Here is a 60,948-nt window from a genome sequence, read left to right on the forward strand (position 1 = left end):
TATCAGATCCGAACTGTAACCTATTTGTGCGTACTTTACTATCAGCTCCTCTCTGTCCTGTCACATTTATTAATTACTGCAAACCCGTTTGTCTGTGAGCAGGCAGTCTTTCCTAGGCCTTGTTATTACTCGTTACTTGAATCATGCTCTCTTTATCTTGTTTGATTCTGCTGGGACACCCAGGCAATTTTCCAAGGCTGTGAGCACAGGATTGTGTAGAAATCATTGCCTGGCATTTGCGCTTCAGCTGAAGATGCTCTCTCTTGTGATTTACCAATAAACCAGCAAGACACTTTGCTGCTAGCAGCCGTACACTGCTGAAAATTATTTTTCAGGTGGGATGGTAAATTATGGTCTTTCATTTTCTGTAGACATAGCTGTTTGATAGATCCAGTTTTGGTGTCTTTTGTAGTCAAACTGGAAGTCCCCTGTGTTTTCCATCCCTCATGTTAAAAAAACAGTTGTTTTGTGTTCTGTGTTTTGCAGAAGTGGCTGCAGTTCATCAGAATTTGCATATGCAGTGCAGATGGGGGATAAAAGGTTGGTGTAGCAGGAAATAGCTTCTTTCTTCGCTTCTGGTTCCACGGGCAACTGGAACACGCGTGCCACCGATGCGCCGAGTATTGCGCTACCCTTGTGTCTAGACATTGTGAGGTATTGCAGTGATTTATGGATGTGCCTGGTTTTATGTACTCCGGTCTAGTTCTTCTGTGATTTATGTCACTAGTGGGATACAAGTCTGGTGGCTGGAGGGACGCTGAAGGGAACCGTTCCTTCTGCGAGCCTTTGGCCCTCCGAAGTTTGTCCTGTGGTGCTCCTGCAGGCATTATGGGTCCACTTTTTCACTTGTCTGAACAATTCTGTGTTAGCGGTTTACTGCGAGTGAATGCTTTTTTCTCTCTCTTACCCCCTCTGGTTCCTTCCTTTAATGTTTGCTAGCTTTATCTTTAGGCTTCCACTTAATTGTAAGTTCTGAAATGGGCTTCTGATTAACCATCACCTATGAATGCCATTTAAAAAATGCCAGAATTGTCCTTGAACTCTTGTCTGTCCTTTTTTTGCTCCGATGGGACTAAATACCTAATTATAAAGAAGTAAGGAGAATTGAGGGAACTGTTCTGCCCTTTCTAGAATCCTGTTTGACAGTCCGTTTATCCTCAAGAAGAAAGGACCATCCTGGTGCAGTCCCAGAGGAGAAGGATTAACAACCCTGGAAGCAAGGCAAGAAGATTCACGCTGATGTGCAGAAGACAGATGCACGTGTAGTTCAAGTTCGTCTTGGCAGACTCATGCTGAAAATGCCAACCCGACAGTTTCAGTGCTGGCAGGAGAAGAAATGGATGAGGGGGCTGAGGAAGTGGCGGCTCGTTCCAGCGCAGCAGGAGCTGGGGCAGGGAGGCTGCGCTCCCCAAGAGCCCCCCACGCGCCCGGGGTGGCTTTCTTCTGCGACCGAACGTCAAGGCGACGAAGGACGCCAACCGAGAGATGAAAGTTCGTCTTGGGCTGTTGCTGCTCGGTGGTGATGTGGGCTGAGATGCTTTTGCCTCAAGCAACAAGGTGTATCTCCTGGGAAGACAAAGACGTGGTTACACCTGAGTTTGCTTATAAATGCTCACAAATATCTGCAGGGTGGGTGTCAGGAGGATGGGGCCAAGCTCTTTTCAGTAGTGCCCAGTGACAGGACAAGGGGCAATGGGCACAAACTGAAGCACAGGAAGCTCCAGCTGAACCCGAGGAAGAACTTCTTCCCTCTGAGGGTGACGGAGCCCTGGCCCAGGCTGCCCAGGGAGGCTGTGGAGTCTCCTTCTCTGGAGATATTCCAGACCCACCTGGACAAGGTCCTCTACAACATACTGTAGGTGACCCTGCTTGGGCAGGGGGTTGGACTGGGTGACCCACAGAGGTCCCTTCCAACCCTGACCATTCTGTGATTCTGTGAAACTCGCTGGCATGGGTACTGATGGTGGGGCGGCCGCAGCAGCGCAGAGCTGAGCGCAGGCTGCACAGTTCGCTTAACGAGGGAGGTGGATCCAGCAGGAGAAAGCTAGCGCTGGAAAATCCTTTCGTCTCAGTCGCTTATTGGAATTGGTCCCCTTTGAACATCCATCTCAGGAATTCGGTCAGCATTTTGGTCTTCACGGTCACAAAAGCAGTGTAAATGTTTGTCCTTCTTCGCTCTTCTTCAGTCGTGAGCATCAGAGAGGTGTCTCGGACTGACCACCATGCAGGGCTCTGGTGTGTGGCTGCCTGGTACTGGTATGTCGCTGTAGTACAGTATTAGCAGCCTTTTTTAGTGTTGTAACGTTTGGATGTAGCCTCTGTGGAAATTCCTCTGAGGCTTCGTGTCTGTCAGTCCAGAATCCTTCGCAGGGTTTCAGGAGGGATTGTGTCCTGGGGGAAAGGGTCAGTATTTCATCTCACAAACAGCTGAGGAAGGGAAAGCATCCCGCTTCTTTCTGTCCAGTTCAAAACAAGATGATGCGGAATTTCTTCAGCTTTCTGCATTGGGAGGGTGGACTCCAGCAGTCTGTGCTGTAAAGTAATGGAGGATGTTCTCCGCGGGTTTGGTGCGCTGCCGGCAGCTTCTGCGAGGCGCCCAGGTGAGAGAAGGGAAATGGTGCTTTTTGACACCGTATCCTGGACTGCGCTGAAGGAAGTAAAGAAGAGGCACTGCTGGCGTGGATTCTTCCTGGTGAACGTTAAAGAAGAGTGTGCTGCAAAGCATGGAACAGGGAGAGCCTTGCAAAGCCAAAAAGGCTGTAGGAATGCTTTCTTGGAGCAAGTGTGTCTGTGAAGTACCCCCAGCACCTCCTGCCACCAGCCCCGGCGCTCCTCTGCATCCCAGAGAGCCGGCTGCGCTGCCGGCCCTGAGCACGGCCGCCCCGTCCGACAGCCGGGACGCGCCGGAGCGTGCGGAGGAGCAGCTCAGGCCCTGGGTAGCGAACGGGGCAGTGAACAGCGTTCTCTGGCTTTTCCCACGTAGCTTAGACTTTGCTCAGCTGCTCTGTGGATGCTATCACAAGGCTTATGGTGAAGAGCAGGCTGGGAGTGTACAATGAATTCCCTTCTGGAGAAGAAACGCTGCTGGTTATTAGGATTTTTATATTTTTTTTATAACTGGCACACCCTAACCGTCTTACAGAGTGAAAGGGGGTTAAAATCTAAGCAAAAGGTGGGGTAGTTTTGTTCTGTTTTGGTTTTGACTCAAGCTAGGCGGTTCACCACAGGGGTGTTGGATTCCTGCTGGATGCAGCAGAGCTGGAAACCCAGGTGCTTTTGTAAGGAAAGTTTCGGTACTGGTGGTAAGAGAGGAAGGCTCGGATGAGGCTTCCAGTAGATTTTCGTTGGTGACTTCACTCTGGGTTATTTCTCCTGCGGAAAGCGTCTGTCAAGCCACTTACGAGCAAAAACATTCTGACCGAAGGAAACGAGCCGAGCGCCTGCTGGTTGGAAAATGCTGCAAGCGCACGATGGGTGCGTCGGTGCGTGTGTGCTCGGGGGAAGCTTTGTCGCTCTTAGTGTGCTGGAAATCACAGTAAACCTCCGGCGTCTGGTGAAAATGCGGTTTGCATCGGGGAGAAAGAAGGAATATCCCAAAGAAGGAGCCTGGTGAGAGGCAGCGGGCCAGGCTCTGCTATCTGTGGCACTGGCTGGATTTCCTCAGTGGCCGTGGCTGTTCATTTGGGAAACAGCCGGCACGCTTCAGAGGTGGCGGGTTCCGGCAAGCGGGCGCATGGGGTGATGGGATTCTGTCTCCACCAATAACATCAGGCCTCGATGGTGAAATTTCAGACAGGATTTTAGCAGCTGAGTGAAAACGGGGGGTTTTGTTGTTGTTGTTATGAACAGTAGTCCCTTTCCAGTGTAACTTTCTGAAGCTGGAATATGTTCGCTGCTTCTCCTCCCCTTTTGTTTTGCCATAAACCCAGAAACATTCACAAAGCCACCCTGTCTGCACTGCACAAACAGGAGGTTGAAGGCTGCCCAAGCAGCAAACATGATGCTGTCATCATCTCTGCAGTGTGGTGGTTGCTAACACAGCCTGCTTTGATAGGTTTTGCATCTTACTCCGAGCTGTTTTTCTCACCCTGTTATGGACTGGGACATTTTGAGTTCTGTGTTACGCAGGTTACATGCTTTTCCTTTAGCGAAGCGAACTTTCCAATCTAGCTCTGTCAAAGAATCTTCCACTGCAGCTACTTGATGCCTCACGAATCACGGACGTTACGGGGAGATCCGTGGAAATGCAGCACCTCTGCGAGGCAGCTCTGCCTCGAAAGGCAGTGTGAAGCGTGAGAAATACGAGTCATTCTCCTGTTTCGCAAAAGATTCTCTTCATTAAGGTACTGATCTTTGCTCAGCTCTCTTGTGGCTACTTAACACAGGTTTGTCCGTATTGATTTTCTGCTGCAGATCACTTCGGCTCTCGCACATGTGGAACTCCTCTTGCGTGCCTGGCATGGCTTGTTGCCTCTGGATATATTGCAGGACACAGCAAGCTGGTGAGTCTCTGACACCGGTTTTTTGGCATCGGAGCTTCCTAGGTCTCCTCTTATCCTAAGACTGCCAGGCAAGGGCGGCTTCTAGCTGAGATATTTTGTGAACTGCTTGCTGATGTCCTCCCAGGTGTCACGGTGAAGCATCTGTGAACAGATCATTGCTGGGATCTGCAGCTGGACTGGCTTGTAGATGACAGCTGAAAAAATTCTGTCCCTATACAAAGGGAATTTGAATTGTCTGCTGTGGGTCAGCTCTGTTCTAAAGTGCAAGTCTAAAATAAAGCTGGCGTGGGACAGGACAGAATGCATTCCTCAGCCTCTGTGGCGAGCTTTGCTGTTACAGTGAGATGGATTAGTTTTTAATACCATCAACAGAGCTGCAGGAAATCACACTGATCTCCACGACTGTGTTTTACTAAATATGGAGATTTTGGCTTTGATTTGGGGCTACTTGTTGCTGCGACAGAGGGCTCAGTGTACTGGAGGACAGAACTAGGTAGAAGCTGGCGATGGGTGAGCGTGGTGGTGCGGGCGCTGTGCCAGGCAGAGGAGGGCAGAGGGAACAGCACCCAAGCGGTAAGTCGGGGAGATGACAAAAACAGCGGAGGAATTGGAAGGGCTGACTTGGAGAGGGTCTTAAATTGCTTGACGTGTGTCATTTGCCTGAAGGGCAAGCCGGGAGGGTGCGCAAGGAGCTGAAGCCTGGAGGGGTGTGAAGGCACAGGAGAGACGGGCTGCTGGTGGCGGCCATGGAGGAGCCGCTGGGGTCAGTGGACGGAGTGAGCAGCAGGAAAGTGGGTTCCGTTCCCAGCACCGAAACCGACTGCTGGAACGATCTCCAACGAGTTACTTCAGGTGTTTGGCTGTCACTTTTCTTGCACAGTGCTGGAAACTTGATTCCTTGTTACTGCTGAACCATTTTTAGGTGGAGTCCTGAAGCCACGTTGTTCTCAGAGAAGATACGGTTGGGTGGCTGCCGCTGTGTCATCTCCTTCAATTCTAATACAAGAATTTAATTAAGGGTCTTTTCTCTGGACATTAAATATTACCCTCTCTGCTGAAGAAATAGTTATTGTGATAATGCGTCTGAGAGATGCTTTGAGTTCTGTGGATGGAAAAGTATTTATATATGCTAGCATCATGTTTTAAAATTTAACTAGAGTTAAAGTTATGGTTGGAGATTGTGTCAGAAGTGGCAAACACAAGGTATGGCGTTAAACTATGTGTCTGGATATGCTGCTGCTGAATATCAGACTACAGCTCTTGTTGCAGTTACATAGCCAGGGGCTGTAGCAAGGAGTGGGGGGTCAGTGAAAGACTGGAAGTTCGCTGCAAGGTGAAGATGCAGGCTCAGGAGGTCCATGAGATGGGGATCATCTCCCTGACAGGGTGCGGGCGCTGGAAAGCGATGGTTTGTGGACTGGACATCACAACGGTAGAGAGTAATCTTGTGATACGCAGCAGCGTACGAAATGAAACAAGAATCCTTCCCTGTTCGCTTGCGAAGGCTCTTGGTAAGCTTGAGGAAGGACAGCGAGTGCGGAAGGTTTGTTTCCCCTTCCTCTCAGTCGTGTTTCCAGCGTACATGGTTGTTGAACTCTGCCCGCTGGCATCGCCCTGCTTTTGAGAAACAAGTGTGCAGAGAAGGAGAGCAGGCGTACGTGCATTGTACGAGCCGTTGTAGTTATCAGTGAGCATTGAAAGAAACCCTCGAGAATGTCCCAGAGCACCGCGAAGGTCAACTGACTGCGTGAAGCTGTTGCTACAGACTTTGCCGAAGAGGATTTTTACGGGCTAAAATCGGCAGTTGCACGTCACCCGTCTGTGTGACTGATAGACGAGCTCTGCTCTGCCCTGAAGCTGCCTTGTCTAAGGTGGCCAGGCTGGTGCGGAGCTGGTGAGGGTGCGTGTTTGCAGCAGGACTCTCGGGGACGGACGTGTTCTTTGGGGTGTCTTGAACGGGGACAGCAAGGTGCTAGGAGAGATTCTGCGCAAGGCCAGGCAGCAGCAAGCGGTATTCTTGGCAGCAGGCAGATTCAAAATCTTCCCAGTCACTGTAGACAGAGTAGGCAAAAGTGGTCACAGGTATGTCAAAATATTAAATACCTAATTATTTCATATTCAGATAGGGTGCAAAAGTGTAGTTCGGAAAACCAATCCAAAATAATATTATCCTGTAACTCAAACACCAGCACTACGGAGCCAGCTACCTGCTACCCCAGGGTCTGAGGCAGCAGTGTGTTTTGCCCCATGTTTTCCACCGTATCAGACATCTCGGGGCATGCTGGGGACAATAATCCATCACAACTGAGTCTCCTAAGAGGAGGAGGAGGTCGTGCTTAGGTGTAAGTGGAAGCGATCAAGGAATCTGAAAATACCACACTGAGTCTTTCAGTGATGCAGTAGTTTCGGAGATGGTTTGCACACTCCAGGAATGAGCTCTGAGGTCCCTGCTCCGAAAGATAAATCACAATCTTGTGATTAATGTTCTGTGTGGAGAGCTGGACCCGCATCGGAACAGGATGTTCATCTGAGGGTTTCGTTAAAGCGTTAGGATTTGGAAGCCTCACCACGTCAAGCAGTTGGGTGTTCTCCAACAGGCTGGTAGGTGGGGGCACGTGTGCCTGCGGCCGTGTGTAAGCCGAGGCCATGGAGGTGAGGCTGTCCACGTTTCCACCTGGAAACCTCAGACTGTCGTTGAGCTGCAGGATCTTCTTTGTTCCCAGTTCCTCACATGACCACGTTAATTCTGTTCACAGCAATCTCAGTACAAGCAGATTTGGGGGAGAGAAGGAGACTTGCCAGTTTCGGAACAAATGCGCTTAAAAGTGTATTCACACCCCTGAGAAGTAGGGGAGCAGGTAAAGTTTTCATAGGGCTCGCCTTTTCTGCAGCTCTGAGATTGTTCTGTGTCCTCCAGACACCTCAGTGCTGTCTGCTCGAAAGGCGAGCCAGGTACTGAGGTGCTGCAGAGGGATTTGTGCGCAGAAGCTCGGGACCTTTCCTGTATTTGAGGCTTGCCCTGCGGTCTTTGCTGGATCAGCAGCAGGGCTGAGCCCCGACGCGCTCAGCACCCCGGTACGGTTCTAACACAGATCCCAGGGCTGGTGGCGTTACAGTGCTGGGGACAAATACGTTCTCGAGAATATCTAAAAGATCTGACGGTGGAATGCCTTTTTGTTAGCAGTAACCCGCAGCAGAAGAAAGCCTGGCAAGGTTGTTTGCGTGCCTCTCAATGTCTTGTCCCACTAAAAATGTTACAAAATATAACCGAGTGGGGCTAGACTGCTCATCGCGAGGGTGTTTAAAAGACATCAGTTAGGCTTCTCAGGGTGTTTAAAAGACATCAATTAGGCAACCAATGTGGTTTGCTCCAAGGGGAGTAAATGCACACCGCGGGGTTGATGCGCGCTCGGCAGCGCTGCAGCTAGAGCTGAGGAGACGGGATGGGGAGAGGAAGGGAGAGCGGAGGGAGAGGAGAGGAAGGAAGATGGATGCACTGCCAGTCTTTCCCAAGGACCGGAATGGGGAGGAGTGAGTTTAAAGACCTCCGTTACCATTTAATGTACACATGATTTCCTTTTTGTTTATTGCTGCCAGGATCAGGATGAATAGTTGAAGTAATTCGTTTAAAGAGACTGGGTCAAGAACTGGTTAAGCAAACAATTTTATTCTTGTTGCAAAGCGTAATTTAGTTTCGACTATTTCTGGAAGGACTTTAGCAATCTGGCTGGGCTGAGTGATGCTGATAGCGTGCTTTTGTGTGGTTCTGGTGTTCTTTTCCTTTTTTACTCCTGTTCATTTGGCTTGCTTTTTCTTGTTTAATATAGGAGAGGAGGAAAATAGCAACCACAGAAGTTCTGCTCTTGAGCACGCGGCTTCAGGCTACGGATCAGGAAGACGATTGACTGCGGGGGATTTAGAGAGGATCTTGAGACTTCCGTAGTACTTTAAACTCAGCCAGTCCCTCAGCGCTTGGTAACTATTTGACCCCCACGAAATGGCGAATTGCAGTGCGTGTCAGAAAGCCTCTGTGCTGCTGCTCACTGCTCCTTCCCCCTCCTTACCTGTCGGGCTCTGCAAAGTGCGAGCAGCTTGCCCAAGGCTACGGATACAATCGATTGCAGGGGTGTAATTAGGAGTCAGCCTGCCGGTCATTCTTGTGGTCTCTCTTATCTTGATTTTTCAGACTAAGAGCCCATCTGAGGTGCTCTTTAGAAAATCCAGGTCAAGTTTTTCAACTCTTAGGAATCTAGGAAATGTCTGGTCTGGGATTTGGTGTTTAAACCCGTCTCTTGTCAACTTGACATCAAACCGACAGGAAGATGCACCATTGACCGGCCAAGACCCGGAACACAGCAGAGGGTCTGATGAAGGAGGGATCCTATAGTCTTACAGAGATACCCTCTTAAATTCTACATTGCATGTTTTACATTTGTATTCCACATGTAATGAAGCCTGAAGCATACTCTGTCAGTGAGGTATGAACCCGCTCCTGTAGCTCAGCTCTCTCAGGCCTCTCACATCTGAGATGCCCATGGAAAGCAGGTCTTCCTACTGCACTGCAAGAAAAGAGCCTGTTTCTCATCAGGGATGGAGCACTAACATGTCATTTACAGGAATCTTCCATAAGCTTCCAGCAAGGCAAGGAAACACTGTATGTATCTTCAATTTTTCGTGATTTTTTTTTTCAATTTTTTTCTTTCATTTTGGAAGATTGGAACCTTGTTACTTTGCTTTCCAGCTTCAAGCAGTATTCCCTGTGCACACATTTTACGACTCATTATATTCTTTGGCCTGTTTTAAGGAGACACAATGCACTTCCAGACTTGACTTCCCTAAACTCTGTCTTCTTTCCTTTTTAGGGTACCTGAAGCTGAAAATGTTCCTGCTTGGTGCATGCTGATACATCCAACACGGCGTGTCTGCCTGTTTATGTGGAGGAGGTGGGCAGAGAGCGGGGCGGGAAGAACAGGTAACAGCTGTACCGTAGTTCTTACACACTTCACTACCGTTAATATGGGCTACAGGAAAGGATACCGCCAAAAGGAAGATCCAGCTCTGGGGGGTGGGAGAGGGAAAAGACATTTTAAACCATCTCAAGCTGATTTGACCTACTGCGTATTTACTTACTGTGCAATACAGGGAGAGGGAAAATAGAAGCCTGTATTTCCACAAAGGGTTTTTCCTCTGCAGGAAGGCTATTTTCTGGTTTGTGCCGCGTGCCGAGCTGCAGGACTGTCAGCCCAGGCGGCGGTGCTTCCGTGGGCAGGCAGACCCGCACTGGCACAGCTTTTCAGACCCAGACGTGCACGCCGCTGGTTTGCATCTCGCAGGCACAGCAGCCTTGCTCCCTGCGCAGGCTTGGTGACGGAGCTTTGGGTTGTGTGAGGCTGGGGAGAGACGCTGGCAAACGATGCGCATCCCAGGGGAGCGCGTGCTGCCGAGCCGTCAGGGATGAGCTGGCAGCGTTCCACCCCCCAGAACAACGAGACTGCAAACGAGCTCTGACAGGTTAGATGTCACACCGTGGGGCCAGCTCTGCTGGCTGCCAGCCTCCGTGGTAGCACGTGGAAGGATTTCAGCTGCAGTGGCTGGCAAGGGGAGAGATATTGATTCTGCTGGAGGACGGAAGGGCTACAAGGATGGTGAGGGGACTGGAGCATCTCTCCTACGAGGAGAGGCTGAGGGAGCTGGGCTTGTTCAGCCTGAAGAAGAGAAGGCTGCGAGGGGACCTAATATATACTTACAAATATCTGCAGGGTGGGTGTCAGGAGGGTGGGGCCAAGCTCTTTTCAGTGGTGCCCAGCGACAGGACAAGGGGCAACGGGCACAAACTGAAGCAGAGGAAGCTCCAGCTGAAGATGAGGAAGAACTTCTTCCCTCTTAGGGTGACGGAGCCCTGGCCCAGGCTGCCCAGGGAGGCTGTGGAGTCTCCTTCTCTGGAGATATTCCAGCCCCGCCTGGACGCGGTGCTGTGCAGCCTGCTCTGGGTGACCCTGCTTGGGCAGGGGGTTGGGCTGGGTGACCCACAGAGGACCCTGCCAACCCTGACCATTCTGGGATTCTGTGATTCTATGGAAGCAATGACCTCCATGAGTGTTGGGGCTGCTTTGAAGGCTGGATCCAGCAGGGATGGATAGTCAGTGCCTCTACGGAGTGTGACAGTGTGGACAGATCCGGGGCAGCTCGTGGGCAGCGTGCTAGAGCCCCAGCTTTTCCATGTTGGGAACACAAGCTCAAGGTCTAGCTTGTCTGAGAAATCCTGTTCTAGCTCAAGCCACATCGATTCCTGAATCCTGCCAAATGGACAGACCTGGATTTTGTGTGCGAGACCTTTGGATAGTGCAACCAGGGACTGAAACAAAACTGCTGAGCTGCAGGGTGGCTCACGAGGCGAACACCCAAACACGGGAGTGGGCGCAGATGGCAGCGCGCTGCCCGGTGCGTGCTTGGGCAGAGGGTTACAGCGTAGCTGGTGGTGGAAATTTGGATGAAGTGTGTTGGCAGAGCTGTGATTTGACAGGAGCTCCCCGTATCCGAGATCCTAAAGGAGAGTGGGAAGGAAATGGATCTGAAATGGCAAACTACTGACAGACCTGTGTGATGAGGAATACGTGTCAGCTTTGCCGTGCACACTTCACGTTTATTCACTCAAACAATAACTTTGCTAGCGACTTTATAACAAGCCTACTCCGGTGGAAAACTGAGTCCTAATTACTGTGCTGCTGTATTCCTCACTCAGGGCTTCGGAAATTATTTCCAACCGCCCCAAGTCTTCCAAAATTGAGAAGAATTTAAAGATGTCACCCAAGTATGGCTTGGTTCCAAGCAAAGCGGTGGTTAGCTTGCTGAGCTTGGTGGCTGTATCCAGCGCTCTCCAAAACGGAGCCTCAGCTGCGAGAAGAAATGCTGGTGTGTGGGTCTGGTAGGACCGTGCTCTCGGGGACTGGCTTTCGGCAGAGAGGAGGCGGAGGGAAAGCAGGGCTGCGGAGAGCCTTGCGTTCCCTTTGCTGAGGAGTTCTGCCTGCGTGCAGGCTAGGGAAAGGAATTAAAGTTTGGAGCTGGTGCGGCGGAGGAGGGCTTGCTGAGTGCAGTGTGTGTGGACGTGCTCTGAGGGGGAGTGAGGGGCAAGGCGTGATGTTACGGTGCTGTTGCTGGGAAAACAGAGGATGGGAGAAAGGCACCGCGACACTGCCACCGTGCTGGTGCAGCTCCTAGTCCAAGGCTGGGTGTGTTAAGACCTAGGTAAAGGAATAGGAGCCTTATTTTTAATGGCTTCTGCCTCACTCCACCTTCTGACAGTCATCTTGAACTTGAGCTTCATGCAGTTGTTGTGACACTTCCCAAGAGAAATTCAATTTACAGCGAGCTCTTAAATGTTTTGCGATGGTGGCTGTAAGCACGGCTTGTACTTCTCTCTTTTTTAAAGTGCTGAGAAGACAGATCTGGTTCATCTTCACCATTCCTGGAATTGCCTGATTGTTCATACCAGCTTCTAGCCTCAAAATAATTTAGAAGTGCTTTTGTATCCTTCTCTCAACAGTCTCTGCATTGATTAATCAACTTTTCTAAGTTGGTTTTAGGCTAGTTAGGTTTTCAGTTTTTCTAAGCTGATTAACAGTTCGACAGGCACCACGTAGAATAACTGCGTGGAAACCAGCTCTTATTCCCACATAGAATTCCTGCCCGAGGAGAGTGCCCCAGAGTTCCTCCCATCTATAAAATGTGTGAAATCTGTGCTGCGGTCCCTGTGACAATAACGGGTTCAGAGGACACTTGCTTTCCTTGCCACATGGATTCACCCTGCTCAGGAGAAATGGATACGCTCTGGTATTTTTCCTCTCAAAGTTCTGAATAAGTTTTTAGAAAAAACAGCCCTGCAGATAATGTTGAAATGGGTCTTTCAGCCTCTCTTTGTGTCGCTCACGATGCAGGTGAAGTAGAGTCGTGCAGTGAGTCGGATTAGCTAGCAGGGCATCGGAGGTCCCAGCCGCCTTTCAGGACCGAAGAACGGCAGCCACGAAACGTGAATACGGAATTTGTCTTTAAAAGCAAACTCTTTGAAAATCAGTACTAGGACCTGAAACTCTCGTTTGTCCGGGACTTTACTGGCAGATCTAAGCACACATTGCAGCTTATTCTGAAGTCTAGTTAAATTTTCAGCTAAAGGGAACTTTGTTTTTCATGTGGGCATAAAGAGAGATTTTTCTGGCTTTTTAAAGCTGTTTTCCTCTAAGAAAATATATTCCGTTGTCTATCCATCTTCCCTCAGAAGGTGCCATTGCATTTTACCTTAAAAAAAAAAAAAGCCTTGCAGTGCCCTGTGAAAAGAGCTGATGCTGATCTCACAGACTGAGAATGGGAAGTAGAGGTTATAAAAGTGAAAGTGATTTACCAGAACCTACGAAGAAAACCCATGATGGAACTGAGATTAGAATCTTAATCTGTTTCCTTCTCCACGTCTTGCTCCAGATTTAGGTCAGCTCTTGCTGGGCTGAAACTGGGGTTGCTGAGAGCACTGAAGCTTTCCAGGAGCTTCAGATGCAACGTTTTTCCCAAAGTGGGTCCGAAATAGTAATATAGAATTTTATCATAGTCCTTTGGCTGTATGGCCTGGGCAGGCCACCGCTAGCTCACAGGCTGGTGTAGCATTTCTCCATGGTGTTTGTCTTCATAGGATTTCCGTCGTGTGGCTCGCGTTGCAGTGAATGAAGAAGACATGTTGCGCAGGCTAAAAACACAACTCAGACGCAGGAGAGAAAGCAAGCGAATTTTTTCTGCTGGCTGTGAGCAAAAGCCCTGCATCTTTGGGATGATATAAATGTTGGGTGTTTAGTTTTAAGGTCACTGTAGAGGTAGAGGTAGAGAACACCGTTTGTTCCCTGATTTGATCACCGAGTTCGGTGCTGATGTGGCGTCGGTGGGGGTTCGAAATACTGCAGCAAAGTACCTGCTAGAGCAGAGAAACCGAGTTTATTTTTGTGGGATGGGAGTCTGCTTCGGGCAGCAGTGGCTCGGAGATGGATGTAAAGACCATCACAGCCCCTGCTCTTGGGGCACAGTCACAAGACAAGGTTTCAGGATGAGGTATATATATATATATATATGCATGATAATGGCCTAAAAAGGAATGTGAGCACAGAGAGAAAGGGGAAGCCGCGTCTCTATTCCTGGAGGTTAGCCAGGGTGAATTCCCTGCTCATACTAGCAGTAGTCAGGCCAAACATTTTCCAGAGGATATTGATGCAAACTGTTTGTTTTCCCTGCAGTGGCTGTTCAGGGAGGAGGAGTGTGCGGAACGGTCTGCTGGCCCTGCGGAGTTCGGGGCGCGTGTTCTGCCCCTCCAGAGAAAGCTGACGTCTGTGGCCGTGGGCCCCCTCCCCGGCCGAGCAGCACCAGGTACGAGTGAGAAAGCAAAATGGGAAAAATCAGAGCGGAACTCCGGACACCGCACGGAACAGCCTGCAGTCTGCGTATTTCACAACAGCTCTTCTTTAAAACTTACCTCCACCTTCCATCCATCTTACCCTTATCGTTCCTGCAGGTTACAGTCAGGAGTTACGGATTCAGAAGTCATGAGAATCGCTTAATAGTGGTGCGGCAGAAGCTTTTTTATTGGTAAGTATTATGGTGGTGCTTTTTTATTGATAAGTATTATGGTGCCGGGGCTATTTGTGGGTCCGAGGTTTGGCACTGCCAGCAGAGAAGCTAAGGCGCAATCCAGCGTGGGTGTCCAAGGCAGAAATAGAGCGTGCCAGACTTCTCCAGACAGATCTGGGCAGAACACGAGGCTGCATGAAGGGAGAACAGCAGGGAGGTGGCAGAGCACGGAGGGGGAGAAGCCGCGCGCAGCTGGCAGAGACTGCCAGGGAGCAGGGGGTTTGTCGAGGCAATGGCAGAGAGGCGGAGGAAAAGCGGAAGCCCAGTGTCGATGGAAGCAAATGAAACATTGGGAATGATAAAAGCCAGAAGAGGCTTTGTCCGTGTCGGCCTTCAACACAGGCAAAGAAAATTCCAGCTCAGCCTCCAGCGATGCAGTGATTTCTCTGTGTCTTTGCTTCTGGCTCCGAGCTCCCCCAGGGGACCGAAGGGCAGCAAAGGGCTTAGACAACAACTTTTGTTTGTTTGTTTAAACTTTCTCTTCGTCAGAACGCGTGGTCTCGGCCAGCTTAGTCTGAAGCCTCGTTTAGTAGAGGGAACTTTGCGTTTAATCCACAGGCCTGTTAGGGAAACAGCACAGCAGGAAACTGGTAGGCTGTTGAGTAGAAAATAGACTTGCTAATAAACCCGGTGTTCTCGTTACGGTCCCAAGACGCTGAACACTTTTTGTTTTAATAAACAGAAGTTGGTGATTTTGGATGACATTTCTTTTTTCCCCCTTCTTAAATTAATACCTTGCAGTCTGGTTCAAAGGCAAGGAAATGGGTTGTTCCAGACAGAATTGTACATTTCTGGTGTATGCATCGTCCCTGTGCTTGACACGTGTAATCACAAAAAAACCAAAGAATTGGCTTTTTTTGTATCAGTGTGTCTTTGCTGTCTGGTACGTCTTGGTACGGCATAAATAAAAGGAGGACAAGGCCCTGGAGATTCTGTTGCACTCGTCATTTTGTCCTTTCCTCTCACCAGTCCTTGTTTTTGTGTATGTCTGTCTAGAGCCAAATTTCAGTTTGTGCTTTATGCCCGTTGTTTGCCGGAGACCTGTTTCTGCCAGCGCCTCTGTGACTGCTTGTGCTTTCCTTAGGAGCTGAGAAATACCAGCGGGGCGATAGCTCTTGCAGAGCTGCCGCAAAGGGGCTGGAGTGCAGAGAGTAATACCCCTAAGAAAATTGCTTGGAGCTTTTTCTTAGATGCAATATCAAGGCAAAGAAGTAAAAAAAAAAAAAAAGATTAAAAAATGGTATTTCATCTGGGCGCTGTTGTGGACTGGTGTCTGTGGGAGCGAGAGGAGCCTGGGGACAGGAGCTGTCAGCAGTGTTAGCAGAGCCCTGACAAGCATCTATCTGTGAAGGTCTGAAATTCCTCCCGGTGTTTTTCTCCTCCCCAAGGATGCGGTAAAGTCTGTGTCCAGTTTGGGTGTGGGACTTGGGTATCCTGATCCCCAGGTCTCAGCTTGCACCATTTCTTTTCATTCTTCTTCGCCACTACATTTTTTATCTAGCTACAGTAAGTGGGAAGATCCTTCACGCGTGTTCGATGGCGGAGGCTGAGATGAGGCTGCTGGATTTCCAGGTAAGGAGGGCACGAGCAGCCCGTGGCGCAGGAGCCCCGCTCCCACTCGGTCCCGGCCCCAAGCCGTGGTGCAGAGTGCCGGCCCCAGCCCTGTTCCCGAATTACCGGCTGGGTTTCCTGGACTGCCCTTGGAGCTGCCTGGCTTTTCTACCCGCGTAACAAACCGCTAAATGCATCTCGCTCATCGGACCAAGGCAAACAGTGGTTCTGCAAAAGACGGGCGCTCTCTAATCCGTACGTACCATGGCAGGGGCCTCTGAGCAGGACGGGTTCGGCCGTTTGGCAGAGCCCTTCGCCGCAGAGAACGGCTGGGTTGGCTGAGCTGCCGGTAGGGAAATCAGGAGTTTTGGAGCCTTGTGACCAAATACGTCGGCACTGGTCACTGCCTCAGGATTGTTTCTTATTGCTCCACGTTTTTCGGTTTGACGTGAGACCCTGTCTCTGCGCTGTAGCCAGGTTTTGGGCTTCACATCAGAGAACATCTGAGGGCTGTGTTCCATTTTAACTGGGAAGAAGGAGCTTGTAAGCTCACGTCAGCGTAAGAAACGAGGTGGATCCAGTTTGGAAGTGGCGGGGTAGTTACAGACACACAGAATAATGACGTGAACGTTACCGGTACAAGAGTAGCTACCATCAGACCAGCGTACGTGGAGGAGGCAGGTGTCAAAATTGCCTTAGACAGGATCTTAGGAGAATTCATGGGTTTCTTTTGATGCTAATCAGTATTTGTTTGTTAATCTCAGTAATAATAGTACTGATGTTAATAGTAATTGCTGTCTTGTCATGGTGTCAGGTGAACCATTACAGAGTTTTATTAATTTTATGTCATAAACTGGATACATTGTAAACATGCGACCGAAGATGTCCCACTTTCTTAAGAAGAGACCTCCCGTCAGGTAACTGAAAACCAAACGCAGCATAGGGACAAAGACCTGGCGTGCTTTTTAAGCACTTCGAAGGGTAAATCTTGCTTTTGGTGGGAGTAATTTTCTTTTGATTTCACAGTCCTAAGAAGGAATTTCATATTTTCCTATTCCATTCACAGAATTGCAAGAGGGACAGCGCTGGCAAAAGCATTGCCCTGCTGCTGGCTGGAGATGGGTTTGCTGGCCGGTTTTACGCACTGATGTGGACAGTGGGACCGGCAGGCAGCACCCGGAGCTGCGTACAGAGTGTGAAATCCCACAGTTCTGTTTTCTTCGGATGGCTTTGCCTGTAGGAAGATGGGAATTGCTGCAGGGGTTGTAGCAAGAGCCTCACCTCATCCCTCCTCCGGTCTCAAGGAGCAGCCGCCTGCCTTTTATGGACTCTTGTAGAGAGCAGCGACGGAGGTGCCCTTCGAAAGGGGAAACTTCCAGTCACCGGTGAGTGTCCGACACAGACCACGCTTACACGTCGCTTTTATCCTGTTCCTGTGACTGTGGGTGTGCTCTCTGAGGCAAATCGGCCGTCAGCTGTCAGTGCTCTGTGGCTCCAGTGGAGCTGTGGCCGTTAATCCCTCGGAGAGCCTGCTCTGCTCTCACTGCAGCAGTCTGCCCCTGAAACCCACTCACCGTTCTCGCTCTTGTTCAGTTTTCAGTCCCTGACGGCACAGGGCTCTCATCTCACACACAGAATCACAGAATGGTGGGGGTTGGAAGAGACCTCTGTGGGTCACCCAGCCCAACCCCCTGCCCAAGCAGGGTCACCCACAGCAGGCTGCACAGCACCGCGGCCAGGCGGGGCTGCAATATCTCCAGAGAAGGAGACTCCACAGCCTCCCTGGGCAGCCTGGGCCAGGGCTCCGTCACCCTCAGAGGGAAGAAGTTCTTCCTCATGTTCAGGTGGAGCTTCCTTGGCTTCAGTTTGTGCCCATTACCCCTTGTCCTGTCGCTGGGCACTACTGGAAAGAGTCTGGCCCTGTCTTCCTGACCCCCACCCTGCAGATATTTAGAGGCATTTCTAAGGTCCCCTCTCAGCCTTCTCTTCTCCAGGCTGAACAAGCCCAGCTCCCTCAGCCTCTCCTCATAGGAGAGATGCTCCAGTCCCCTCATCATCCTCGTAGCCCTAGTCTCTGACCTCGTGTGCCAAGATTCAGACAGCTTGATTGAGGCACTTGATTTAGGCATCAGATCTTGATCAGGCGTCAGGTCTTGAGAAGGAATTTCCTCTCCAGTCTGTGGACAGACTTGGTTACTACCAAGGAGGGATCCCGAGCGTCGCGGGGAGGCACCGTCCTCTCCCCATGGCTGCAGAGGGGCCCTGCGTGGGGTCCAAAGGTCGTTCTGGAGCTCTGGCTTTAGTCTGGTTCACCAGCTTGAGACGGGCTGCGTAGCCCCTGAGCAGTGCCTGCGCGTCTCTGCGCCTCGTGTGCCCGGTGCGGGGCTGCGCGCTGGGACTCTGCGTGGGCGCAGGATCCAGAGGCGGGTGGCTGCCTGACTGCCTGGGAAGTCCTTCCGAAGGCAGGGGTGGGTGGAGCGCCAGTTTTCTAAGTCCTCTGCAGGACTTCACTGCCACTGTTGCATCAAATGCAGACCTGAGGGGTGTTTAGATAGTCTTGATCTCATCCTAAAACAATTAGGAAGAGTTTTTCAGCTTCTTGAAATGCTGATGTGGTAGATCTCACCCTGTCTGTGACAGACCATTTTGTTGAGATGTTCAAATGAGGTGGTTAATTTTTCCTTATGGTAAAAAAATGTATGAAATTCCCTTATCATCTGGTGCGAATAAAGAGTCTGTAACTTCTTTCTCATTTATTTTCAGCCAGTTTATCTCTTTGAGGTTGCAACTCCATTCATTTCTTCAGGAGTAGGGCTTCTTTAAGGCCCTCTTCTTGCCATCCTTCAGCTAAAACCAGTTGATTTTCTGGAGAACAGCAACGAGGCCAGTTAATTTGTGACTCTTTTCAGGAGCCTTATACATTCTGTGAGGTTGTTGACTCTGCGGTTATTTTCATGGCCCGTTTGATTAGCTCAGTCTTTCATCCTGCTTGTTCTTTCCTGGAAGAAACAGCTCTGAAGTGCGCATCTCCACCATACGAGCTCCGAGACAAGTAAAGCAGTTGGCTTCCTTGCAGCGGCTCTGCTCGGATTAGTTGCTCTCTGTCCTTTACACAAGGACTTGCAGCATCAGCCCCAGATTAGCTTTTCTTGATTGGATCATCTGTCTTGTTGAAGACGTCCTCTGCTCGCTCTAGCTGCTCTGGGCGTGCTGCTTACAAGCTGGTGTTCGTGGAGATGGCTGTGAGAGTCTTAGCTTCAGTCCTCAGGGGAATTTCCTCTTGAGCAGTGTCAGCAGCCCAAACTTTCTTTGGAAGCTCGCGGATGTGACTGTTTAGGTTAGAGAATGTGAAACTCTTGAGAGAAAATTAGCACTCTTGTGCTATTCAAAGTAACGTAATCACTGGTGATCGATAATAAACCATGCTGTTTGTTGGACAGCTTCTGTCTTTGAGGGCGTTGGAATAACAACTTTGGCAACAGCAAGACAGAGACAACTACATTTACATAATTTAGGAAAGAGATTTCTCCGAGGAGACATAACCGGCGGCTCTAACTGTCTTCAAGGTAACCTAGTAGACGTCCCTTACTTCGTTAATTCCGTTCCTGTGGGATAGCATAATCCATTTCACACGGTGGTAGGACGGAGAATGATGTCCTGAAGCTAAGGCAGACAAAATTTAAGCTAAACCTCAGTAAAATTATAGAGGAGCTCTGAAAGTTAGCACCCAGAAAAGGTACGAATGTCAGAGGGATAATTACCATTTCTTAAAGGAATCAAAACTGGCAACAGTTAAGGATGACGCACAAACACACCGGTATTATTTAGAACACATTTAGCGTGTTGGAGAGCGCGTCAGTGTTTTAGAGAGCCAGAGCACTCTGTGCAGCCGTCGGGGTGAGGAAGCACGACCTGCCTTAGCGGTGTCGGTGGGGTAGTGCCTTTTCATCACTGCAGCAAACGTTGCCAGGATTAGCATTATTTTTTCGTCAGGAGGTGGCCAGGGACCACGTTGGGTGGGAGTAAAATTCCCAAAAGCATAAGGGAGCGCTGGTTTGGTTTTCTTTCTGAAAACAAACCAGGTACAGAGCAGGTTTTATTTTCTGAAGTGAATAAACCTGAGAATGACTTTAGCTAATTACCATCCAACAAAACAACCTAGCAGGATAGAGTTGTTTACAGGTCAGTAGCAAGGTCTGTGCAAGGAATTTAAAAGAAATGCTAATATTTTAAAGCCAAGAACTCATAAAGTAGGAGACAGCAGAGTTACTGTTCCTCAGAAATGTGAATTTGTTGATTGCATATGCTGGAGTACAGGACTGCCAGCTCGAGCCAGCCGTAGATTTTGGTCTCTGTCAGTCCTGGTTGATCACACTTAGAATCAGGAGTAGCTGGCGTTGATAAACCCCCTAACCTAGAAGCAGAGGAGCGACTGCAGGCCGCTGGAGGAGCTGCCAGGATTGTTTCGGTGGGTATAAAGTCCTTTGGAAGTTAAACCGTGTGCAGCTCTCTTGGTGCTCTGGCTCAGCCAACAGATTGGTCTCTAACACCTGATTTATGGGTCCGTTTCCCCATCAGAATTCTTCTGGTGTCAAGATGAAAAGCTAAAACGGGGCTTTTTTTTTACAAGGTGATCTCCTGTCCTGAAGCTACTCTGCACCTGGGAAATCCTGTATCTTACAACATACCAGGCTAAAAACGACCCGATAAATCCAGCCAGAGGAAAGGACTTCCGTGCATTCGTCACTTAGTGGAAGGTTAAAGTTGTCCAGGTAAATCTAGCTCTTCTGAAGCTAAGAAAATGGGCCACGAAATAACCTTAAATCATAAGTTTTGTCCCGAAGGTTGTACTTAGCATGCCTATCATGTATAATTTGAGGTTTTTCCTGCAGGACACAGTTCAACTCCCTGATTCAATATCATGCTGAAGTGGGCCAGGCTTAAGTCTATTGCGGTAGACAGAAATGGGTTGAAAGGGAATGGAAAGGTTACAATATTCCTTTATTTGTGTGGAAAACGTGAACTGAACAAGGTTGTACTGGACCAGTACCTGAAAAGCCAAGAAAGGAGGCAAACTATAAACAAAAAAGGAAGCTAAACCAGCGTATTAGTATGCGATCAAAAGAAACAAAGTGGCTTAGTGAATGATCTCCTGTCCGCTGAGCTGCGCGCCAGTCCACACGCGCGTGTTTGATCTGCGCCGGCGGTGAGATGACGTCCACCTCGGCACGCCGTGGGCTAGGGGTGATGGTGCACTTGGTCACGCCGGTTAGCACAGGTGGCAGCTCACAGTAACGGGTTCATCTTCAGCTGTGTCCCCGTACTTTAAGATGATGAATGGCTGTAAAACGCAGATTAACCGCTATTGGTGATAGGGAGAAGAATCAGATAACTGATTTATTTCCCTCCCCCTTAGGTTTTGTGTGAATCAGCTGAAGTTGATACGGCCTCCTGTTCTACTGCTCAACAAAACACAGCTCAGCAGCGTTCGCCGCAAGCCGTGCGGAAGCAGGAATGCTCCCCGCGCGCTCTAGGTCCGTCCCGTTATTAAAGCCGTCGGCGATACGCGAGGTCCCTCCCTGTCGAGGGTCCCCAAAGGCCGGCTGGTTCTGCGGAGGCGCTGGCCGGCGCTGCCGTGCCGAGCAGCACGGGGCGGTTTGTCGCCAGCGCTTTGCCGTCCTGTGGTGACTGCGGATCCAGGTAACGGCTGGCGCAGCTTCACCGTTTTCCGCTGGAATACTGGGAGCGAGTCAAGTCCCAGTGCGTGCTTAGGGGCTTTTTTGCACCCCCGCCCTGTGTAATTATTAACTTAATGGCTACGTTATAGAAGGTGGCAGCTGTTGTTTTCCATTTGCATACAGTGCTGATTTCTCTCAAGGAGTCTTTGTTCCCCTGCTAGGAGGGAACAGAGAGAATATTGTACTGGAACCATCTCATCATATTTTTACTACATCCTACTCATCTTTTTATTTTCTGGCAGAGGGTTATATATCTTAATTATCTTTTGGCAAATCTTTATGTTTTCCAGCTTATCATTTCATGTGTTTGAAGCTATTTATAGCCTTCCCTCTTACTTGCTGCTGTCTAAATACATATTTAGGGTTGCTTGCAAGGGACAGACACAGACATCCCCTTTTAGGAAAAATGGGGAAATACATCACAGACCCCTCTTTTCTCTTTCCTCTCAGACATAGTCACACACATTTTACCATTATTATCTGCTCATTGTGGAGAAACAGAATGAAAATAAGCAAAAAGAGATTAAAAAATATGCTCCGAACCCACTTTTTTCGAACTAGATTACTTCACGTGGCCATGTGAGATGGCAGTTGTATGAGAGTGAGGTGCTGCCTGGACAAGGTCCTCTACAGCCTACTGTAGGTGACCCTGCTTCGGCAGGAGGTTGGACTGGATGACCCACAGAGGTCCCTGCCAACCCCGACCATTCTGGGATTCTGTGTGGAATACACAGGGCGTCAGCGTTTAACAAAAGCAAGGAGAAACCTGGGAACCTGCTTCCCATTACGCTTCAGGCTGTTCCCTGGACAATTAAATCTGCAGTGACTTTACAGTCCTCAGTTCCTCATTTGTGTCTCATTCAGTGATGGTTTTCATCGCCTAACGAAACAATCTGAGGCTTTGCTTTCCTGGCCAGCAGAGCCAGCAGACTGTGAATTTGCCACGGTCTACACGTGCGGAACAAGTGAATCTCCATGTCAGGACGGCAGGAGAACTGCCTGGAGATCCTGCTGGCTGCGGGGGCAAGCTACAGCGTGGCCACTCGCAGGTGAGGAAACCCCTGAGATATGAGAAGTCTGTTCTCAGCCGGGTAAATCTTAACCCTGTGTTCCCCTTGTTACCGTGCGATGGAAACAGCAAAACTGCAGCAATTTCCTCTGGCCGAGCCGCTGAGCCCCTGCAGGGTTCACCCCTGCCGATAAAGGAGCCTCAGAAGAACGCAGAAGCCTGGCGTGAGGGAGCGGGGCAGCCCCTGACGCTGCAGCCCCGGTTGAAAGGTCGCGGTGTTGGTTAGGAGGGGCAGCAGCCCGACCGCCCTGCGGCTGCGGCGAACGGAGGCGCCGCTTTTCGCGGCCCTGCCTCTCCCACTGCCGTTATTTCTAACCCAGCGTCGTCCCGGAAAGGGCGAAAAGGCAACAGGCGCCTTCGTTTTGTCGCTGCTGGTTGTTCTGGAGCACCTCCGGTCGTCATTAGCCAGCTTGCGGGCGTGGGGCTGGCAAAGACAGAACTCTGAAGCACCGGCCGTCACGTCAGGGCTGTCCTGCTCATAAAGAAGAAAAAGACGTGCAGCTTCTAGAAAGGACGTAGCCGGTTTATTTTGTTCCGTTCTTGAGGCATTTTGTGAGCCAGCTAGCAAGGGCTGCACAAGTCCCGAGCAAGGGCTGGACAAGTCCCGCTGAATCTCAGAATTCACAATAAGAGAATAACGTCAGCGTGAATGCTTTGACCCAGGCTAACTGCCAGATCCTGCTCTCTGCTTCGTTAGAGTGAAACGTAGCGTTTCCGTGTAACGAGCAGGCTCGTTGTAGTTTTAGAGTCGGGTAATGGGATTTGGGCCAAAGAGACCGAAAAGAACTGAGGTGTCGCTTTTATTTAGTTGACTATAGCTGTCGTGCTCTGTTCAGGGGAATATTTTAATCAGGCCCCATATAATACTGCCTGTACTCTATGACTAATTTCTACAGCCATACTAATTTAATTCTGTAGCAATTTATTGACTGAGAAAGAACGAAATTGCTTGGCAGGATAATGGAGAGGAGCAGGAACCCAGCAGGAGGGGATGTGTGGCCAGTTCCAGTGGCCACAGGGGTACCAACTGCAGGACGATGAAATGAAGTCCCTGCAAGAGCAGCGACTGAGGAGCTGCGTCTCTCGCTGGCGGGCACGAGCTGCGGAGCTGCTGAAAGCCTGCCTGCTTTTGGCTGCTTGGGAGCCGGGCTCCATCCTGCCCGACATAAAAATCGTTTCAGAGCCGCGAGCCATTAGCTCATAAAGAACCCGGAAAATGATGTCGTCGTTGTAGTAGTGCTGCTAATTTCATCTCCGTGTCATTGCCCTGCTAAATCAGGAGGAAAAAAAAGAAAAGTTAAAAGATGTAAATTGTTCTTAAAGTCACGGGGGAGAGCGTTTGTGTGGTTTTATTGGTGTGGGGGTTTTTAAACGTTATGGATGATGTTAGTAAACTCAGATTAGGAAGAAAGTGGTTTTACTTCTTCCCCTGCAGGTTTTACAATTATTAAAATACAGAGGTTATAATGTAATTTATTCAAATCTCTTCTGAGGAATCTAGAATAAAATACTCCAAATGACTCAGACCTGCTGAGTTTTTGAGGACCCTTTCGGAAAGATCTCTTAAGTGTCTGAATAAATCCCGGAAGATTAAGCCTCAGAAATACGCCGCTTAAATAATGAGCTTGTAATTGCAGCTGTTACGTGCTGGGAGCGGGCATTTTGGCCATTCGCTCTCCGTAGCTGAGGTGGAACCTGCCTCCCCTGCGCCCGCTGTTACCGTACCGTGGAGGGCAGTTTACCCAGAGCACCGAGGCTCCACTTGCTCAAAGGGTGAGGCTGGAACAGCAAAGCGGATCAGCAAACATTGGGGTTTTCCGTAGAGTAATTCTGCTTTCAGACTCCTGATTTCCCAAATCGGAGACCAAGATCACAGTTTATTGCTGGTGTAAGCAGGTGTAAATCCCTTGGTCTGAAAAGGTTAGAGATCATTGGAAACTGTCCCAGGACATAACAGAAGAGCAGAACCCCTTTGCACCATGCGATGCTTTGAATACCAGCCCTCCCTCCCCACCCCCTAAAAAAAAGGCGGAGGTTGTGCAAGCCTTCCAAACGGACAAATTCCCCGAGCTGGGTCAGGAGAGGGTTTCAGGAGGATGAAGACAAATAACGAGGCTTCCCTCTCTCCATCCAGCTTCCAGCTTTGCGGAGCAGAGCCAGCGCAGCTCATCCTCGCCGGGGTGCTGGGGGCTTGTGCAGCACCCTGCGTCGCCGGTTCCACGGTGTTTGAGCAGCAGCGGCGTCGCAGAGCGTGGCTGTGAGATGGTGGCACCTCCTCACAGTCGTTTGTCCACACAGGAGAACTGTGGGCTGCAAGGGGAGACTTTGGCCCAATGACGTCCGTTTGGTGCTGCGCAGGACAGGGAGGTTAACGCGTGCCCTGTGGCTAATTAGGAGCGACTGGTTGTGCGTTTGTGGTGATTGCGTGTGCCCTGGGTGCCAAGGAGGCCGATGGGATCCTGGGGTGCAGCACGAGGAGTGTGGCCAGCAGGTCGAGGAAGGTTCTCCTCCCCCTCTACACTGCCCTAGTGAGGCCCCATCTGCAGTGCTGTGTCCAGTGCTGGGCTCCCCAGTTCCAGAAAGATGAGGAGCTGCTGGAGTGAGCCCAGCGGAGGGCTGCGAGGATGATGAGGGGACTGGAGCATCTCTCCTACAAGGAGAGGCTGAGGGAGCTGGGCTTGTTCAGCCTGGAGAAGAGAAGGCTGAGAGGGGACCTCTGATCTTGAGGTGACAAAAAGAGACGGTCGCAGCAAGATTGCTGCCCGGGCTGGGGTCCCAGCGCGTGCCGGCAGGATACGTGCAGCTTGGGAAGCCCTCGGCTCCGGAAGGAGCCTGCAGGTGCGGGTTACGGTGCGTTGCAGGTGGTTTTGCTGTGCGGCTCCCATCCTGCTGCCCCACCCAAGCAGCCTTTCTTGAACGAAAGTCTGGGCTGGTGCCCTGCACTTAGGACGGTGTGTATAGTTAGTAATTGCAGTTAATAATTTAGTAAAAATGTGCCTGCTTTTCCCAGCTTTCAAACGGCTCAGCATGCTTGTGCTTACTAGGGCAACGAGGCTGGTGAGGGGTCTGGAGAAGTCTGCTGAGGAGCGGCTGAGGGAGCTGGGGCTGCTCAGGCTGGAGAAGAGGAGGTGAGGGGGGACCTTCTCGCTCTCTACAGCTCCCTGACAGGAGGGTGCAGCGAGGAGGGGTTGGTCTCTGCTCCCCAGTAACCAGCGACAGGACAGGAGGCAATGGCCTCAAGCTGCGTCAGGGGAGGTTTAGATTGGAGATTGGGAAAAACTTCTTTGCTGGAAGAGTGGTCAGGCCTTGGACCAGGCTGCCCAGGGCAGTGGGGCAGTCCCCATCCTGGAGGGGTTCAAAACACGTGTAGATGTGGCACTTGGGGACATGGTTTAGCAGGCACGGGGGTGTTGGGTTGATGGTTGGACTTGATGATCTTAGAGGTCTTCTCCAACCTATGATTCTATGAGTCTGTGATTCTTGTTTTCTCGCCATGAGCTGTCTGCAAGAGCTGTATCTGAAATTTCTTTCCAGACCTTTAACAACCTGAGCTCGGTGAGAGAAACAAACTGCCAGGGGAAGCAATGAGCTTAAATTTACCTGAAGCCAAAACCTTACCCAGCAACACGAGTGAATCCCGAGTGGCTGGTGCCTGGGAAGCAGTCTCAGCAGTGGAGCTCAAGCTGCCTTTCAGCGTGGCTGCTCTCAGGCTCCGTGTCCCTGGGCAGATGCCAGCTGTCCCTCCGTTTGCCTCGGGAAAGGCTCCACCAGCCTAAACGTGGCCCAGGGACCTCCCTGCGTTAAGAGCAGAGCGTATGGATGCAGAACTGCGTTCGCCCGACAGCAGCGCAGGCGTTTCGGGCAACGCTTGGGACCACCCCGTGGCAGCTTCACGCTGCTGAAAGCTTGATGTGTTTCCTGGCCTGGGCGCAGTGGCGAGGGATAGACCAGAGGGGTGGCGGGGATCCTGCCCAGCTAATTAACGAGATGATTGGCTTTGCACCAGAGAAGAGGGAGTCGGCGCGCATGACCTGACGAGCGTTCTGTGTGCCGGGATTCGACGTAGCTGAGGGCCCGGCGAGCAAGACGCGAGTCCTGCGTGACTTGGAGTCTGTCTATCCGCGTGTTCGTGTGGGGGCAGAGATTACGTAAAGGAGTGGGCGAGGGGGGAGCGTTATTTGTGTTCCAGGCTCATCCTGGGTGTGTGAAGTGCTGGACGTGCACTTTAGGAAGCGGGTGCTGTCAGGGCGTGCAGAACGAGCCGGCCGCGCGGCTGGGTTTGTCGCTGCTCCTGCGCCTCACGTGACGCTGCGGTTCCAGAGAGCAGACCACGGCTGGCCGGGGTTCACCGCGGGGTGGACGAAGAAAGACAGCAGTGCTCGGAAAGCCGACGTTTCAAATCCAAATCTGCTTCTGGAAAATATTTCCCACCTTTATGATGAGCCAGGGATTTGAAAATCGCTGCACCTTAAAGCGTGCAGACGGCAAATCTGAAGGGACCGCGCGTGCTGCCACCGTGTGCGGAGGAACACGAAGCTGCGGCCCCTTCCTGCCTGTCGTAATGCTGCCGCCCCGTGAGCCCGTCCACAGCCGGGCCGGCCGTGCGGAAATGGCACGGGTTTGGTCAACAGCGCTCGGCAGGCGGCACGGCCGGGGCATCGAGGTCACGGTCTGATCTCCAGGCAACAGCTTCTCCTCCGCCTCGTGCTGCTGCTTGCTGAAATGGGAGGGATAAAGAGTATCCGTAAGGACCCAGGCAGGCTGCAGAGACAGCTCGCTGCTTGGGAGGAGGGTGCTGCTGCGTCTTCGATAATAAATCAGGATCATTATCACACCAGGGGAGAGAAAGAGAACCTGGAGCAAAGGCAGCTGGTGTGAATTATGTCTCCGAGCCTGCCGGAGCGCTCCTTCTCCCCGAAGCACTTGCTTCAGCGAAGCTGGACAGCCTGCCAGCGGCCATTAATCCCATCCGCTCCTGCTAGAATGCTGGCACTGGGCTGAGGCAAATGTTTCTTGTGTCTGACAGTTTGGGCTGGGTTTTTTTTCCTGTTTAATACTTGCCGTAATGAGCCGGAGCCCAGAAGCGCTCGGGAGCGCTCTCCGCAGGGTCTGCGGGCGGGCGTGTCAGCATGAGAAAACCCAAAAGCCAGAGCAGCCTTCTCCCTGCTGTGGTCCGGTCGCCCCGCTCGGCTCCCGCTGCGTGTGCCTGTGCGGAGAGCGGGGCGGCAGCTGCCGAGGGCGGCGAGGCGACGGCCGCGTCCCTCCAGAACCCCGTCCCACACAGCGCCGCTCCTTCGGGGGAGTCTGGGGGGCGCGGGGGGAACGCCAGTGGCAAAACTCCTGAATTCGTCACTGCCGCCTCATTTCACCCAGGCTTCTTTCCACACCAGTGCCCTGAATATGCTTTTCCGAGAGTAATCCTGACTTGCGCAACTAATCCCATTTGGGTTTGGGGTTTTTTTTTATTGGGGGGGGGGGAACACCACAGGGGCTTTTCCGCTTGAAAGCTTGGGCAGAGCTGTCGTCACACGCTGGTAAGGTGATGCCAGACCTGCGGCCTGAGGACCTGCTTCAGGCGATGCGTGTGATCGTAACACAGCGTCGCGGAGAACGCGTTACGGACGTTTGCTCGGTATTTATGTCCGATTTTCCCGGCGTTTACCACAGCACAGTAGTGGCAGGTACCTGAGTAAGGCCTTGCATTCTTCAGCCAGTAAAACGCTGGGGATTTGTCTGGTAGCCTCCCGTTCCTCAGCAGAGGAGGTGGAACGTGAACCCTCGATAACCAGGTCTGTATTTTTTAGAAATAAATGTGAGTCACGGGAGCAGATCTGACCTCCCTTTTCTACAAAATGACACAGCTGGCGCCAGCGAGCCCTCGTCGGGGGGCTTGTCCCCACCACGCCTAAGGATGTCGTCAGGACGCTGCGGCGTGCGGGCGAGCGCGGTGCCGCTGCCCTCTGACAGAACACCCAGGTTTAGGTCCCGCGCGTTTTCAGCGTCCTCACGCTTACGCCGCTTCCCTCTGCTGCTGGTCTGGAACCACAGCAGCGGGTTCCTGATGGTCACCGGGCAGCTCCCGAGGGGCTGGGTCTCCTCCGGCATTTGGAGGGAGCCTGGTAGCTCGGCACGGCGACGCGGAGCTGGGGGAGAGCTCAGCCGCATTTTTCTCCTCTGCGGAGACTGATGTCAGCTCCCGGTTTCCAGATGAACACACCCAGCAGCTGGGCAGGTTCCGAAGCTCCAGCTCTCGCGCTGCTCTGCCTCGCCTGAAGCGTGGCTTGGTGGCCGGGGGCGAGCTGAGTGAATGACATTCTGGTCCCCAGGATGTTGATTTGCAGCGCCTCGTGCCAGCGCTCTTGCGAAGCCAGGGGAGAGCCATGTGCTGGCTGTTTACCAAGTGCTGAATAATGAAGAGCAGTGACTCACACAGAGATTTCCCTTTCTTCCTATTAGCATTATTGTAAGCAATAATACGATTCCCCCAGAACAAGAGACGATGGCGCAGTGAGGTATTGGGGGTCTCCCTGTCGAATAACCGAAGCGTAGACACTGAACCGGCTGTTTCCAGGAAGTTTTAGCTGCAGTGCGTTACGGCAAGCGGTGTACTACGACCTTTCCTTTAAGGAAAACAAAAAAAGAAAGAGGTGGGTGTAAAAACTGATGCTTAAATGTCGTAGGAGCTCATTTGAATTAAATGCAAAGTTTGTCTGTCTGCTGCAGAGACGGAACCAACGAGAACAAATGGTGACAGGTAACAGGAGAGGGGATGGGCGAGCAGGTTTTTCTGAAGAACATCCAATGAACCGGGTAACAGAGAGGAGCAGAAATACGGCTTAGGGGACCCTTGGTATCCCCAGAAACTCCTCCGGAGCGAGGTGTCCCAGCCTGGGCAACAACCCTGAGTTACGTGGTGATACCTGTAAATGTAAAATTTCCACTTCCCAGAGTGATTGTAATTAAACTAAACTAGATCCTTGCTGTTTTGAGAAGACAGGAAAGCTCTAAGATAAAGAGGCTCCTCAATAACACTACTTAGACAAACTGGACTTGCTGATTTGAGAAGACAGGAAAGCTCTAAGATAGAGAGGCTCCTAAATAATTCTACCCCAGGAGGCTCAGCCTTGGGAGGGCAGAAGCACCAAGCTACAGAGAGAAAGAGGCACCGAGAGGGCAACGAGACCGGAGCAAAACAACCTGGAAGGACACGGTATGCTGACCTTAGAACGGAGTCTGCGCAGAAACAAAGGTTGGCCAGCGGACACTGTGATGAGGAGTATGAGCCTTCATCTTGAGACCCCCAAAGACCACCCGAGGATGCTAACAGACATGTGTGAAAGATATTAACATATGCTAATTAGTTCTTGGAAAAGTCACGAATATGCTAAGCATTTCTTGGAAATATAATGAATATGTATATTGTGATTGTATTTAACCTGAAATGGCAGGGTGTGTGGCCCGCATATTTGGAGGAGAGATCCCCGTGTGCCCGGCACCGCAATAAAGAATCCCTGCTTCACAGCCCTCTGACTACTGAGTCTGCAACTCCGGCTTTTCAGGGCATCAGCGGTAACAGTCGTTTGTGGTTTCTCTCTCCTTAGGCTAGCAGAGAGGAAGGGAGAAGCCACGCCAGCCGCATGGGTGTCGGCAACTGTTCCTGCCTTAGCTCTGCTTTCACTGCTGCTGTTTTGTTTTGGTATCACACTGCATGTGTGAAGAGAAGAGACAATATTTCTAAGTTCAAGAGAAGATGAAAAGGTGAGCTGACTGAAGGAGCAGAACCAAGGGGATCCAGCTTGCCGCGGCCTCTCTCTCCCCGCGCCACAGAAACCCCATTCCGTGCGGTGAGGAGGGGCGGTGCTGCTCACGCTGCTCCAGACAGCGAGCTGGGTAACCGATCCCCAACGCCCCTGTCCCCGGAGCGCCTTTCCCTCCTGCTGCCCTGCTCCCTCCGAGCAGCGGCTGCCTCCGCGGTTCGTAACACTGGGCTGCGGGTCGCTCCGGAGGTTTGCCTGAAGTCAGCAGGTTCCAGCGTTGTCTGGGGCAAGGGACCATCGCGAGTGATGCGCTGCGTGGTTGTTACACTCTGCGTTTTGCTCTCAGGAGTTACTCCTGGTCCAGCTGCAAAGCCAGCTGTGCGACAGCAGAGACGTGGGGCTACACCTGCACCAGCAGCAACGTGGCAACACACGGCAATACCGCCAGCGCTCGTAGCACGCTAACTGGCCAAACCCAGCCCCACAGCACCTGACGCGTCACTGAAGGATGGTGGGTTTTCATTAAAAATCACTAAATGCCACTTCTGCTGTGCTGCTGTCATGCATCCGAGTCCAGTTCTGGCTGGCCGTGCAGACCAGCAAGCTCCTTCCGGAGAGCAGGGGTTCCACCTTCAGAGCGCGTTCCGTCTGCGAAGCCGCTGCCTGAGCTCACCCCGGACGTAGAAAAACGCTTCTCGGCTCAGCCGGTGTCCTGGCGAGGACTGGCAGCCACTGCTCTCCTCCCCGTGACAGGAACGCTGCCTTTGCACATTTCTGCCATTTACTCATCGCCTTGGTAAGAAGAAAACCTCTTCGCCGCCAACTCGACGTCCACGTAGCCCCCTGCGCCGGCTCCCGCCGCGTGCGGTGCTCTGCTCTTCCGGAGGCGAGGGTGGATGCGGGCGCCGTCCTCCCGGTGCCGGGGGGGGGGGGGAAGCTACGCCTCGGGCGGTGCAGCCTGCGCGCGTGCAGCTCCCCGGGGAAAGCGTCTGCAGACTCCGGTGGTTTGCAGGTACATAAAGTTACTGCTTTCTGTACGTGTCCGATTTTCGGTGTTGCGTACGGAGATGCTGCTGACCTGCTGGCCACCGCAGGCAACAGCAAGACGAAGGACACTGATCCTTCGTGAGAGAAAGCGGAGCTCTCTCGTTTGGGGGCAGCTCTGAGGTAGACCCACGCCTTGCTGCTTCTCCCTTCCTTCGTTTACAGTTCGCTGTTTAACTCCAGCCACCGCAGTTCCTTGTAAAAGGCGTCACTGTACACACACTTATCCCACCGGTCCCTCCACTCTCACTGCCTCGGAGAGGGACAGCGCTTCATCTTCCCTCTGCTTCCAGCCTGTCGCTGTGATACCTCTCCTCCCTTCCTTCCGCCCTCGGACGCTTGCCTCGGAGAAGACGACTCCGAGGAACGCAGCTGCAGTGCCGGGTCGGGCAGCTTCTCGTGGAATCACAGAATCACTAAGGTTAGAGAAGACCTCTGAGATCATCAAGTCCAACCGTCACCCCAACACCCCCACGCCTGCTAAACCGTGTCCCCAAGTGCCACATCTACACGGTTTTTGAACCCCTCCAGGGATGGGGACTACCCCACTGCCCTGGGCAGCCTGCTCCAACGCCAGACCGCTCTTCCAGTAAGGAATTTTTTCCCAGTATCCAATCTGGACCCCCCGACGCAGCCCGAGGCCGTTCCTTGTGGCCCTGTCACTGGTTCCCCCTCGGAGGCCGGCCCTGCGCGACCCCTGCTGACTGCGACCGAGGGAGCCGCTTCGCCTCACGGGGAGCCCCGCGGCACCCTCTCTCAGCCCCGTGTTCCCTTACGCTCGTCCTCAGGGCTTTGTTGTTGAATTTTTTTTGTGGTTTTTATTTTTTTACCTTTCCCTATGTCTGCGCTGCAGCCCCTGCCTGGTAATTAAAACTGCTCATTAACGGGCTCAGCGACCGGCTTCCCGAGGGGGGCAGCCTGTACAGGCGGATTGGGGGGGCTAGGGAGGCCTGGGGGTCGCCGGGGCCCTCGGTCGGTTCGGGGCCGGGCCCAGGCCGGGGGGGAACCGGGCTCGCAGCCCGCGGGCCTCACCTCGACCAGGCCGCGCCGGCACTGCGCATGCGCGACGGTACGCGGCGGGGCTGGGGAGCGGCCGGCAGGGGGCGGCAGGGAGCCAGAGACACGGCGGGAGGCGGAAGCGAGGCTGGCGGCAGTGCGCAGGCGCCAAGGCCACCGCCACTTCCGGGCGCGGGCGCGGCCCCTCCGTGGAGACCCCCGAGAGTCCCCGAGGAGCGGGGCCGGGGCGGGCCGAGCGTTGGAGCTGCGCTGCCGTGCGGGAGGTTGCGGGAGCTGGGGCTGGGCGGCCGGGGGACCCTCCGGCAGCCCGGCGGGGCCTCGGGGGAGCCGAGGAGGGGCGGGGGTAGGCGGCTCTGCCCCGGCGCTGCGGGGTTTGGATCCGATCTGAGGGGGAGACCCGGGCCCGGGCTGCCAGAGGAGCTGCGGCTGCTCAGGGCCGGTTTGGGGCTGGGAGCGGCCTGGGCTGGCAGAAGGGTCCCTGCCCGGGGCGGGGGGTCGGAACCAGCGGGTCTGGGAGGGCCCTACCCACCCAGACCGCTCTGGGGTTCCCGGAAGGGTCTGAGCGGTGTCTGGGACGTGGGGTGATGCTGACGCTTTGTCACCCAACCCGGCATGGCAGGGACCTCTGAGGGTCACCCAGCCCAACCCCTGCCCAAGCAGGGTCACCCAGAGCAGGCTGCACAGCACCGCGTCCAGGCGGGTCTGGAATATCTCCAGAGAAGGAGACTCCACAGCCTCCCTGGGCAGCCTGGGCCAGGGCTCCGTCACCCTCAGAGGGAAGAAATTCTTCCTCGTGTTCAGCTGGAGCTTCCTCTGCTTCAGTTTGTGCCCGTTGCCCCTTGTCCTGTCGCTGGGCACCCCTGGAAAGAGTCTGGCCCCGTCCTCCTGACCCCCACCTTGCAGATATTTGTAGGCATTTCTAAGGTCCCCTCTCAGCCTTCTCTTCTCCAGGCTGAACAAGCCCAACTCCCTCAGCCTTTCCTTGTAGGAGAGATGCTCCAGTCCCCTCCTCATCCTTGTAGCCCTCCGCTGGACTCTGTCCCGTAGCTCCTTCTGTTCGATGGAAGGTGGTATTTCTACTTCTTCTGTTTCACTGGCCAGTTTCTCTGAGAACACCCCAAGTGCCAGCTGGGTGCACACCGGGTGCCAGAGTCCAGACCCCGTGCACCCAGCTCATCCCGATGGGTTTGTGTCCTCGCGTTGTGGTGGGTTTCCGTGACGTCGCCTCGGGCTCCCGCCGCAGCTCCGTTTGGCTTTCCCCAGGTAGCCGTGGCCCGTCCGCTGTGATTAGCACGTTCAGCTCCAAGAGCTGCGGTCCCTTCTCCGCTCTGGATTTTGCATTTTGTTCTTTTTGCAGACATAATGGTGTATGTTGACTCTTGTCCTTCTCCCCCCCCGCCCCCAGTTCTGTGTAATTTTACAACCCATAGCTGCGGCAAACAGCTGAATAAAACGGGGACTGAAGTCCAGCGTGGTGGGGCGGCGACCCATTGGAGGAGCCGCCGACACCCTGGGGTGGTTTCTCATCTCTCTGGGGAAATCCCAATGAAACCTCGCGTTTTTGACATTGCTCTCGCAGGTTAATTACTCTGAAAGCTCAGCTTTGAACTGCGGAGAAAGTTCTCTCACTGCTGACAAGAGCAACCCTTTCCCTCGGCCATATTTCATGTAGAAAAATAGATACATGTGCTTAGAGAAACCTACAGCATGTATACAAGCTGTTATTTGGTAAAGAAGTAAGATTTGTGTTATTTGTAAAGTAATTTTCTTCTTTTCTTCTTCGGTGCTGTCACTGTTCCCAGTGTTCTCGGGTGCTGGAGCAGCCGCGTGGTCACAGCTGCTGCCGAGAGACGAACCAGAGCTCGCGGTGAGTGGGCTTTCTGGAGGCTGGGGGGGCGGCGGGGGGCTGGTGTCTCGTGAGGGAAGTTGGGACGTGGACAGAACACGTCACGGAGCCGGTCGCAGCTCGGGGGTTTGTGGGGTTGCGGCGCTGTGTAGGGCATTCCTGGGGCGAAGGCTCCGGAGCTGGGGGGTGCAGGGCTCTCTGTAGCTGTCGCCATGCGTCTCGCAGCTGGATCCCGCTGCCGGTGCGTCAGCGCAGTCCCCGTTTCGCCCAGATTTCCCCAGCAGCTTGGCCCCACCACGCCTCTGCAGCCCCCATCTCCTCCCCACCCCCAGCAGTTCCGAGATGTTTAGGACAGAATAACATGATTTCTGATTGCAGGCCCATCCTTACCTTGTTTTGTGTAACATTTAATGTAATTTTTTTCTCCTTTCCATGGATTTTGTTGCAGAGTGGGGACAGAGGGTAGGCTGGTAGGCTCAGGACACAGTACAGAGTGCGGGAGGTGTCTGGTGAGCGCCTCAGGTTTGAGGTCCCTTGCTCACAGCACAGCTTTTATTGTTTGGAACGCATGGCTTGTGTGGTGCCTGGCTTCGCTGAAGAGCTGTCTTCACGGGCCGCAGCTCTCCAGGCTGGGTGACAGCCAGTTCTAACAGCCAAGGAAAACCACGAGCGTCAGTGGGGGAAAATGGGGAGTGAGGAGTTCCACCAGCCACAGCGACGGCTTTGTGAAACCCCTTGGGGGAGTGGTCCCAGAGGACCAGGAACCAAAGGGCTTTGCTGTATGAATTCGTACTAAAAAATAAAAATATGTCAAGCTAAACTTCCGGAAGGTGTAAATGCCTGAAGACGGTTGGTCTCCCGAGGTGAAGGAGATCATTAGAGCATGTGATGTCATCTTTTTCGCTTGAAAGAAGAGCTGAACTAACCTGAAGGGGATTTGTCTTCCCGGGTTTAGCTTGCAGGGCTGTCCGAGGCGGAACTGCGTGGTAGCTTTCTTGGCCTTTAGGAGGGGTGAGTGAAAGTGCCACCACTTCTGCGTTAAAAACCCTCAGCGGAGGGAAGGCACGTAACAGAGGCTGAAGTTGTGCTCATGCCGGTTGTGACTTTACCAGAGCGGATTTAGTTGAGGAACGTGGCAGAGGCGGCTGCTTTGCTGCTTTGGGCTGCCATCCAGTCTGTGTTCCAGCACGCAGAGGCAGCAGCCGGAGAAAGGGAGCAGCTTGAGTCACCACAGTGAACCCTGCCCAGATCACCTGTAACATGCAACCACCTTTAATGTGGAGAGAGCCCAGCGGAGGGCTACGAGGATGATGAGGGGACTGGAGCATCTCTCCTACGAGGAGAGGCTGAGGGAGCTGGGCTTGTTCAGCCTGGAGAAGAGAAGGCTGAGAGGGGACCTTAGAAATGCCTACAAATATCTGCAGGGTGGGTGTCAGAAGGACGGGGCCAGACTCTTTCCTCTGGTGCCCAGCGACAGGACAAGGGGCAATGGGCACAAACTGAAGCAGAGGAAGCTCCAGCTGAACCCGAGGAAGAACTTCTCACTCTGAGGGTGACGGAGCCCTGGCCCCGGCTGCCCAGGGAGGCTGTGGAGTCTCCTTCTCTGGAGATATTCCAGACCCGCCTGGCCGCGGTGCTGTGCAGCCTGCTGTGGGTGACCCTGCTTGGGCATGGGGTTGGGCTGGGCGACCCCCGGAGGTCCCTTCCACCCCCGACCATGCTGTGATTCTGTGCAGAAGTTGGAGGTGGTCTGACCTACGGGACTGTGATAACCCTGGAGGAAACCACTCGATGGAGAAGCCTCCCCGCCTTCGCCGGGTGAATGACCAGAGCTGCCTCAAGCTACGATTTGCCCGTGGGGGTACACATGAGACGAGCTTCCCTGGGTCGCTGCCGTTTGTGTTCTTACTGGTTTTTGCCTGGCACGTGCTATTAGATTTGTCGAGTTTCCCGGGACAGTTACATCACGAGAGGAGGAATCACTCCTACACGAGCTGGAGTGTGAATCTCGTATTGATTTGAAGCTAGATGCACATCCGTGAGCTAAAGCAGAGATGCTCAGCACCCCAGCTTCCTTTCAGAGCCCTACAGGCTCCTTAACAGTTGGACCGCTTGCTCCGTGTAATCCTGACAGCTTTTAGAAAGGATTCTGTAATCGCTGTCTTCAAAGCGGGAGATAAGAAAGGAACATTGCAGGAAACAGAAATGTGATTGCAGCTGGGAATCTGAGAAGAGCAAAGCCTCCGTATGGGAGACAGACGGCAGAACTTGAAAAGCAAAGGCGATGTCTTGCCTTCAAAATAAAGCTAAGAACAGAGGGGGAAATCTCAGCATGAGGCTGGAGGATGCGTCTCACAAGACTCTCTCCCGTGCAGACACGTCTAATCATTCATTGATTTTCTCTCTTTTTCCCCTCCACATACTACATGATCATTTTAGGTGATTACAGATGAGACAGAAGACAGCGAAGCCAAGACGTGCATTACACAGAGCCTGCAAATCGGTTTGCCTGAAAAGTGACAGAGGAGTTCTCGAGAGCGAGCCGTCCTTTTTTGTCAGCCGGAGTTTTAGGCACGGCTACGCGACATCCAGATGTTCGTAGAAAATACTGACCTGAGCAGTTTGGCAGGACGCTGACTTTGCCCTGCAGGCTGACCAGCGATCAGCCCGCGTCCAGAGATAAACCGACCCTAACGGAGGTGGAGTGCAGTGACGAGCGAAGCGCAGCCTGGCGCTCGGTCCAAGGACGGAACGCAGGTGCAGATAAGCTACGCTGGCAGGCCACTGTTGAACGCTTTCAGGACCTTTCAAAAGTAATTTGCTTCTCCTTTTTGGTTTATCATGATGTCCATGCGGCAAGTCTCTTTGAGATTGTTAAACTTCTGTGTTATAATTTCATTCCAATTTCACAAGCACCATCTGTTACCAGCCTCTCAAGACTGCGTGTGGTCACAGAACTACCAGTGTTTGGAGATGTGCGCTTTGGAAAGCGGGGTGGGAGAGGTCAGCGAGACTCTGCGAGACTCTCTCAAATCTGTTCATCTCTAATTTTGTATTTCTTGCTTTGTTTGCTTCCTCACAGGGTGTCCGTTACCTGCCAAATGCAGAAGCTGGAACAGCCTATCCACAGCAGACCTGACAAGTACCCGGGATCTCCGGTACACCAGGAGCGTTTGGTGAAGATGCGCCTTCAGGTGTCTCTTCCCACGCACAAAACACGGTGTTTCATCGGTACCCAGCTCCTCTGCGTTGCGGGGAAGCCACCGTACAGCTGCCCATCTCTGCGGCGGGTTGTTGGTGAGAATGCCGTATCACAACTGCAAAACAGGCTCCTTATGTCCACTTCCAGAACGACGAGCGGCGTTACCACGCCACTCTGTGCTGTAACGCTGGCTCTGCGCGGGCACGCCAGCGTTCAGATTTCTGAAGCCCTGCGCTTCACGGGCAGGGGATTGAGCAGAACGCCTGAGTGGCTGAATTCCAAATGGCTTCTAACTTCGTATTTGCCTTCCATGTATATATTTTTTTTTTCTCCTCTCTCTTATTCCAGGCTCACGCCCTGGAGAAAAGCATTGCTGCAGCATACTGCGTTTCACACGCGGTGACAGGCGCAACACGAACACAAGAGTTCATGCTGTGGAGAGGGGCTTCACCGTCAGCGTGTCCGTGAGCCACCCCCTGCATGTGGTGGGTCAGTTCATGCCTTGGTGCAGGGTAGTTTTTCTAGTTACATCCTCTGCGTGATCCTCTTCTGAAATTGCTCTCCACGTATCGAAACGCTCCTGGGAATCCTGCCGCTCACTGAAATTTTCCGTTGTCTCCTGGCTGGCGCTGGGTGTCACCGGCGCACAGAGAGGCAGCCTGGTTATCTACAGCAGCACGGGCACAGAAATCCCCTCTTCAGCTCGCCTCGCCTGCTTTGGAGAGTTCTGCTGTTAGCCTGCAGCTTGGGTCTCCGTAAAGGCTGAGGGCCGTGCACAGGCACTGCTTTCCCGTGCTGTTACACGAGAGTTATCGATGCCCTGCAGTGAGGTTGGGGGCAGGGCGAGAAGGGAGAGCGGGCTGTCTATTTCTTGTTTTAAAAATCCTTATAACTTGCAAAGTGATTAGGTATCTGATTTCCTTTGGCATGGATATTTGTTAAATACCTTTGTGCCTGGATGAAAAGGTTCGTGGTTTCTGAGCGGTTTGCCTTGATCTTGGCAGCTCAGGCTGGTACCAAACTTCTGCCTTCTGAATCTCAGCTGTGACGTGCTTGCAGGCGGTGCTGGGAGGGCCCTTCCAGAAGAACGTGAAGACACCATCTGCGACTACGTCCACGGACGTACCCGCAGCCAGAGGACCAGAGTGAACCCCTGCTTGCCCTGCATCTCGCCTCGTGACACTCGCATCGCCTTCTACGGACGGCCAGGCTTGAGCGCAAGTGTATATTCAATTCTTTAAACATTGCAGGAAGCGTACGTTACTGACGTAAGCCCGTGGTGCCAGGGTAGCATCAGAAGACTAAACCTTGTATTACCTCGTTTTGCTCTCTCTGTCATGCACAGAAGCATTTAAAGCAGGTGAAAACACGTAGTCTACTAAGAAAAACCTGCGGTGAAGGCAGCAGAGTAGTCAGACCCCTTGGAAGAAAGTATCTTGTTGTTTGCTTGAGCGCTTTGTACAAGTTTTCTCCGGCGGCAGTGAATCACAGGCTGCTGCTTCACCCTGGGGAGCGGGAAGTTCCACTTTCAGACAAAACATTTTGTGTTACTAAACTTTTGGCAGCTGAGTTTGAAGGTGGTGGGTACTGGTCAACAGTGACAATTCTGTGGAGTCACTGTGTGATGTATTGAAGTGCCATGGCGGCAGTAATCAAGCCAACGAGACGACAGATAGGTGATGAAGCTATTTTAGTCTTTTTCTAAGGGTCACAGCACTTAGGCTGTGATCACAATTAGAAAAGCCCAGATATTTTTGGAACTGAGCCACTCTTCCTAGCTGGTTTCCTGCACTACACCAAAGGACGGTCGGAGCACTGGTGTCTTCACCTGCTCGTCTCTGGGCCAGCACCCCGTACTGGTTAATACGAAAACTGGGGCAGGCTAAGGAAATGGTGTAGCCAGATCTCTTTTTGGTGATTTACTGTGTGTAACAATCGTGAAAGCAAGAGGCTGAAAGCCCAAGAAGTACGAGCGCTTGTTCAGTGGTTGCAGACTGTCTCATGTGTTGTTATTTCTGTACAGTCCCTGAGCTGCAATTTTTATAGCTTTGGAGCCTTTTGGATTGTTCAGGTGAAAGTTCCACCAGTGAAGCTTCCAGCGTTAATGACTGGAGTATACAGTGTACAGAATCTGTGTAGCAGAAGGCACTTGATAAGTAACGATAGCTCAGATTAGGTGCTGGCAGTACACAAGTGCTGGCATTGTGCAGTTAAATTATAAACTTCCTCAGCTCCAGATTTTGAGACAAGTTTCTCTCCAGTAAGAACATCAGGGAATTAGAAGGATTTTATCAGACTAATCTGACTGTGTACATTTTTCTTTGGAAATAGGCTTTAAAAATAGAGGACATGCACAAAAGGAAGGAGGGTGGGGGAGAAAAAAACATATTTTATTCTGCTACCCCTTGGAAAATGAATGGAGAACTGCTACCTGTAGCAGCAGCTTGTAATTGTGATTATGCAAAATAATGCATCATGACTTCCCACCAGCTGCTAACCAGCATAGGACTTTTCAGAACAGAAACGTAGCAAAGAGGCTCGCCTGGATGCTGCTTCACAGCTAAGCACAGCTTTTTTTTCTGCTTAACTGGGACATCTAAGAGTTCAGGGGGAGAAAGGAAGAGGTGAAGTGCCTCTAAATTCCCACGGCAAAGGTGGACCTTGGCACGCTGTCACAGAGCGCAAAGTGATGATCACAGCGGCTACTGCAGTATCTTTTGTGCCTGTGTAAAACAAACACAGCACGGCGTCAGACAAAACTACAGAGCTGCTCTGCAATTTCAGGTTCAAGGCCTCACAGGGATGTTGTACTACATGTTTGAAAAGGAAGTGGGGTGGATGTTTTCTTCACATCTCTCCTTCAAAGGAGACACGTAAAACCATTCTTCATATGTGTGTTGGCTCTTAAAAGCCTTAAGTAATGGGGCGGGGGGGGGGAAGGCTTAAAGCTTAGAAAAGCTTAAACGGCTGAAATCCTCTGGGGCAAGCACTTCCATTCTAACACCATTGAATAGTTATGGGTCGTTTTGCCAGTGAAAAATGTTGAAGTGTTTTGACCGTACAATTTCTGCTTTTTAAATTAATAGTAATTCAGCTTACTTGCCTAAGGAGAAGGGAGAGGAATCTCCTAGCAGTCTACCAGCCTGTTACTTACTGTGTATCATTCGGGTTTGTAAATTAAAATAGCCCCGTGCCGCAGTACGTGCTGTGGCTGACTGGCTGGAAAGCGGTTTTGACAGGACCTGGGGGCCCTGGTAGGCCTCAGCCATGGGCCAGGGACGTGCCCCCACAGCAGAGGCAGCCAGGAGGCTGCATTAAGCAGGGTCAGCATGCCCAGGGAGGCCTGCGGTCCTGTGTCCGGCTCTGGGCTCCCAGTGGAAGACAGACAGGGACATGCTGGTGACAGTCCAGCAAAGAAGGTGTTTGGGGGCTGGAGCATCTGTCACAAGCAGAGCCTGGGAGCTGGGGCTGTTCAGCCTGGAGAAGAGAACGCTCGGGGAGAGAGAACCTCCGTGCGTGTAAATACCTTCTGTTCAGACTAAAGATGGATCCAGACTCTTCAGAGCAGTGTCTGGTGGAAGGAAAAGTAGTGGACACAAAATGAAATACAGGAATTGCCACTTCAGGAAAAAAAAACCATCGTGAGTGTGATCAAGCACTGCAGCCGGATGCCCAGAAGGGTTTTGGGACGTCCTTGGAGACACTCAGATCCCAGCTGGACAGTGTCCTGAACAGCCTGGTGCAGGTGACCTGGCTGTCAGCAGGGTGGTTGGACTAGACAGTCTCGTGGGCCCTGCCAACCTTGGCAGTTCCGCAGTAAGCACAGGGTAGTTGGGTGTTGTCTGTCTGTCTTAGCAACTGGTCTTTTCAGCTGTCACTTACCATCTGTGGAAAATATTTTCATCTGCTGTGGGGACACTTTTTATCCAGCACCCAAAAAACTAGCCTTTTCTTACCAGCTAAACTTCCATTACGCTGCAAGCACATGGAAGTCCTCCTCCATTATAAAGGGATCATTTTCTGCCTCAGCTGCCCTAGAGCTACATTCACTGGCTTAGGAGCAGCGTGCTGCTCTGCCCAGTAACGTATCTGCTAAGGTCTGCCCTACAGTTGGGTCAGCTGAAACTGGCTGTAACAGCTGCTGGAGCTTATAAAACCATAGGGAGCTATGCCTTCAGCCTGCCAGCGCAGACTGTGTTTCAGACAATCCGTCAGCCCTGTCTTTCCCCTCCGCGCCCTGACGCGCTTTGCAGCTGCGTGTTCTTTCCTCCAGTTCTCTAGAATGGTTTTCTTTACTTACGTATCTGTTCCCACACGTTGGTAAGCAAATGCCCCAGTGCCTGCGCTTGTGGTGCTGTGCAGGAACCTGCTGGAGTAGTGGCTTTGTAAGCAGTGTGGATAACAGCGTGTAAGTGCTGGGTGCTCCCAAGAGCCCTGCGTCTCTGGAGAAAGGCGGTTTGCAAGCAGAAGGCAATCTGTTCTCAGCTAAGAAAGTGACTGCTCGCATTCATTCAGTTGCTGTTGCAGGGAATGTGCAGTTAGGATGGGGTCTAGAAAGAACATTGTCATTGCACGTCGCAACGGGGAGCTTCCATGTGCAGACATTCGTGCCAGGAACCACCTTGGCTTTATCTACAAAAGGAAGGAAACGCCTTCCCAAGTCAATACAGAACCGCGCTGCGAATGTCCCTCTAAGGCTGACGTACTGTCGCGAGGAGGCACGTGAGAGCAGCGAACAGCCAAAGCGTTTCGGATGTGTGGGGGCGGGAGGAAGAGGACGAGCGGTGACCTTCCCTGGAGAGTCCTCCTGGGAGACGGTGCACTAAATATTCTTGATAACGTGCTTGGCCTAGTAGGCTGAAATACTTCCTTGAGATTTATCACACGCACAGCCCCCTTTGAGATGCCAGCTCGACTGTTTTGACATCTTAGAGGAGTCACCTTGATTCTGGGACTGGGTTGTTCCTTCTGCATTTGAACCGTTCTTTTTGGCAGTCCATTCCTCAGCTGAGAGAGCTTCTCCAGCCTGGCTACAGGCTTCTGCTGCAAAAGGAACAGCAGAGCTACAGCACAGCATGGTTGGAGGGCTGCGTGTCGATCTGCCTGTTTGGAGACAATTAAAATTTCTGTACCTAGAGAGAAAACCCAGCCTATTCTATGCCTCCCTTTTTGGATACTCTCAGATATTCAGAGATCATTCCTGCATAAATTTTAAACACGGAATTCAATTCTTGGCAAAGATCACAAATTCTATTTTTGATGTAAGACAACTTTTTTTTCTTTTTTTTTAGGACGTGAAGCCTTTATCTAAAAGCTTCAGCTGATGTGGAATAAGCTAGGTAATTTTTATCAATTATTTTCGTAAAGCATCTGATTTAAATATACAGAATTATCTGATGTAGGCTTTTAAAGAGACAGTTATTTAATCTAGCAGCAACAATCCTGCCCCTGGAGACATCTAAGACAATGGACTGCACCTCTTCTCCTGGGTAACAGATTCCTCTTTGAGCTGCTGCAGGCATTCTTCCCCCTTGGAACGTCAGGCTGCTCGGCTCGCCATCTCCTCTGGTCTGTGTTCAGTTCTCTCTGTCCTGTTTGATGTACAGACACTGAATGAGACATTTGTTACAGGTGCTGTCCGGAGTTACTTAAGGTAGATTCCCATTATCTTTATCTCCGTTGCAAGAGGATGGCTCCTGCAGTGCTGAAGCTCTGGCCAAGCTGGTTTCTCTCCTGAACCCTTTCGGCAGGGCAGTGTGTTGTGACCCCTCTCCAGCTGCGCGACCCCCTCTGCTCCCAGGTATGCTGTAGTACTGTCAGATGCGCAGCTCCAAGCTTTCTCCAGCTTACGGTACCCAGACGCCCAGCTCGATTAACTGGGACATCTCGACCTTTGCTACAGTCAGCTTGGCCATAACCTGACAGCTCAGCCAAAAACCCGACAGCTCTGATTTTAGAGCTCCTTTTATATCACTTCAAAAGGCAGTGAGTACTTTGGACTTGAGAGCAGATCCCATTACTGATTATCTTTGGGACAACATTTCTGTTGCTTCGCTTCTTAAGGAGCTACCAACTTGTTGATTTTAATTCAACCCTTACAGACCATTGGCATGGCATGTGTTGCTATTTGAGTAGCACGGGAAGACAAACACGTTACAGAAGCTGCAAGCTTGACAAGGAAACTCAAATACTGACTAGGATTATGGGATGATTCTTAGGTTTGTTAGCAGTTAGGCCCTATGTCAGCCTTTGGGGGGGCACAGAGGGGTTTACATCTGGATCACAATAAGGCTGCTCAACCTGCATTGACTTAAAATTGACACAGAACTGTTTTTCACTCATACCCGCCCTGAGCCTACCAAACTGCCACGTTTGTGCTTGTTCTGGTATAGCTAAGATTGATTGTCATTAGTAGGACAGGCCACAGACTGACACGCCTCATTTCGCGGTTCTGTATTCCTTAGTCATAGAATTCATGTCTGTGGATGTTCCCCATTCATAGATGGAGGTGCATAATGCAGTGGTGTGCTACAAGACAATGTATTTGGTGGTGCCTGGTCTTTAGTACTTGGTAGTTTAGACATTTAGCTGCTGCAGTGTTGCTTACTGCTTATTATTGAAGACCAAGAACTCCATGGTGTGTCTGTAACCCTGCAGGATTCCTGACTGCCATTTAAGTCGCATCAAAAACCAACTGCAGGAACTTACCAGGTTCACAGACACATCCCGGGCAGCGCCTACCATTCTCCACAGACCTCAGAACCCCCCTCACCACGGGGCTTCAGGCAGGCTGCACTGGGCCACCCCCCCACCCTGTTCACTCCATGGGCTGCCACAGGTGACATCCATCTCTCCACACACAGTCCCCGGCCTGCACCAGCCCCTAAACCGCACCACACAACTAATGGCCCGGTTGAAAGGCGCCCAGACCGGTTGACAGGAGCCGAGCAAAACCGCACACTCCTGCCTACTCCTGAACCCTTCCGAGGCACCGCCCGCCTCACACCGCCCTCATATAGGGGCGCGCTGGGCGCGCATGCGCAGAGCGGCGCCCAGCGCTCTCCTGCCTGCAGCCCCGCCCCAACCTGCGCGCGGGCCGCGCGGCCGTGTCAGGGAGCCGGGGGGGAGGCGGGCGGGTGGGCGGTGGGTAGGGCGGGGTCCTGCGTCCAGGGTGCTGGCGGGGAGGTGTCTGCTTAGGGCCGAAATGGGCCGGGGGCTGAGGCTCTGAGGGGGGTGCGTGAGGTGATGGGGCTCCGAGGGGGTGCGTGAGAGGGCTCTGAGGGGGGGGTCCGTGAGGCAATGGGGCTCCGAGGGGGTGCGTGAGGGGGCTCTGAGGGGGGTGCGTGAGGCGATGGGGCTCCGAGGGGGTGCGTGAGGTGATGGGGCTTTGAAGGGGTGCGTGATGGGGCTCCGAGGGGGTGCCTGAGGGGGCTCCGAGGGAGTGCGTGAGGTGATGGGGCTTGAGAGGGGTGCGTGAAGGGGCTCTGAGGGCGGTGCGTGCGGTGGCTCCGAGGGGGGTTGCGTGAGAGGGCTCTGAGGGGGTGCGTGAGGTGAAGAGGCTCCGAGAGGGGTGCGTGAGGTGCCGAGGCTCTGGCTTCGCAGCAGCAGCAGCTCGGGGGCTGCCCGAAGGCCCGCTGAAGCCAAGATCTCGGGCACCCCAGCAAGCCGCAGCGGCCGCGTGGGGACGGGACCCCGCCCTCCCCGAGTCCTTGGGGCGGAGGGTGCGGGCCGAGCGCTGCTGCTCCGGGCAGTCGCTGCTGGAGTTACAGCACAGCGCTATTCGCGTCACAGCAATTTAAAACGCGCTGTGGGACGCAAGCAGCAGCTTTCTTGGCTGTATTCGAGAAAAATGCAGGTAAACGCGTGTTGTTTAGTTGGGCGCTCAGTTGTTGAGTTGGACTTTGTAAGCTGGGGCAGAGGCAGGGGTTGCAGTGGCAGAGGTGCAAAAATTGGATGCGAAAGGGTCGTGAGGGGGAGCGGAGGGCCGCAGCGGCGCTGCATTTTCCAGTAAAAAGTAAAAATTGATCCGCAAACTCAAAAAAGTGATTTCCCGGGCCGGGGAAAAAACCGGAGTTGTTCTTCCCATACCGGGAGTCGAACCCGGGCCGCCTGGGTGAAAACCAGGAATCCTAACCGCTAGACCATATGGGAAGCGCTGGGTTTAATTCCCGCCACCCATACCATAGCGCTACCTGCCCGCGCGGGCCTCGCCCCCGGCCGGCCGCGCCCCCCTCCGCCCCCATAAAGCCCCTCCCGCCAGGCCGGCCCCCTGCCCACACCCAAGATGGCGGCCGGCGCTTCGCACCCGCCCCGCCCTTCCCCCTCCCCTCCTCGCCCCGCCCCGCCCGCCTCGCCGCTGGCGGCGCCGCATCACATGACGGGAGGAGGGGGCGCGCGGGAGAGGGCGGGGTGAGCGCTCACGTGACCGGCGGCTGCCGCCGAGCGCTGGGTCCCGTGAGCGCCGCCGGGGGGGGGGGGGGGGGGGTCGTGGCGGGAGCGGGCTCGACCCCGGCGGCGCGGCGGGCTCAGGGGAGGCCGCGGCTTTGAGGCCTACCCCGGAGCGGGGGGCTGAGCCCCGCGGGCGCTGCCGAGCCGGCTCGGGAAGGCGCCTGTCGCGGCTAGAGGTAGCGGGGCAGGGGGGGGGCGGTGCTCGGTGCGGGCTCCGGAGCCATCCCCGGGGGAGGAAGGGGAGGGGAGGGGAGGGGAGGGGAGGGGAGGGGGCTGCGGGTCGCCTGGCCGCCGTGGGCGAGGGGCCCGGAGCCGTGCGGCGGCCGTGCCGGCGTCTCGCCGAGGCCTGGTGACGCGGGAGGGTCTGGCAGCCGGAGCCTTGGGCTGGAGTTTCCCCTTTGCAGCCTGGCGGGGTGGAGGTCGGGGAGGGGGGGGGATGGTGTCGGCGCTTCCCCTTTCGCGGGGTGCTGCTGCGGGTGGGATCTGGGTGTCGGAGCCCGCGGGGAGAGCGGGGCCGTGTAAAGGAGGTGGTCTTCTCTCCGCAGGTGGGTGATGCCAAGCACAGCCATGAAGAAAAAGGTAAGGGCTGAAAGCAGAATGCTCTTCCAGCCGGGCTTTCCTTCCCGGCGTCGGTCTGTGTTTGTGTCTGTACCCGGCCGTGTTCGCTGGCTGCCCCCGGAGACTCGCAGCGCCAGCAGACGCATCCTTCGCTCAAAAGGCTGGAAACCGAAATGGGGTTTGGGTTTATTCGCTGGCAGGGCAGGCTCGCCGCAGAGCCGTCCGCGGTTGGTACGCGTCGCAGAGCCCCCTGCTCGCTGCCTGCCTCCCGCGGCCAGAGGGGAGAGGATCCACTCCGACCCACTCCCTTGGCCCGGGGGAGACCGTCCTGATGCGCTACAGAAACCCGTGTGGGGAGCCCGTCGTTCCCCAGGAGGGGGGAACTGGACACATGGGGGAAGGTGCAGTGATTTTACCGAGAGTCAAGGGGGGAGAGTGGGTGTATTCCAGCAGCGAGCGCGTTCAAGGCCGTGAAAGCGGCTGTGCGGAGGGCATACGGCTGCCTTTCCGTGGTGTGCTAGGACTGGGTCTCCTGTCTGACCCCTTGAAAGGCCTCCACAGTCCGAAACTCGGGAGTTGGGTTCGCCCGCGGGCTGCCTCGCGCCGTGCTTTGGAGCCGTATCGCGTTTCCGCGCGTGCTTTTTCTGCAGGTGGTGTGAAATCGGAGATGCTGATGTTCTCTCTCTCCGCTCCGTGTGTAGCTCAGGGGGAGAAGGCAGCGTAGCTTTCCGGGGCTTCGCTGCGGGAAGGGCCGGTGGGTGCGACCTGACCGGGCTGCCTGTCTGAGGAAGAGCCCGTGTTAGCACGTCGGCGAGGCGTCGCGCGGTCAGCTGCTCTTTGGGCAGGGCGCTCGGCAGACGCGGCAGTCGCTGACGGAGGGGTGACTTGTGCAAGCGGGATGGTGCTGTTCTGCCTCTCCTGCTTCGCCCCGAGGTTCTGGCAGCCCTCGCCGTGCGGTCGCGGAGCGAGGTTGGGAGTTGAGCAAGCGCTTTCCCCGCTGGCGTTTGGCACTGGTGTGGGCTGGGCAGGCAGACCCGGGCCTCATTAAACCTATCCTTGATGATAGAGTTTCAGAGCCGTTGCCAAGGGCTGAATTTGACTTTGTAACTGGAACTCGTTTAACAGCTGTTTTTGTGAGCGAGTCCCTGTTGGCTGTCGCTGTTGGGTTTTTTTTTTAATTTTTTTATTTTGAGATGACAATGCAGAGTCTCGCCTTGGGTGACTGCCTCCCCTCTTCGCCCCCACAACCATCCCCTAGTGTTTGGCTACCAAAGGTGCTCCCTCTCCTCTGGCCTGATGAGCTGCAAGTGGGACTCTGGAGTCAGCGTTTCTCCTGCGAGACAGCCCGACGCGCGTGGACTGCGCTCTCCCATCTGCTTTTAACGTTTTGTTGGTCTTCTGACGAATGAAACTCAAAATGAACTGGTATTTCACTTCTGTTGGGGAAGAGAAAACAAGTCATGGGAAGGAAAGCACTGGCCCAGGCTGCCCAGGGAGGCTGTGGAGTCTCCTTCTCTGGAGATATTCCAGACCCACCTGGACGCGGTGCTGTGCAGCCTGCTCTGGGTGGCCCTGCTTGGGCAGGGGGTTGGGCTGGGTGACCCACAGAGGTCCCTGCCAACCCCAAACGTTCTGGGATTCTGTGAAAAGAGCGTGATTAGGAGAGTGGAGAATGCCGGAGCTGAGTGGGCAAGGGGTCGTTTCCAGCCTGCTCTTACAGGCTTGAGATGAAGCTGCCCTTTTGCCTTGGCAAAGTCCTGTGCTGTCATCCAAACCGTCAAGCCTTCCCCTGTGGTGCCAGCGCGTTTGGAAGGCGCGCGGGTCCGAGGGGCTGGGGACGGGGAGGCTGCGGCAGCATCACGAGCAGCTCCCGCTCTTCCCGAGTGCTGGTTATGAATTCTCCGAGTCCTCTGCCGACTCCAGGCGGAGGTTCCCCAGGGGGTGAGGGGCACGGTTCAAGAACGCAAAGAGAAAGGGTTTCAGTGACTGTGCGTAGCAGGGAGGTAAGGACGTCTGTCTCCTGCGTTCCCAGGCGTGCCACTCTGCTTTGCCTCTCTCTCCTGATGCGTTCACCTCTGAAATATGTTGGTGCTGTGTTTTGGGGGCTTCGGCAGTAAGAAGCTAACCCCGAGGGAGCCGTGAAGGACTTGGTACTCTCTGGTAGCTAATTTTCCTTCTGTTTTTCTTCCCAGGTCCTGCTGATGGGTAAAAGTGGGTCTGGGAAGACCAGCATGAGGTCCATCATCTTTGCAAACTACATCGCCAGGGACACGCGGCGCCTGGGTGCCACAAGTAAGACTTCTCCTGTTTGAACTGCGAGTTCTTAGGGCTCGAACCCCTTTCATTAAGGGGGCGAGGCTGTTCCCTCCGGCGGTCCCTGCCTCTCCTCTCCTCTGCCTGGAGGAGGAGGGTGTCTGCCGGTCCTCCCAGCTGCCACACCTTGCCGGGAGCCTCCCTGCCGAGGTCAGCTGAGGGCAGGCAGGAGGCTGGAGTGACAGGCAAGGCAGTCCTGGGTTCGGTTTTGCTGCTTTAGTGTTGAACTTTTATCCTTAACTCTCTTTTGAGCAGGAAGCAGCCTTTGCTGCTGCTACAGCTGTTGTTGGAGGAGTGTTCAGAGCCTCCTCATGGTCCTCCTGGTCAGTGAAGCTTTCCTGTCGTCAGCCAGCTGGTCACCAGCGCAGCTGGAGGTGCGGTGATCTTGCTGTGCCCCTGTGGTTCCGGCAGGATGGTGCACTAGGCTTAACCAGTGTCTTCTGCCTCTTCATTTTCTCCAAAGCCACTGATCTGAAAAAGCACCGAGCGGTTCCTCTGAAACAGGGCTGTGGATTGTCTGGATCTCGTGCTCCTCACTGGGAAGCACCTGTGAGCACTTAATGCCACGGGCTGGTGCATGTTTCCTCTTTGCTGTAGATTTGGCCTGTTCATAAAGTTTACATTCTTTGTTCTACTGATTTATTTTTAAGGCTTGCCTAAGGCCTTGCAGAGGGTGTTGGAACTCATGTTATTCTTAAAATATCACAAAGATCAGAGAATGTTGTTAAAGGGGAACCACCTGCTGTGCTTCTCGTGAGAATAGTGTCCTGGGTGGAGAGGAGGAAGGCTTGGGTTACGCTGGGAACTGTCTTTTCCCACAGTGCCTTCAGCTACATATTTACCTACAGCAATGCTGTTGAGGTGGGATTTTACAGACTGTGGGCTGTGTTGGGAGGAAAGGTGTTTTCGTCTGCCCGCAGAGGAAGCTCTGCCCTGGGCGTCTGGTACAGTCAGTAACCTCCTGTTGTCTCTTTCCAGTTGATGTGGAGCACTCCCATGTCAGATTTCTAGGAAACCTGGTGTTAAACCTCTGGGACTGCGGGGGGTAGGTACTGTTTATCCTTTTGCTTTTGAAACCGTTGGGGGTTAGCTCTGGGGAACGGGGCTGGGGATGTAACAAAACCAGAGTCCTCCTGCCCCAGAGGGACGCGTACGCTGCTGGTGTATGAAGGGAGCAGAACAAGCTTCATGTGCGTGCTGTAAAACTGGCGAGACAACTCTGAAAGAGTGGAGGCCACATCTGAGGCATGGAGCTGGGTGGAAGAGGTTGGCACGATTGCGCTGTCTCTTGAGTTATCCCTGCGTAAAAGGCACAGTGCGTCCACCCTTCCCTTGCTGCCTGCTTCCTTCTGCCGACAAAAAGCCCGAGCCCTTCACCTGGGCTTTCTCCTGAGGTAGTGGGAGGTGACGCCGGTTTCAGAATCGCTCAGCACCAGCTTGATCCAAGTGGGGTGCGTGCTGAGAAGCGAAGCTGGAGGTTGAGGGCGATCCCGTGGCTCCTGGAAGCAGCTTTTCGAGGAACGCACGCTCTCCCGCTGACGCAGCCTCAGCAGAGCTGTTTGACTTTGCGAGGCTTCATCAGCTCTCGTGGCCTCGTGCGTTGTCTGAGCCATGTTCAGCAGAAGTTAAAGGAGATTTAAATGCTGCAATAAGAGGCCAGACTGATGGTTTTGGGTATATTTTAGCTTCTGCTGCCGTGGCTTTTTAATATGCAACTCTCCAGAAGCCAGTTTGGGTCCAGAAGCGACGTTTGCAGAGGGCACCAAGCAGCCAGCTGTGAGATGAGGGAAGCGTCAGCTTCCTAGGAGGATGGCAAGCAGATGCTCCTCAGGAGCGTCCAGCTGTGCTTGGATGGAAATGCCATGGGAGCCTTACGTCGTGGGGTGCACAGCCTCTAGTCTAGGCTCCTGCGTTTTGAGCCAAGAGGCCCCATCACAAAGCTTGCCTTGCTAGCAGGAGCTATTTTACATGCAGCACCTTGCCCAACAACGCTGAGCGGCAAGGCCTGGTTGCTCTGATGGGCGTCTCCTTGCTTTGTTGCTCTGCTCCTTCTCAGGCAGGACACCTTCATGGAGAACTACTTCACCAGTCAGCGGGACAACATCTTCCGCAACGTAGAAGTCCTCATCTACGTCTTCGATGTTGAGAGCCGTGAGCTGGAGAAGGACATGCACTACTACCAGTCATGCTTGGAGGCAATTCTCCAGAACTCTCCCGATGCAAAGATCTTTTGCCTAGTGCACAAGATGGACTTGGTGCAGGAGGATCAGCGGGATTTGGTGAGCAGCTGATAGTTGCCGTAGAAATGCTTTCAAAGAGAGCGTCTTTGGACTGTGCTAACGCATTGCGATTTCATGCTTTGAATACAGCCCCATCACCAGCACCGTTCCTAGAAGGGTTTCTCGGATGTTAAGAACTGTCAAAGCCCTCTAAGCTTTTTCTGCCTTTTCTAAATTGTGTCTCATTGCTATGTTTTGTGTGTAATCTAGTGGAGAACAGAACTGGTGATTTGTAGTGACACCTACTCTAAGCCTTTTCTTTCGTAGCGCTGATTCTAGTACTTTCACCAGAGCTTGGCTGCAGAAGGGAGGTAGACCCGAGAGGAAGGCAGAACCGAAAGAAATCCAGCAACTTTAAAATTGCTGCCACCATTTGGATAGCTTCAAGGATAGCGGTGGTGACAGTGACCGCTGGTTTCTCTTTAGCTGTTGCTTTCAGTCCGACATAGGCTCTGTTCTAAAGCATAACAAAAAAAGAGCTGAAACTTTCCCAGTTAACTGGAAGGTGGTTTCTGGGAGTGGATTCTGCTCGCTGGCAGTTTGGCCTGCCTGCCCACAGATCACCTCTGAAGTGCTCCTCTGCCCCAAGAGATGTCCCGCAAGGGCTGGGGAGCAACCTCTTGGAGATGTTTGGTGTCTTCCGTTTTTTTTCAGAGCTTTTGGAAGCTTGCAGGGAGATTGGCAGATGTTGAGTTCCTACCAATCTTGCTTTTTCAGCTTGGACTGAAAAGCGACCAAGTCCTGATACCGAATAAAAAATTAGCTTTGTGGGTTACATGAGCACATCCCTGGCTGCATAGCCACTCTCTGCCTGGCAGCGAGTTTGGAGGCCGCTTTAGGCGGTTGCCTTGTGTCTGAAGTAAGAAGGCTTGTTAAACTTTCTCCTGATCCCTGGTGCCTGTGTGCCCGGGCAGCTGCATGGCTGAAACCACACACCGACCTCCCTGCGCAGGCAGGCGTCTTCCACGCAGCGGGTCGGCCCCAGATCACTCGTTCTGCCTGAGAACGGTGATCTTCCTCTTCGTTTTAGTTCTGCCTTCTAGCTCAGTGCAGAAATAGCTCAAAGAGCTTGTTCATAGGGTTGATTTGGGGAGCTTTTCCTCGCTTCTGTCTGCCTTCCCCCCAGCCTGCAGGAGGAGTCTAAAACCTTCTTGATGCTGTGCTGCCCGGTTTTGTTTTGGGACTGGTGGGCAAACACTGGTTTCATATGGTTTTGTGGACTCTACTGGGGGCCTGGAGGGAGGGGTGGGCAGAAGAGTTCCATCTGAACATGAGGAAGAACTTCTTCCCTCTGAGGGTGACGGAGCCCTGGCCCAGGCTGCCCAGAGAGGCTGTGGAGTCTCCTTCTCTGGAGATATTCCAGCCCCGCCTGGCCGCGGTGCTGTGCAGCCCGCTCTGGGTGACCCTGCTTGGGCAGGGGGTTGGACTGGATGACCCACAGAGGTCCCTGCCAACCCCGACCATGCTGGGATTCTGTGATTCTGTGAAGAGGGGCCTTATTTCAGATGTGCTTTCAATGTGTGTCACTGCACACCCATCAGGATCTGTTTTAAGGTGTCTGCTACTCGGCAGAGCGTGCAAATACTGGGCCAAATCACCGTCTCTGTAAATCTTACCGAAGCCTTCGGTGTCCCAGGACCCAAATGGCAAGCGCTGGCCTACGCAGCGTTTCGTGGCGACTGGCTGATGTTCTGTCACGTTCCTATAACCGGTGAGCTGAGGTGAAGGTAGTCGTTGTGTCTTCCCCTGCAGAGGCACGCTGCTGACCGTCCTGCTGCTTTTTTGGCAGTTTAGCAGGAGCCTGGTGCAAGGTCGTCTGGTCTTTGCTGTTCCACCTGCCCCCTATTTTTTTAACCATAACTTTGAAGGGCAGAGTATGATGTGAGCATAAAAGACTCCGTAAGCACGTGCCTTGGAGCTGCTCATATTGATCACCCTCGAGCGCTTTCTTCCTATCCTGATCTTGGTGATGGAGCTTTTTGCCTGTGACCAGGGACTTGTCAAAATTTAGGTCCTCAGTGACACTCGTGCGTGTCACCTTCCACTCCACACCATCCATAGTTATTCCAGCTTTGAGTCCTGGTCAGATCCGTTGTGAGACAGCTGTGTTTGTCCCTGCTGCGGCGGTGGAAGGGGTTTCTGCCAGCCTGGCCTGGCCAGCGAGCTCTGCTGTTGTCTTTTCTCCAGTGCTGTAGGTACTCGAGATTTGGTTGAAGTGCCTGCTGTAAATCCAGTAGAGTAACCACACCAAAGGCAGAAATATTTATACTCGACTGCTAACCATTTTTTACTTCCCAGATTTTTAAAGAGCGTGAGGAAGACTTGAAGCGCCTTTCCCGTCCCTTGGAGTGTGTTTGTTTTAGAACTTCCATCTGGGATGAAACACTTTACAAGGTTTGTACAGCTTCCTCTCCGTATCTGCCTTCCCCCCTCCCGCTTGAAAACAAGAGCACGAGGAAGGCGAGTGGTTGGTTGCTGCTGGTTTGTTAGTGACTGGCCCTTTTGGGTTCTGCAGCGGCTACTTCTGGAAGGCAGCTCTTGTAAATGGCATCTGAGCATCCTGGGTTTAATTAGAAAAAGTAAAGCCCCTCCACATGTTGGATTCGTGGTGTCAGTGCGTTAACACCACTCAAACGCTCTGCCTGGCTACTTTAGAAAGAGCTTCTGTGTCTTCTAGTCGTGCTTATCCAGCATGGAACTGTTTCCTATGTTTCTCTGCATTTACCCTGCTGGGAGTGTGCTTGGCTTTTAGGTGTGGGTGGGGTTTTTTGCCATCAGTCAGTCTTCAGGTGTGCGAGTGGGGAGTGCTGCCTGGGCTACAGTGAGAGCAAGGGAAAGTTATAATTGCCAGCTGATGAGCAGTGGTGGTAGCGGTTGCTTGTCTGAAGGTGAGGATTATTGGCTCTTTCTCTTGACTTCAGTGGTACTTCTGATGGCAGACTTCGCCACCCCGGCAGATCCATCCCAAGCTGTAGCAGCTTCCTCTGCCTTCAGCGTACGATGCGCTTGGCCGAGGCAGACGCGGTGCCGTACGCCAGGCAGCGCTCCTCGCAAAGCACGTGCCCAGCTCCCTCTAGAAACCAGCCCTCCCGAGCAGGGCCGTACCCTGCCTGCCTGCGGGCATCCCCAGCGTTCAGCAGCTACGCTGGTTGCTCTTCGAGCAGCTCACACAGCAGCAGACCTGTGCCGTTCTGGATGCGGCCCTGCCGACGCTCTGCGGAGCTCGTGCCCTTGGCTTGGGCTTTTAACTTTGTGTTTGGCAAGCGGGGTGGTAGGAGCGTTTGGTAAATGTTGAGTATTTGGGAAAGAGGAGACACAAATGTCCACCTGACTCCGGGGGGAAGGCACTGACACAAACCTGAGTCAGCAGGTAGGCGGTGAGCTGAAGCTGAGCTTGGAGGACCTGAGGCTGAAAGAGGACGAGTGCCTACTGCAGCATCCCCAGTCCCTTCTGGGCTTTGTCCTGACTCACTGGGTTAGATGAGAGCTTCGTTTGCATCAGTGACGAGCTGCCAAGTGTCTGTCTGCATGTTGACCTCACTCAAGATTAAAAAAATCTGTGAAAGCTTGAGCGGGTTTGTCTGGGAGCAGTAGACAGAAGCATTGCTGGCTTAAAATTTGAATGATTTAAGCCTGCTTAGTAGTAGTCTGGTTTCTCTGACTGATGTGGAGAAGAACTTGACCTAATGAAGACTTTACTCGAGTCTGGGGTACCACTGGTAGTCTCCACTGTAGTGGAGATGCCTGGATATGGAGGCTTCTCAGTCTTGCCTAGGCTATCAACACCCAGAACTGCTAATAATCGGTTTCTGAGCACATCGCATAAGGAGAGGACGAGGCAGAGCAGTGCTAATGCAGCCCTGATGTGGTGTCTTTCTTTATCAACAGGCTTGGTCCAGTATAGTCTATCAGCTGATCCCCAATGTCCAGCAGCTGGAAATGAACCTGAGGAACTTTGCTCAGATCATCGAGGCAGACGAAGTGCTTCTGTTCGAGAGAGCCACTTTCCTGGTGAATACGGCAGCTCTGCCCGTCGGGTTCCTCCGCCCAGCTGAGGCCGGGGTGCCCTGGGTGGGGAGTGCTGTTGTGGCAGTAGCGCCGGACGGCAGAATGCATCGACCCAGGCCTTGTGATACCAAAAGCAGCCGACGTGACCCTGTGGCTTGCAGGACCTTCCCAAAATTTCCAATTCTGGCAGCTGAGCTGAGGGCTTGCTCGGTATTTCCCTCTTCCAGGCTGCGAGAGGGTTTCATATCCCCATTCTGGTGTTGGCCGTGAGATTTTTTTGATAATTCCTTTCTGCGCAGGGCAAGATCCTTCTCTGGCTTGAAATAAGCCTTTTCAGTTCCTCCCGGCCTGGCGTTTTAACTGCTCTTGGTTTCTCTTTTGTTTGTTTGATGCTCTACAAACCGGGAGTATGGATAGAGGATCACAAGCAGTTGGATGGCAACGGCTTGCGAAGCTGCCGGCTGCGTGGTAGCAGAGCTTCCAGTCTGCTGCCTCTGCGAGGTAGAACGTGCTGGGTAAAACCCCCGTTGCTGCTGGTGTCCATCCGTACTCTCAGTGTCTGGATTGGTCTCCTCAGACTTGGCACCAGAACTCTGCAAGGAACAATTTGACGGTTGGACTTGATGATCTTGGAGGTCTTTTCCAACCATAGTGATTTGGTGATGATTCCATGAATGTTTTGAGTGCTTTCCTTGGTGGCCAGATGTCTGAGTTTGAAGTGAAGGAGGGAGTGTGGAAAGGAAGCCATTACTTTTCTTGCTTCTTGAAATATCAGAAGTAAACACTGCCATTTCTGGCAAGTTCTGCTTTTCCACCTTTAGTAGATGCTAAATAGTTCCACCTTGGTGGTATGTAACAATACTTTCGTTAAAGGTACTGGGTTTTTTACTGAAAAAGAATCGTCTTTGCTACAAAAATTCTATGCTTATTTTCAGTGTAATGCTGACTTCTTAAAAGACTCTCTTCTCACGTTTTTCGTGTATTTAGACTTCCTTCAGGATTCCTTTCTGCTGAAATGAAATCTTATTCTGAAACGGTATTTGAATCACAGTAACAGAAAAACCTATCTGGAAAGTGACGGAGCAGACGTGTATACAGGGAAGGCTTTGGTGTGAGCGTAACCCTTGAATCTGGCTCAGCCTGTACTTGCACGAATAACTGGGGAGGTTTAACAAGTAGGCAGTACGTGATGAATTTTTGAGGTGCTCAAGGGGGAAAAAAAATACCCCAAAAATCTTAGTTCTCGCAAGCCCGTTAAATGTGACTCCGTAGGTAGGAAAGGAAGAGTTTAACATCCTTGCGCAGTGGTGTTTGACAGTCCCAGCAGCAGCTGGTTTCGTGATGCTTAAGAGCTGAAGGCATGCAGCGTTAGGTTTTTAAAATATTCCTTTTTGGTTTGCTGGGGGAACAGAGCTGATGTAACTATTTGATTGATTGTGCGCCGTTCCCCGTACACAGTAGATGCAGTTCTCGGCCCGTTGGCTAGTTTGGCTGAAGGGTGAAGGTCTGAGGGCTCCCAGCCTCGTGAAGATGCCTGGGGAGAGAGCTGAGGAGCACGCTGCAAGGGCTCCAAAATACTTCTGGTCCTCTGAGTCTTTGCAGCTGGGCGCTAAGGTCCGCATGTTGCTGCTGGGTGGCTGTGTGGGAGGAAGAGGAGGAGAACCGACCTGATTGCGGGCAGCTCAGCAGAGTCTTGGTCTGACGCGGTTAGCTGATGGAGAGAGAACGCCCTTGGAGAGAACTCCCTAGGAAGCCAGCCACCTTTGCTCCACTTCCCTTGGGGAGGAAGGGCTTGCTTTGGCCTGGAGTGCAGATCTTGTGCATCCCCAGGGTTGCAGAATGGGAAATTTCCCAGGTTCGGTCCTTGAGAATCTGCAGCACGATAGTCTTGGGAAGGAGAAGCTGTTCCAGCGTTTGCCAAGTGCCTGTTTCCCCTACCCGAGGGGATGGTCTTGCATTTTTTTTTTTTTTTTTCTTCTTCTTGCTTTGAATCAAGATTTAAATGGCTAAGCTGGGCTATTCCAGAGGGGACAATGGTGTCTCTTGCATATCTCACACTTGCATCTGCGCTTGCGAAAGCCTCCCTGATGATTGTATTACCCGGTCTGCTTTACCATGGAAGCACCACAAGTGTTGGTGCAAATGGTTTCCAAGATTCAATCAGCCAAAGGCAAAGGGAGTCCCTGTCCTGGTCACCACCCCTTTCCCACCGTTGCTGTCAAGCCTGAGAAACCTGTGCTGAAACAAATGACTCGCTAACTAGGCGCTCTCTCTGTTTCTGCCTGCCAGGTCATTTCTCACTATCAATGCAAGGAGCAGCGGGATGTCCACAGGTTTGAGAAGATCAGCAACATTATCAAGCAATTCAAGCTCAGTTGCAGGTGAGCGGGTTTGATCCTTGGGTGGGGAAGATACTTCAGATCCTTGGGTGGGGAAGGTTCATCCGGAGCACAAAGTCTCTCCAAATGAGCATGAGTTGTGCGACTTCCCAGCAAGCTGAGATGCCATAGTTAAATTGCACCGTGCTTCAACACAACAGTTAATAGTTATCTTTTGTAACTTCCTCCTTTGCCGGTGGTCAAAAGGGGTTTGTTTTGAAACAACCGTTTTCTTCTAGGCCTCAGCCTCCTGGGCCAGGTAGGGAAGTTCCAGGACTGAACTAATAAATGAGTGACAGTCCACAGTGCTGCGGAAAGTCAGGTGGAGAGCCTGGCTTCAGACCCTGCCCCACAGGGCTGGCTTGGGAGCAAGAGCTTCGCAGACAGTATTTATCGGTCTTTCGAATGGGAAAGTGGAAAGCTTGCTTTGGAGTAGCTTGGCTTTTGGACAGCCTCCGGGTTCCTCAGTCCGTTGGTAGCACCCACAAGCGTTTGGAGCCTGCGCAGGCTGGAGAGGCGGCTGCGTGGTTCGCAGGGCTGTCTCCAGGTAGCTCAGCTCTGCGCCTGCTCCTGCTGGCTCTCCCCAGGGTGTTCGGCCGTGCCTTGGAGCGGCTGAGCTCTTACTGCTGCGGGGCGAGCGGGGCCGACTCTAACAGCCGGTGGGGTTGTGCATCTCGAGTCACCTTCACCATGCCAAGCCCAAATCGTTTCATGTTGTTCTCTGTTAGCCTAAGGCTAAAGAGTTTTTATATCTTTTTGAAAAAAGCCACCACCAAACCTGTAGTCACGCCTGGTGCTGCTTGCCGAGTGCGGACTGGGACACTTCGTTGTTGCCAACAGCTCGAATCGGGAGATGTTGGCTACGTGGGTGCAAAAGCCGTTTGAGCAATGTTATGCTAATGGTTCTTTTACTTTTCCCCCCCTTTTTTTTCCTCCCCTTTTAGTAAGCTGGCAGCTTCTTTCCAGAGCATGGAGGTCAGGAACTCTAACTTTGCTGCTTTCATTGACATCTTTACGTCAAATACCTATGTGATGGTGGTGATGTCAGACCCTTCAATACGTAAGTTGAAGCAAAGATAAAGCCTCTGACCTGTTTCTGTTTGCGGGAACAAAAAGCCCAATGAGCCGAGTTTAGACTGTGTTACCCTTGGAAAGTGACAAGCGCCGGGCGAAGCAGTGAAACCGATTGGGGTAAAAAGAGGGGGGGGGGGGGGGGGTCCTGCTGTCCTCCCGTTTTGCCCTGTCCGAGCGGAGCCGGGGGACAGGATCCCAGAATGTTGGGGGTTGGCAGGGACCTCTGTGGGTCACCCAGCCCAACGCCCTGCCCAAGCAGGGTCACCCAGAGCAGGCTGCACAGCACCGCGTGCAGGCGGGTCTGGAATATCTCCAGAGAAGGAGACTCCACAGCCTCCCTGGGCAGCCTGGGCCAGGGCTCCGTCACCCTTAGAGGGAAGAAGTTCTTCCTCGTGTTCAGCTGGAACTTCCTGTGCTTCAGTTTGTGCCCATTGCCCCTTGTCCTGTTGCTGGGCACCACTGGAAAGAGTCTGGCCCCGTCCTCCTGACCCCCACCCTGCAGATATTTAGAGGCATTTCTAAGGTCCCCTCTCAGCCTGTTCTTCTCCAGGCTGAACAAGCCCAGCTCCCTCAGCCTGTCCTCGTAGGAGAGATGCTCCAGTCCCCTCCTCACAGTGACTGACCTGGCAGGAGGCCTCCGACAGCCGAGCTGCTTGTGGCTGTCGAGCGGAGGCCCGGCGCGGCGCCGGGGAATCGCTGTGACAGATGCGACCTGATTTCGTCGGTCGTGCCCAGTAACCTATTTTGGGCTGTTCTGATCTGACAGCCCTGGCGATTTTTGGAGAGGAAGCAGAGACGGATCATGTTTTGAGTTTTCGCTCTTGCTGCCTGAACGGTCTTGGAGGGCAAGGGCTCTAATTATAGTAGCATGTGTTTATCTTAACGAAGAGCCTGCAGCCAGCAGTGCCAGCCCTTGGAGGCGCGGCGTGGCTGTTTAACTGTTTACACAGCTCCAGCTGAAACCGCTCCTCGTGGGGTTTGAGGTGCCTAAGAGACGCTGTCCAGGCCAGCCGGGTGCCTCACCATGTTGGTGCCTCCCGTCCTCTTTCCCGAGGGTTGACTGAATTAGGGAAAACCCGTGGAAACCCACGACGGAGTTGCCGGCGCCGTGGTATGGCTGCGAATGAGCAGCTGCGGCGGCTCGCTCGGCCGTCCCCGTGAGCAAACCTCTCGGCCGTCGTTCGCCCTGACTCCTCCTCGCTGCCGCCCCGGGAGCAGCAAGCAGCCCCGACCTGCCAGCGTTAGACTCCGCACTGCGAGGGAGCAGAGGGGCTGGAAGAAGAGAGCGTGCTGGCGGGGACGCCGCTTTCAGGCGGCGCTTAGCTTGATTCCTCGCGTCCCTTTTAACTCTTTTTATCTCCCCTGTCCATTTTCCGTCCTAGCTTCTGCGGCTACGCTGATCAACATCCGCAACGCCCGGAAACACTTCGAGAAGCTGGAGAGAGTGGATGGACCAAAGCACAGCCTGCTCATGCGCTGATCGTTGCCGGCTGGGGGGAGAAAAAATGAGCTGGGACTACTTATTTTTAGGAGAATCTAACAATGTCGTTGATGTCTTTGTTGGGCTTTGAAATGAGTGTGCTGCTTTATTTTTTCTCCTTTTAACATTGGACACTAGTCACTCGGAGGATGGCTGGCGGCACCGCGGACCTTCGGAGGAGCCTTCCCTGGCGCATGTGGACCAGGGAAGGCGTAGGGACGGGCGATGCGCGCGTGGCCTCGCGCTCCCGGCCGTCGCGGCGGCACGGGGCGGAGCCGCTCTGGAGGTTTCGCTCCCGGGTGATGGTAGACGTCACAGGAATGGAATACTCACTGTTTTGTTGGTCGGTTGCTAGAATACGTTGATAAATTTCTCCTTGTCTTCAGTCCTGAAAATAAATTTTTTGCTACCAGGGGTTTCCGATCCGAGAGCTTTGGACAGTGGGCTTGCTTTCTCCTGAAACCCAGGGCAGCTCTGGCAAGCCGGCGTGCGATAGCTGCATTGCTCCCATCGCGTTGCTGGGGGGGTTGTTTCGCCCATTCCAGACTTTCATTTAAGATATTTTTATTTTTTCTCCCTGCATGGAGGCAAAAACTCGCTCAGGAGGTGAAGCGGTCGGGCTGGTGTTGGCCTCTTGAGGCTTGCCGAAGCGGTGGAAAGATCTTGGTAAATAAAAAAAAAAAGGGCCAAAGATGCGAAGTGACCGAGCGGTGAGGCCGTGCTGGCGTGCCCGCCCTGCGTCCCGGCGAGCGCGGAGGAGCCGTGGGACATGGCGCGGGTGGGCTGTGCGTGAGCTACGCGAGCTGTTTGCGACGGGCCCCTTGGGCAGTGTTCGGCACTGGTGTTACTTGACGTTACTTTCTATTTTTTAATGGATTTTTTTTTCTGTGCATGGCCATTAAACGTAGGAACAACAAAAGCACTGCGAGTTAGGGGAGTCTCTGGCTTGCTGGGTGGGCGCTGATGCTTCTCAGTGTCTCTCTATTTTTTTTTTTTCCTCTCTCTGCATCAAATGACTTGATAA

General features: G+C 53.0%; 2 protein-coding genes and 1 non-coding gene across 3 annotated transcripts; 2 read left to right on the top strand and 1 right to left on the bottom strand.

Moving 5' to 3' along the window:
- The first annotated feature begins 32,488 nt into the window (after positions 1-32,488).
- On the top strand, positions 32,489-43,919 carry LOC142363106 (DNA polymerase beta-like). The gene is made up of 7 exons (XM_075435472.1): positions 32,489-32,601; positions 33,602-33,705; positions 34,141-34,205; positions 37,267-37,481; positions 37,735-37,871; positions 38,391-38,603; positions 42,678-43,919. Exons 4-7 carry the CDS (start codon positions 37,286-37,288, stop codon positions 42,708-42,710), a joined length of 579 nt encoding a protein of 192 aa, XP_075291587.1. The 5' UTR covers positions 32,489-32,601; positions 33,602-33,705; positions 34,141-34,205; positions 37,267-37,285; the 3' UTR covers positions 42,711-43,919.
- A 1,546-nt stretch (positions 43,920-45,465) lies between these two features.
- TRNAE-UUC (transfer RNA glutamic acid (anticodon UUC)) lies at positions 45,466-45,537 on the bottom strand. Its single transcript has one exon. It is a non-coding gene; the product is annotated as a tRNA-Glu (tRNA).
- A 321-nt stretch (positions 45,538-45,858) lies between these two features.
- On the top strand, positions 45,859-60,352 carry LOC104336306 (ras-related GTP-binding protein A). The gene is made up of 10 exons (XM_075435415.1): positions 45,859-46,010; positions 46,380-46,413; positions 48,585-48,684; positions 49,684-49,750; positions 50,762-50,984; positions 53,283-53,378; positions 54,873-54,995; positions 57,282-57,373; positions 58,315-58,430; positions 59,827-60,352. The coding sequence occupies exons 2-10, from the start codon at positions 46,387-46,389 to the stop codon at positions 59,922-59,924; spliced, it is 942 nt and encodes a 313-aa protein (XP_075291530.1). The 5' UTR covers positions 45,859-46,010; positions 46,380-46,386; the 3' UTR covers positions 59,925-60,352.
- The last annotated feature ends 596 nt before the right edge of the window (positions 60,353-60,948 follow it).

Source organism: Opisthocomus hoazin, chromosome 14, assembly GCF_030867145.1.
Source record: "Opisthocomus hoazin isolate bOpiHoa1 chromosome 14, bOpiHoa1.hap1, whole genome shotgun sequence".
Classification (NCBI taxonomy): Eukaryota; Metazoa; Chordata; class Aves; order Opisthocomiformes; family Opisthocomidae; genus Opisthocomus; species Opisthocomus hoazin.

Bases quoted from the DNA above. Each gene is read 5' to 3' on its own strand.
- LOC104336306 (XM_075435415.1), top strand. From the start codon at position 46,387: ATGCCAAGCACAGCCATGAAGAAAAAG. The intron at 46,414-48,584 runs GTAAGGGCTGAA...TTTTCTTCCCAG, and splicing joins GCACAGCCATGAAGAAAAAG to GTCCTGCTGATGGGTAAAAG. The intron at 54,996-57,281 runs GTGAATACGGCA...TCTGCCTGCCAG, and splicing joins TCGAGAGAGCCACTTTCCTG to GTCATTTCTCACTATCAATG.
- LOC142363106 (XM_075435472.1), top strand. From the start codon at position 37,286: ATGCAGAAGCTGGAACAGCCTATCCACAGCAGACCTGACAAGTACCCG. The intron at 37,872-38,390 runs GTGGGTCAGTTC...TGATCTTGGCAG, and splicing joins TGAGCCACCCCCTGCATGTG to CTCAGGCTGGTACCAAACTT. The intron at 38,604-42,677 runs GCAAGTGTATAT...CTTTTTTTTTAG, and splicing joins ACGGACGGCCAGGCTTGAGC to GACGTGAAGCCTTTATCTAA.